The sequence below is a fragment of the Gopherus flavomarginatus genome, chromosome 15, assembly GCF_025201925.1.
Source record: "Gopherus flavomarginatus isolate rGopFla2 chromosome 15, rGopFla2.mat.asm, whole genome shotgun sequence".
Lineage (NCBI taxonomy): Eukaryota > Metazoa > Chordata > Testudines > Testudinidae > Gopherus > Gopherus flavomarginatus.
In genome coordinates, this window is record NC_066631.1 from 12869329 (window position 1) to 12939721 (window position 70393).

Here is a 70393-nt window from a genome sequence, read left to right on the forward strand (position 1 = left end):
GAGGGACATGCAGCCCACTCCCGCCTCTGCCTCGCCTCTTCCCGCCCCTGCTCCACCCCCATTCCACCCCTTCCCCATCCCACCTCTTTCCAGCTTCTGCCTCCTCCCTCGAGCGACACCAGGAGCCGGTGGGGCAGGCTGGGGCTGGGATGCTTGCTGCTGACAGCGCCAGGCCCCCTGCTAAACCCCCAGGCTGCCGTGGACCCCATGTCCCAAAGCACAGGGCCCCTCAAAGTGTGGGACCCGGGGCTGTTGCCCTGGTCCATCCCGGCTCTGGTCACCAGCAAAGGTGAAAAACAGGTTTCCTGTCAGAGAAGAGCTGTATATCTATCTACCTGTTTACATGTGAAATGAGTATTGTCTTGTTCACAATGGGTCTCCCAACACTAGTCTGAACTGAATGCAAATAACGGTTGTGGGGACATCAGAAAGAAACTAACAGAGAAAAACAGCTTAGGGGAGAGAATCTTATCTGGTGGTACAGATCAAAGATCTGGCTGAGTATATCTGGGCAATAGAGAAGACACTCAGGGTATGTCTATGCTCTGGGATTACTCCGATTTTACAGAATTTGAATTTTGGAAACACACTATATAAAGTCGAGTGCATGCAGCCACACTAAGCACATAAATTTGGCACTGTGTGTCCATAGTACTGAGGCTAGCGTTGAATTCCAGAGCGTTGCACTGTAGGTAGCTATCCCATAGTTCCCACAGTCTCCCCCACCCATTGGAATTCTGAGTTGAGATCCCAATGCCTGATGGGGGGAAAAACATTGTTGCGAGTGGTTCTGGGTACATGTTGTCAGGCCCCCTCTCCCCCCCCTTCCTGCCGTGAAAGCAACAGCAGACAACCATTTTGCGCCTTTTTTCCTGGGTTACCTGTGCAGATGCCATACCATGGCAAGCACGGAGCCCACTCAGCTCAACGTAGCAGTCATGAACATTGTAAACACCTCACGCATTATGGTGCAGTTTATGCTGAACCAGAACCTGCAAAACCAGGCGAGGAGGCGGCAGCGCGGCGACGAGAGTGATGAGGACATGGACATAGAATTCTCTCAAACCGCGGGCCCCGGTGCTTTGGAGATCATAGTGTTAATGGGTCAGGTTCATGCCGTGGAACGCCGATTCTGGGCCCAGGAAACAAGCACAGACTGGTGGGACCACATAGTGTTGCAGGTGTGGGACGATTCCCAGTGGATGCAAAACTTTTGTATGCGTAGGGCCACTTTCATGGAACGTCATGATTGCTTTCCCCTGCCCTGAAGTGCCAGAATACCAAGATGAGAGCAGCCTTCGCAGTTGAGAAGCAAGTGGTGGTAGCCCTGTGGAAGCTTGCAACGCCAGACAGCTACCGGTCAGTCGGGAATCAATTTGGAGTGGGCAAATCTACTGTGGAGGCTGCTGTGATGCAAGTAGCCAAAGCAATCACTGAGCTGCTGCTACCAAAGGCAGTGACTTTGGGACATGTGCAGGTCATATTGGATGGCTCTGCTGCAATGGGATTCCCTAACTGTGGTGGGGCGACAGATGGAACCCATATCCCTATCTTGGCACCGGAGCACTAGGGCAGCCACTACATAAACCGCAATGGGTACTTTTCAATGGTGCTGCAAGCACTGGTGGATCACAAGGGACGTTTCACCAACATCCATATGAGATGGCCGGGAAGGGTTCATGATGCTTGTGTCTTCAGGAACACTAATCTGTTTAAACGGCTGCAGCAGGGATTTACTTCCCAGACCAGAAAATAACCGTTGGGGATGCTGAAATGCCTATAGTTATTCTTGGGGACCCAGCCTACCCCTTAATGCCATGGCTCATGAAGCCATACACAGGCACCCTGGACAGTAGTCAGGAGCTGTTCAACTATAGGCTGAGCAAGTGCAGAATGGTGGTAGAATGTGCATTTGGATGTTTAAACGTCGCTGGTGCACTTTACTGACGTGCTCAGACCTCAGCCAAACCAATATTCCCACTGTTATTGCTGCTTGCTGTGCACTCCACAATCTGTGTGAGAGTAAAGGGGAGACATTTATGGCAGGTGGGAGGTTGAGGCAAATCGCCTGGCTGCTGAATACGCGCAGCCAGACACCAGGGCAATTAGAAGAGCACACCAGGAAATGCTGCGCATCAAAGAAGCTTTGAAAACCAGTTTCATGACTGGCCAGGCTATGGTGTGACAATTCTGTTTGTTTCTCCTTGATGAAAACCTGCCCTCTTGATTGACTCATTCTCTGTAAGCCACCCACCCTCCCCCCTTCGATGACAGCTTGCTTTAAAAGGAAATAAAGTATCTATCATTTAAAAACCATGTATTCTTTATTAATTGATTATAAAACTAGGGAGAGAACTGACAAGGTAGCCTGGCTGAGGTGTGGGAGGAGGGAAGCCTTTTCCTAAAGGCTACTTCAAAACTTGTTCAATGACAGCCTTTTGCTTGGGCTGTCCACTGGGGTGGAATGGCAGGGTGCATGGAGCCTCCCTCCCCACGTTCTTGGGCATCTGGGTGAGGAGGCTATGGAACATGGGGAGGGAGGTTATACAGGGCTGCAGTGGCACTCTGTGATCCTGCTGCCGTTCCTGAAGCTCCACCAGACGCTGGAGCACGTTCGTTTGATCCCGCAGTAGCTCCAGCGTTGCATCTTGCCACCTCTCATCTTGAGCATCCCTCCTGTCCTCACATTCATCCCTCCTGTCCTCATGTTCGTTGGCCGCTTTCCTGTACTGTGATACTGTGTCTTTCCACTCATTCAAATGAGCTCTTTCACTGCGGGTCGACTGCATGATCTCAGAGAACATTTCATCTCATGTGCATTTTTTTTCTCCGCCTTATCCGAGACAGCCTTTGGAATGGAGGAGGGAGGCTTGAAAAATTTGCTGCTGCGGGAGGGAAAAAAGGGAGAGAAGTATTTAAAAGGATATATTTTACAGAACAATGAGTATACTCTTTCACAGTGAACACCACTAGTCACATTACATAACACATGTGATTTCGGTACAAGGTCGCTCTTTGTATCTTAATATTGAGTTCCTGCAACTTTCGTGTTAGAGATCACAGATGCAGGGCCGGGCAATAGAATTCGGCTTGCATGTGGCCATGGTAAGCCATTGTCTTTTGGCTTCTGCAACCTTCATAAAAACAGTGCTCTTCTTTCCCATACCAAGCAAAGCCCGTTGAGTGTTCCGGTTTTCGTGTTAACGTGCAGCAGCAGAAACCAACTAACCCCTCCCCCCATCCAATTCTCTGGGATTATCACTTTACACCGCACCGCGTGGCTGGTATCAGGGAAGATCCCTGCTAGCCAAACGCGAACGGCTCAGTGCCAATGCCCCCCAACTGCTTGGCTAACTGCAGGGAAGGATTTATTTTTGGCCACAGGCAAACAGCCCCGTAGGAACGGCTACCTCTGTCCCCTTATTTAAATTCCCGTATTTCAACCAGATTACCATGAACGATATCACTTTCCTGAGGATAACACAGTGAGATAAAGAATGGATGTTGCTTGAATGCCAGCAAACACTGGGACCATACGCTGCCATGCAATGATACCAGATTACTTGCTACTAGCATGGCGTGGTAAAGTGTCCTACCATGGAGGACAGGATAAGGCTGCCCTGCCCAGAAACCTTCTGCAAAGGCTTTTGGAGCACCTCCAGGAGAGCTTCCTGGAGATGTCCCTGGAGGATTTCTGCTCCATCCCCAGACACGTTAACAGACTTTTCCAGTAGCTGTACTGGCCGCGAATGCATCCCAAGTCCTCAGGGCAAATTAGCCATTAAAAAATGTTTGCTTTTAAACCAAGTTTTATATTTACAAAGGTACACTCACCAGAGGTCCCTTCTATGGCTTCATGGTCCGGGATACTGCCTTGGGAGGGTTGGGAGGCTACTTCAGTCAGGCTGAGGAAAAGATCCGGGCTGTTGGGTAGAACGGTGTGCTGTGTGCTCTCCGCAAGCTCGTCCTCCTCCTCCTCCTCATCTTCCCCATCCGCAAAGTCCTCAGGCACGGCTAAGAGTACTCCCTCCTCCAAATCCACGGTCAGGGGTGGGGTAGTGGTGGTGGCGCCCCCTAGAATTCCATGCAGCTCAGTGTCGAAGTGGCATGTTTGCAGCTCTGCACTGGACCGTCCGTTTGCTTCTTTTGGTTTTCTGGTATGCTTGTCTGAGCTCCTTAACTTTCACACGGCACTGTAGTGAGTCCCTATTGTGTCCTCTCTCTATCATCCCCTTGGAGACTTTTTCAAATGTTTTGGCATTCCGTCTTTTGGAACGTAGTTCTGCTAGCATGGAATCCTCTCCCCATACAGCAATCAGATCAAGTACCTCCCGTATGGTCCATGCTGAAGCTCTTTTTCGATTCTCGGACTGCATGGTTACCTGTGCTGATAAGCTCTGCATGGTCACCTGTGCTCATCAGCTCTCCTGGCTGGGCAAACAGGAAATAAAATTCAAAAATTCCTGGGGCTTTTCCTGTTTACCTGGCCAGCGCATCCAAGTTCAGACTGCTGTCCAGAGCGGTCACAATGATGTACTGTGGGATAGTTGCCGTTGAATTGCGTCCACACTAACCCTAATTCGAACCGACAATGTCGATTTCAGCACTACTCCCCTCGTCGGGGAGGAGTACAGAAATCGATTTTAAGAGCCCTTTACATCGAAGTAAATGGCTTCGTTGTGTGGACGGGTGCAGTGTTAATTTGATTTAGCGCTGCTAAATTTGATCTAAACTTGTAGTGTAGACCAGGCCTCAGGCAGCCTTCACTAAGGCAGTAAGAGAAGGACAGCAGTTTTGCTTCATGAAAAGGGGGTCTCAACCAGCTTTGGTGGAAATGCTGAAGAGAACTTTGGGTGAGATAAACTTCTTTAGAGGTTAAACTGTTAGTTAAGTTTAGTCTCTAGAAAGCAAGTTATGATTTTGCTTTATACGTAGCCATTTGTTTCCAATAGTCTTACTCACTATTACTTGAATCTCTGCTATGATAATATAGTTATAGTGAAAACAAAAATAAATTTAACTAAGCAAAGTGATAGTCCTAAACTGAATCTTACAAGCTTGAGTGTACTGTTCCTTTGGGAACAGCAGGCCTGGTGATTTGTGTGAGTGTTCACTGGATAAGGGGCTGGATGTTGCAGAGAATGCTCTGAGTATTCAGGGGTTGGTGTGTGCCTATCACTACCTGTACAGAGAGAGCAAGGCCTGGAAAGTAGTGTTTTGCTACTACAGGCTGGTGGTTTCAGGGCACAGATCCACAACAGGCGCAGACAAAACTATTTTGTGCTAAGGCCAGGCAGTGGTGAGGTGCCTCACAACCCTGGGTACCATCACAGGAGAGCATATGGGCGGATCTGCAAAGGCTGGCATTTCCAAATGCAGATGACCCCTGGATTCTTTTTGTTTACATTAAAAGTTAATATAAGTTACTCTTCCCTTGCAAATATTTAAGAGGCTTAATATTTAACTTAGTTAACATTTGCTATTATCAGGGTTTTCAAGTGCTGTGTGTTGCCATGTGTCACAGACTCACAGGTCATGCCCACTCTTGGCCCCATACAATCCCTGAAGGGAACCCCCTTCAGTGTGACCGCCTTTTTCAGGGGTCCACTCTCTCTTGGGGGTTAAGCCCCTCCACCTCTTGGAACCACACCTCTCTGAGCCTTTGGCACACCTGTCTCTTGCCATGGGCCCCTTCAGGGAGTCCACTCGCTCTGGAACCCCGGGGCTGCCACTCTCAGAGGGAATAATACAACCCTGTTCTCTAGACAGGAGCAACTCTCATCCAGTGTAAACCAGGAAGGTTTACTGAGCGTCTGAACACAGCATAGGAAACTCTCAGGGCCCTCAGGCCTGGCCTCCCTCAGCATAGTACATCTAAATCTCTCCTGCTTCCTTCTCTCCTTCTCCAGTCCAGAGACCTCCTGCTTTCCAGCAGGGCATCCGATATCACCTGCCCCCAAGCACCGCCTCTGTCCTTTGTCTTCTGTCCAGGTAAACAGGGTCGCCTGGGCCTCCTCTCCTCTCAGCCATCCTTTGTTCCCCACTGGCTGGAACCAGTTGGTCAGGTCACTGGGGTCTTCTCTCCGCAGCCCATTGTCTTCCCATTGGCCAGAACTGGCTGTGTCAGCCAAGCTGGGCCTCCTGGTCACTAGGTCACCAGTCACTGGGGTATCCATTTTCCTGGCCATTGGCTGGGGTCCCAATTCCATCGCTGGGGCTCTGTAACAATGAACTCCCTCTCCCATCACCTCATTGAACCAGTAACACCCAGGGAAACCGAGTCCCACCCCCTCTGCATGCAAACCACTGAAAAAAACCAAGAAAATCCCCACTTCGTTACACCTTGTCTTGTAGGAGACTTAAAGAAAAGACTCTAAAAGTCATAGTTTTGATCTATTAAGACATTTGTAACAGTCACTGGACTCTGTAATCAGTCTTCTCATGGGAACAAAATGCTTACATATTATTCGTTTCACAATAACACCTTGAAGCACAAAACATGGCCAGTAGTTATTGACTCTGGTGGGAATAATGAGGTTTAAACAGGCTAGCCTCTTGGTACTTACTAAAGGAACTATCCTTTATTCATACCCACTGTTCCTTGTCTCAGATAGGTGTTTAAATAGAGGCTGGTACATTGCCTCCTTATTTTGTCTGAGCTGTTCTTTGTGTGGTAGATTGATTCTGGCTCTGGTTCTTTGTGTGGTAGATTGAGGACTAGGTTAATCATTACTGTTTCTGGCTGCTGTGTGGTGTCTTTTTGCTATTAAAAATTATACACACAATGAGATGCATGACATTTTGAGTAAACTATGATACTCCCTCTTTTCCTCGCCTGCTCATATTGTAGATTTGCTTACTGGGCATCTAAAAAGTTCTTAAATGTCTGTTGTGCCCGTGTTCTGGTTCTAGGTTAGCAAGGGATTAGAGGCTGAAGGGGCCAACTGGAACCTGTGACCATCTTGTCTGACCTCTTGTATAACACAGGCTATAGAACTTCCCCCAGAATAGTGCCCAGAGCAGATCTTTTAGACAAACATCCTGGGCATGGCAGGGACCGTCGCCCCTTAGTGACTCTAACAGGAAGAGGGGGTAAGCGGAGGGCCTGCCTGGCTCCGGGGGGTTGGTAGAAGATGCAGCGGTTCAGTGCTGGGGGCCGGTTCCAATCCAGTGCAGGCTGCTTTCTATGCAGCGACAGACTAGGCCAGAGGGGCACATCCCAACCAGCTCTTGGTGGGCAGCCACAAAGGGGTGCACAGGCCATGGAAATGGGTGGTGCCCCCACCCCACCCCTATGGCGGTGCTATTCCCAGGGCGCCGTGAGCAGCAGGGTGGAGGGGCCCTGGGGGCCACGCTGGCACTGCTCCTGCCCAGGCTGCTGCCAGTGGACAAACATCTCCGTGACCCCACCCGGCCTCACACGTCTAACCCCACAGCAGGCGCCTCCCTAGCAGGGGAACGCGCCAAAACCCCTCTGGGGGGAAGAGGCGGGGGCGTGTCTCCCGGGCCACGGGTCCCATTTGCGGGGCGTGTTCGGGCTGGCGGCCCCCGGGGGGGGAGGGGTAACGGTCACTTAGCCTGCCCGGTCCCGTGCAGTCCGCTCAGCTGTCGGCCACCGCTGCCTCCCTCGTCCTCGGAGCCGCCATGGCGGGGAGTCTAGATTCGCTGGAGAAATGCCTGGAGCGGCACCTCCCGCCCGAGGAGCTCGGCGAAGTGAAGCGGATCCTCTACGGCAGCCTGAGCAGGTGCGGGAGGACTACAGCTCCCAGCAGCCCCTGCGCCAGCTGTCGGCCTCGCTGTGGGACTGGGGGGCGTGAACGCGGTGGGGGAAAAGGCTGTGGGGGGCGTCTTAACTCGGCGGCCTTTGGGGGGGTAACCTAGCCTGGGGGGAGGGGACGTGGCCATAGCTGGAGCCTTTGGGGCGCAGATTCGCCCGAGGCGTGGTGGCCGCGTCCCGCTGCTGTTGCCCGGCTTGGCGGTTGGCAGGCGCGTGGCGCTCGGGCTGCCTGCAGGGGGGAGGCGCGCGCGTCCTTCATTCCCGCCCTTTGCCGTTTCAGAAAACTGGCCTTGCCGGCTGCGGCTCTGTCGGCTGCGAGCCAGAGGGCGTTTGAGCTGCAGGGCTGTGGATTTGGAGCTGCGCCCGAGCAGCTGAGGCAGCCCCGTGTTGTTCGAGTGGGGCTGGTTCAGAATAAAATCCCCCTGCCCACAGACACACCCGTGGCGGAACAGGTACAGTCACCTGGAAAGGGGGCTCTGGGTCAGCCGGCTGCAGCTCTTCGGTTGGATCAGCGCCTGTCACATGAGCCTGGCAGCTTAAATTCCTAAAACTCTGACACTGAAATCAGGGACTCACTCTTTAGGGCCTGTCTTCACTACCGCCCCACGTTGGTACAGCTGCATGGATGTAGCACGTCTGGTAAAGACACACTATGTCGACAGGAGAGCAGGGGAGGTGGGGCAATCTGCCCCAGGCCCCGGACCCGACAGGGGCCCCCACGAGAACATAATATTCTATAGTATTGCAACTTTTTTTTATGGAAGGGGTCCCCGAAATTGTTTTGTCCCAGGCTTCCTGAATCATCTGGGCAGCCCTGCAGGCGAGCGCTCTCCCGTGGAGGTAATTACTCCACCCCAATGAGAAACGGAAGCTATGTCTGCAGGAGATAGGGGTGCCAACTTTGGTTGTCCCTGTTCCTGGAGGTTTTGTCACATAACATCATCTTTAATTAAAAGATTAATCTTTAATTCCTGGAGACTCCAGGACAACCTTGAAGTGTTGGCAACCCTAGAGAAGAGCATTACACCCCTGAGTGATGTAAATTATGACTGTAAAAAGTGGTAGTGTAAACAAGCTGTTAGACTGAGAGGCTGGTCTTGTGTCTCATTACAACAGTGTGTAACCCCTTAACACTTCTTTGTCCAGTGGTTGCAGAGGTGATAATTGTGCACATCATCCCGAATGGTCTCTTGCAACACGTCTTAACTCCTCATATTTATCAGTCTGTTCCACCTTGTACTGAGCTGTGACACTCTGAATCCAAATCTAGGTTATAGACCTATATTGGTATAATTACGTTGCTTATGTGGAAAAATCCATACCCTTGAGTGATACTGATCTACAATTCCCCGCCACCCCATTTAGACAATACTGTGTTGATGGGAGAGCTTCTCAAGGAGGTGGATTTACTACGCTGCTCTCTTGTCAGTGTAGGAACATCTTCACTAAAATGCTACTGTGGCATAGCTGAATTACTGTACATGAGAACAAGCCCTGAGTACCTTTCCCAGACCTCTGTGTATCTCAAAGCTTATCTCATTCACCAACAGAAGTTGTTCCAGTAAAAGATATTACCTCACCCACCTTGTCTTTCACACGTCACGCTATCAGTTCTGCATTTCTTGTGTTGTCCGCTATCAATTTTAGGGCCTACGTTACCTAATGGCCTTGGATTTGACTTGTTGAATGGTAAATTGCCAAGAAGTCTTGTGACTCAAAGTAGAACATGCAGCTTCATCAGAAAATCTCATTTCTATTGTTTACTTATTGACTCGCCCAAGCTATTTGTAGTTTTCTTGAAGCTAAATATTTAGTTGCTGGCTTTCTAAGCTAAAAGCCTTTACCTGTCAAATGAACCAGAAAAGTCTCATGTTCAGAGAATTGAAGTTGATGATTGCAGAATGCTGGGTTGGTGATTTGTATAAATTCTATGCTCTAAAACTCTTTAGGTCTGAGGAGAGTCTTTCATCAGATGAACACTGGCGTGTCTGATACAAGATGCACACCTTCAGGTGCAAGTTTTATGTAAATCTGTAGTCTCTTTAAAAGCAAAATGAAGGTGAATTTCACATTTGTGAAATATGCTGGACTGATTGTCCGATTTATCCACAGGGCAGAAAGTTCACTCAGACACTGTGTTTTGGAGAGAGAGAGAGTAGCTCATTCTCTGTGTTAGTCAAATTCTTGCTTTATCTGTGTGGTATGCCAAAAAGAATGCCAGTTGCTGCCATTTGTTATGTGGATGCCTCTCCACTAGAAACTGGCCCAAGACCACCAAGTCATTTTGCATAACGCTACAGAGCTGTTATATCTGTTTGGTCGGTATCAATCTGGATTGGATTTGAGATGGAGATATATGAATGGCTCCAAATCTCATTGCCACTGTCCCTATGCCTCTCTGTAACTAGAGTTCTCCAGTGAGAAGAGTTCCTGTGTAAAGATTTTTAATTAAAGAAAAATACAAACAGTCTATCATTGGTGCACTGCTTGGTTCTTCTTAGGGATGCACTAAAACATGCTTTGAGGTTAATAACTTGTATGATACTGACTGAAGCATGTTTACTAACTCTGTGTGTGTGTGCACATGCATTTCAAGCCTCAGAGAATGAGCTTCTCTCATTAGACCCAGAACATATGCCAAAAGGAGGAGCTTGTCTGCATTTCAGTAGTAGCAAGTCCATGGCCATCCCTGTCCCTGATCATCCCATCTCTCCTTTATCCAAACATAAGCAACTGTCCCGCAGATAACCATAGGCCGATGGCCTCCTAACTTCTAGTTAAAGAACTTCTGGTCGAAGTTGTCAGATGTATGGGGCTCAAGAGTGAAGCAACATACTGCTCCAACAAGCATTTTGTCAGTTCATAACTCTGCTAGCTCCAGGGCTGGTATTTTAGGGGATGTTCTGGAATCTACATGTGCTTGCAGGATGTACAGATATCAATTCAAGAAACTGGTCTAACCTCTGGTGGTGGTATGCTTACTCATTCACATTGCTAAGTGTCACATCTCAAAACAGCCTCAGAAAGGTTTTTTTGTGTGTGGATCTTTTAAGGTATATAGATCTCTAATGCACATGTAGGGAATGAAGGCCAGTTTTTTAAATGTATCTAGAATAGAATGCCTAAAGATGCAGATATGTGCTTTTGAAAATCCCATTAGGTACCTGTGTGAACGGTTAGGCACCTAAATACCTTTAAAAATACCATAACTCAGGAGTAGGCAACCTATGGCACACGTGCCAAAGGCAGCATGCGAGCTGATTTTCAGTGGCATTCACGCTGCCTGGGTCCTGGCCACCAGTCCGGGGGGCTCTGCATTTTAATTTAATTTTAAATGAAGCTTCTTAAACATTTAAAAATTCTTATTTACTTTACATACAACAATAGTTTAGCTATATATTATAGACTTATAGAAAGATACATTTTAACGTTTTTAGAAAGTATCACTGGCACGCAAAACCTTAAATTAGAGTGAATAAATGAAGACTCGGCACAGCACTTTTGAAAGGTTGCCGACTCCTGCCCTAACTCTTTAGGGCCTAATTCTACAACCATTGCTTGTGTTGAGCGGTAACTTACCCTACAAGTATTCTCACTGAAATTAATGGGGTGAAGTGCCAAGCAAGGTACTACTTAGCGTGAATAAAGGTAGCAGAACCAAAACCTTAATGTTACAAGTGAATTATGATTTATGAGTTTTTATAGGGTCAAATTTCTTACAACCAGGTGGCTGCACTGCACAGGCGAATAGAGGAGATTGTGGAGGTGGCTGCAATGTGTGGGGTCAATGTGATCTGCTTTCAAGAGGCTTGGAGTGAGTATTTTCTGTAGCCTTCCCAAGTCCAGATTCTTTGCCTTTAAAATGCCTAATTTTCTGAAAATAGCCAATTCCTCTCCATTTAAGAGGTACTCTATATTTAAAAAATTTTCCGCTGCTACTATGAATCAGAGATTCCAGGATACAATCCACTGATCCTAATCGTTATTTTCTGAAAGAAACTTAAAAGAATCCTTGTTAACAGAGCTGTGTGCAGGTCCTATGTAGGTCTGCAAAGGCAGAGCCTGCATCTCGGCGATGCTTTTAGTTATGCTTACTCTGTGTTCTTTCACCTGCTCTTCCCCTTTTCTTCCTTGGAAGTTTTGTTTCATTTAGGAAGATTCTCAATAACAGAAAAATAATATTTAAATGAAAATGGAGGATGTGTGAGATTAAGACTGGCCAAAACCAAAATTGAAGGACCTCTTGTGTGACTGTTGGGGGAAATATGTCTTAGTCATTAATTTGTAGGTTTCTTCCTCAGACACTCCTTCGGGGGATCCTCTGCTCTGTGTGAGATAGTGGGTAATCTTCCCCTCTCATTTCACCTATATTAACTTCACTCTCCTGGTCTCTAATCATAACCACTACCTCTCTTCTGGCCAGCTAGGCCTCCCATTTCAAATTAGTAGGGACTCAGCCTGGCTTTTTAATTGAACAAATGTTGGCTGATTACAAGGTGCTGTCTTTGCTCCATAGTGCTGAGTGATTCTGCAACATTTCTTGTCCTTCCTGGGCTGTGGAGTAAGAAGAAATTAGATCCTGGTCTGTTGCATATAGAGCACTGGAACTATACATGGCTGGTCTTGTCATGGTGTCTCTGTGAGAATGCAGCCTAGACAATCTAAAGATTGGAGACCCCTAAATGATACATTCTCAAGAATCAAACTCCTTTGTGCAGGGAGAAGGAGATAGTAGTACCATACTCAGATGTGGTAATTATTTCTCAGTTTTCACAAAAGCAACTTCTGAACACATTTAATTGACCTGTTTTATATGAGTAAAGCAGAACCCACTCCATACCAGCTCAGTGATCTGAAGCCTTTATATTGACTTGGTATTTTATTAGCTATGCCCTTTGCATTCTGTACAAGAGAGAAGCTTCCATGGACTGAATTTGCTGAGTCAGCAGAGGATGGTCTCACAACAAGGTTCTGTCAGAAGGTAAAAAGCTGAGTTCATACCATTGTGTAGTGATCACTTTTTGTATATCAGTCTTATAAGTTGTAAGAATTAAATAACCAAAAATAATTTTCCAGCACGTTCAAAGCATGTATTGTGAGAGTTAGTGAAATGGACAACACCACATGCAATATGAAAGTTTTTTTTAAAAATCTTACTTTACATTTATATAGTGCCTTTTACCCTGTAAGATATGTGAGACTTCCTATCCTGATTTTTCCCGTATTTTTACAAGAAGAAAATAAGCTTCACAATCAGTCACCTTTAACTTCTAGTCAAGAAATTCCTTTTGAATGGAACAGACTATGCATTAATAAAGCATTACACAAAGAATATTAACTGATGAGTTAACTAATGTTCTGAAAAGGAAACACTTTCATATGATTCTTCTACATCCTTCCTCTGACATGTAACACAGAATACAGCTTTCTGTGCCACAGAGGTGACCTTTTAATAGCTGGCAGTCATTTGGCCAGGGATCACTAAGTGAAAGAGTGATTGTGGGATAATTTTCACCTTCTGCCATCTTAAATAGTCTACAGCTCTCTAGTTTTATAAGGGACGTTGTATTTTTCTTTATTAAATGATTCACTGACATGATCAGGTTTGTTGTGGGCCTGAATCTATCCAGATGTGATCTGACCTACTAAGCATGTATGTGTAACGACTTTACAGCTTCAGTCTGACCTAGGCCAAGTGTGGGGCACTTCTCAATGTGAGGTTAATGAACTAAGGGCAGATCCTGCAAGAAATATTCAGACTTATGGAAAAGTAAAATGGCATGAGGGGAAAGAAGAGAATATGTCATTTAGCCAAAGGTTAAATAACTTATCAGTACTAAAATTTAGTGCAAAATATTCTTGCTAGACTATTAAAAGGTACTGTGATGCTATGATTCCTGTGGACAAGGCAGCACCTGTACTTTTTAACATAAATGCATTTACATGTATGGATCCACTACCTACTGTATAACTACAGTAACTCATTGATCAAAGGCTTTCTTATATTTGATCTATTGCAATAAAGAACAATTTAGGCACAGGAGCCAGCAAACAGAGCTGTGAATAGGGGAGTTTGTGGAGAAGACTAGGAAAACCAGGCAGAGGATCAGAGAGGCTAGTGAAGGGAGTGTATGGCGTTCTGGCAGTGTTGTGGTGCTCATGGGCGGTTTGTTTTGCTGTGGGTGGTGGTGTTTTGGTTTGGTTTGTGTTTCCCAGACTAACAGGACTTAGGTGGGAAGGCTATGACAGATACAGATGCAGCAGTAGGAGTGACCCAAGCAGTGGAAGATACAATGAAGACGACTGGATATAGAAGCTGCGGTATCTTCAGGTACCCCTTTCAAGATCATGTAAAGAGTTTCGTCTGCATGAAGTGTCGCTTGATAGAGCTGATGGAAGGAAAGATCCGAGGATTGGAGATGCAGGTGGAAACTCTGGTTGAGTTTAGAAGGGAGTTCAAGCAGATGATGGAGCAGAGATATGAGGAGGCTGAAGGGAAAAGCTCAGACTTGCAGATGGAAGCAGGACCAAAGAACTCTGAGGGGAGACTGCTGGGTGAGAAAAGTGGACGGTGGAAGCATGTGACTAAGAGAACCAGGCAGATGAAAAGATGGGCTAGTGAAGGAGAAATAGAGCTCAGGAACAGGTTTGTGGAGTTGGAAAATGAAGAAGGGGCACAGCAGGTGGTCACCGAAGGTGGGAGGGCAAGGAAGAAGAGAAGAGCAGCTAGTTCTATAGGAAGAGGGGAAGAGTCAATAGAGATCACACCAAATATGAGCCCCAGGAGGATACAGGATGGGTTACAGAGGATTGCAAGGGAGAATAGGAATCGAGAGGACTTGCAGCCAGAGGGAACAGGTGATAGACCAGAGAATTGCACCATCACCAGGTCTACATGACTGGGGACTCCTTACTGAGAAGAATAGACAGTCCTGTAACCAGACCTGATCCAGAGAACAGAAGGGTGTGCTTTCTGCTGAGTGCTAAGACATGGGATCAAGTATCAGAGGGGTAGCCGTGTTAGTCTGGATCTGTAAAAGCAGAGAAGAGTCCTGTGGCACCTTATAGACTAACAGACATATTGGAGCATGAGCTTTCGTGGGTGAATACCCACTTCGTCGGATGCATGTAGTGGAAATTTCCAGGGGCAGGTATATATATGCAAGCAAGAAGCAGGCTAGATATAACGAAGTTAGTTCAATCAGGGAGGATGAGGCCCTCTTCTAGCGGTTGAGGTGTGAAAACCAAGGGAAGAGAAACTGCTTTTGTAGTAGGGAAGCCATTCAGATACAGGATGTGCACCTGAGGCTGAAGAGGATCCTAATGGGATTGGGAAAGAATCCACTGATTGTCCTTCATGTGGCAACAAATTATACTGCTAGATTCTCGCTAGAACATATCAAAGGAGACTATGCCAGGCTGGGGAAGACGCTTAAGGAAATTGAGGCTCAAGTGATCTTCAGTGGGATTCTGCCTGTTCTTAGAGAAGGGCAACAAAGGTGTGACAAGATTTTGATAATTAACAGATGGTTCAGGTGGGGTGCTATAAGGAGAACTTTGGGATGTATGGCTGCTGGGAGGCATTCATGGACAGAGGACGGTTCTCTCAGGATGGACTTCACCTGAGTATGGAGGGAAATAGACTTCTAGAATGGAGGCTGGCACAACTGATTAAGAGAGCTTTAAACTAGGAATTTGGGGGATATGATTGAGAAATGTCCAAGTAATCTCCATGCCAGATTTTAACATTGAGAGGGAAGAAAATGAAGTAAGAAAGGATACAGCCATGGGCAGGAGAATGGACATAAGGAGGAAGGGTAGTGTAGATACCAGTGTAATAGGAGATACTGACGATAGAATGTCTGTGCCTAATTGGGTAAAGAATGTGAGTGAAGCCAAACAGCAAAAATTAAGATGTTTGTACACCAATGCGAGGAGCCTAGGTAACAAAATGGAGGAACTAGAGTTACTGGTGCAGGAAGTGAAACCAGATATTATAGGGATAACAGAAACGTGATGGAATTATAGTCATGACTGGAATACAAGTATTAAAGGGTATGTGCTGTTTAGGAAAGACAGAAATAAAGGCAAAGGTGGTGGAGTAGCACTGTATATCAATGATGAGGTTAACTGTAAAGAAATAAGAAGTGATGGAATGGATAAGACAGAGTCTCTCTGGGCAGAAATCACATTGGGGGAAGAAAGCTACTAGAGCCTCTCCTGGGATAGTGCTTGGGGTGTGCTATAGACCACTGGGATCCGATCTGGATATGGATAGAGACCTCTTTAATGTTTTTAATGAAGTAAATACTAATGGGAATGGTGTGATCATGGGAGACTTTAACTTATTGAGGTCAGAACATGTAGGGATTGAGTGAGAAAGGCCAAAAGCCATGTAGAGTTGGACCTTGCAAAGGGAATTAAAAGTAATAGTAAAAGGTTCTATAGCTATATAAATAAGAGGAAAACAAAGAAAGAAGAGGTGGGACCACTAAACACTGAGGATGGAGTGGAGGTTAAGGATAATTTAGGCATGGCCCAATAGCTAAACAAATACTTTGCCTCAATCTTCAATGACGAGCTTAGGGATAATGGCAGGATAACAAATGGGAATGAGGATATGGAGGTAGATATTACTACATCCGAGGTAGAAGCCAAACTCAAACAGCTTAATGGGACTAAATTGGGGGGCCCAGATAATCTTCATCCAAGAATATTAAAGGGATTGGAACATGAAATTGCAAGCCCATTAGCAAGAATTTTTAATGAATCTGTAACCTCGAGTTGTACCGTATGACTGGAGAATTGCTAACATAGTTCCTATTTTTAAGAAAGGAAAGAAAAAGGTCTTAGAAAAAAATTTGAAGGAGACAGTAGTTAAGGACATTGAGATCAGTGGTAATTGGGACAAAATACAACATGGTTTTACAAACGGTAGATTGTGCCAAACCAGCCTGATCTTCTTCTTTGAGAAGGTAACAGATTTTTTAAACAAAGGAAATGCAGTGGATCTAATTTACCTCGATTTCAGTAAGGCATTTGATATGGTTCAACATGGGAAATTATTAGTTAAATTGAAAAAGATGGGGATCAGTATGAAAATTGAAAGGTGGATAAGGAACTGGTTAAAGGGGAGACTACAACAGATCATACTGAAAGGTGAACTGTCAGGCTGGAGGGAGGTTACTAGTGGAGTTTCTCAGGGATCGGTTTTGGGACCAATCTTATTTAATCTTTTTGTTACTGACTTTGGCACAAAAAGCAGGAGTGTGCTAATAAAGTTTGTGGATGACACAAAGCTTGGAGGTATTGCCAGTACAGAGAAGGACCGGGATATCCTACAGGAAGATCTGGATGACCTTGTAAACTGGAGTAATAGTAATAGGATGAAATTTAATAGTGAAAAGTGCAAGGTCATGCGTTTGGGATTAATAACAAGAATACTTGTTACAAGCTGGGGACTCATCAGTTGGAAGTAACAGAGGAGGAGAAGGACCTCAGAGTATTGGTTGATCACAAGATGACTATGAGCCACCAATGTGATATCGCCGTGAAAAAAGCTAATGCAGTCTTGGGATGCATCAGGCGAGGTATTTCCAGTAGAGATAAGGAGGTGTTAGTACCGTTATACAAGGCACTGGTGAGACCTCATCTGGAATACTGCATGCAGTTCTGGTCTCCCATGTTTAAGAAGGATGAATTCAAACTGGAACAGGTACAGAAAAGGGCAACTAGGATGATCCGAGGAATGGAAAACCTGTCTTATGAAAGGAGACTCAAAGAGCTTGGTTTGTTTAGCCTAATCAAAAGAAGGCTGAGGGGAGATATGATTGCTCTGTATAAATATATCAGAGGGATAAATACCAGGGAGGGAGAGGAATTATTTAAGCTGAGTACCAATGTGGACACAAGAACAAATGGATACACACTGGCCATCAGGAAGTTTAGACTTGAAATTAGACGAAGGTTTCTAACCATCAGAGTGAAGTTCTGGAACAGCCTTCCAAGGGGAGCAGTGGAGGCAGAAGACATATCTGGCTTCAAGACTAAGCTTGATAAGTTTATGGAAGGGATGGTGTGATGAGAGAGCCTAATTTTGGCAATTAATTGATCTTTGACTATTAGCGATAAATATGCCCAATGGCCTGTGATGAGATGTCAGATGGGGTGGGATCAGAGTTACTACAGAGAATTCTTTCCTGTTTGTCTGGCTCATGAGTCTTGCCCACATGCTCAGAGTTTAGCTGATCACCATATTTAGGGTCGAGAAGGAATTTTCCTCCAGGGCAGATTGGCAGAGGCCTGGGGGGTTTTCGCCTTCCTCTGCAGCATGGGTCACAGGTCACTTGCTGGAAGATTCGCTGCACCCTGAAGACTTTAAACCATGATTTGAGGACTTTAATAACTCAGACATAGGTTAGGGGTTTATTACAGGAGTGGGTGGGTGCATTGTGCAGGAGGTCAGACTAGATGATCATAGAGGGCCCTTCTGACCTTAAAGTCTATGACTCTATGACTAATTTAAATTCCTACTCAAAAAAGGATTTGCTATTGCTGCACAGTGCCATGGTTCTATACCTAGCATAATTGGGGATCATCAAATTGTGTAATGTCTGTCTGTTATGTCACTAACACTAAATTTAATGGAAGGAAGAATACAAGGACGAACAATGCTTAAATGATGAGCAGCCAGTAGAATCCGGGACTTAGTTCTAGAGAGTCATTCCTGAGACATTCTTTGAAGACTCTGCCTTGCCTGAATCCTTTTGTTCCCAACTGTTGGAGTTCAGTTTCATATGCCTCTGTATTGGTGCTGAAGAGAACCTGAATGCTTTATCCCATAGCTAAAAGCCATACATGAGATGCTTTACAAAGAGAATAAAAATGACTAGTAGGTCCAGACTGGTTTAATAAATGTCTGCATAGAGTTGTCCACTTTCCATATTGTGACTTCACATATCAGGCATTCACAGGAAAGCCCTAGCAAGTGCGTTCATTAATCCTTTGCTCCGGTTCTTTGTAGAAGGCATCAGGAATCAGCACCAGGGTTTATGGGAAGCTTTAGAATCTGAGGCTCAGATGCAAGTTGTAAGTAGAGCTGGTCAAAATTCTGAGTAGAAACATTTTTTCAGTGGAAAATGGCTATTTGAATAAAATGAGAAATTTTTTTGAAAAATTTGTCACTGGAGAATGAAGGTAAAACAAAAATTGAAAAAAAATTTAGTTTTCTGTTTTTTGGGTTTTTTTTGAAAAACTGATTTATTATTTTTCAGAAAATAAAAAATGTTCTTTTAAGCATGTCCCATAATTTTATTTTATTATTTTTTTAACCTTTTTCGACCAGCTCTTGTTATGCAAATCCACTAAGCAGTGTATCAGAATGAAGGAATGCGAGCAGAATTACACTCTCTCCCCGTTCTTATTTCTCAGCAGTTCCTTATGCCCCTTTTGGGTGCGGGTGGATCTGGCTTACAGGTTAAAAACTGCTTCTACAGCAGAATTCATCTAACTGGAACTCGATGCTTGTTCTAGAAGGATTCAGACTGAAAAGTTTTCACTGAGGTATCCCTCTCTGAACAAGAAAAATGTAACACTAGAGTTTCAGTGCATCATATATTCATCACTAGTGCTTAGCTGAGGTCAGAATAATGCACAGAATGAAAACCTCTCCTGTATTCTATTTTGAGGGGGAAAAGATGAAAACAGAGTTAATCATAACAGGCTTTTCTGTAAGAGAGATTTTCTATTCATTTCTATAGCTGGCAAAGAAGCACAATATGGTTGTGGTGTCTCCAATTTTGGAGAGAGATGATGTACATGGAGGAACTTTGTGGAACACTGCAGTGGTGATTTCAAACTCTGGATCTGTCCTTGGGAAGAGCAGGAAAAATCACATTCCAAGGATTGGAGATTTCAATGAGGTGAGATGTAGCATTATTTATAATAAACTGTCCTCACTTTGTAGCTCTTGCTTGTCTCTGTATGGTAGAGTGTTGGAAAGTGTAGCTGCATAACTGTCCTATCCGTTTTGTCAAGATAGAATTGTGTGGCTATGATGATGCCACTGAGGGGTTTCTGGTGCACTCATAAATCAAAAGCATGGAATATGATGCCACCAGAATCCTCAAGATGCTATTGTAGCTTTGATTTATTTTAAGTTATTTTCTTTGTTTTATAATATTTCCCCAAAATAATCTGCTCCTCTCTACAAGTTATCATCCCAATGGGTTTTTCTGTACAAAGCAACTTCACAAAAATATTGAGGAGCTTTATGAAAATTGTGTAATTCATAGCTATGGTGTGTCAGTTGTGGGGCACTGATGAAGTCATACTCCTGGTGAATTTCTTGTAAGCTGGTGAGCCTTGTATTATATGGTTCAGGGATAGGGTGACCAGACTGTAAATGTGAAAAATCAGGACGAGGGTGGGGTGTAATAGGAGCCTATATAAGAAAAAGACCCAAAAATCGGGACTGTCTCTATAAAATCGGGACATCTGGTCACCCTATTCAGGGATGAACTGTACCTGTGATCTCTTTGTATCTCTCCATGGGCGCTTCTTTCAGGTGACTGGCCTATACCTGCCCTTCTCTAAGTAAAATCCTGCAATTCATCCCACTTTTGACTGGACCACGAGTTTACAGCACCTTTATTTACAAACCATATTACCTCCAGCAGAGCCAACTGGGTTTGACCCGATCCAGAATTCTCTCAGGGAGCTGTAAATGCAATGACAGAGGGCAGCTTGTTCAAAACAGAGTATGATTTATTTATCTGTAGGAACATCACAAGCAGAGAGAAAAGGGTTAAAATAACAAATGCCTAAATGCATATTGTCTTACCTAAACCTAACCTTTCCTTGCTAGTTTAAATAGATTCTGCTTAACCCAGGCAGCTCCAAAGCTTTGGGTTGCATGAAGCAGGCTGCACCCCTGCAACTATTGCCTGTCTCATAGACAGCCCTCCCCCACCATCCCGTCAGCATGCTGTGTCCCTCAAGATCCAAGCTGCCTTTTATCCATTTCAAAGTTCCTTTGTTTGAAATTTCCCACCCTGAGATCTCCTGATGTTTCAAGCCAAGCCCCTAGAGCCGACGAAACCAGAGCCAAACCAGAGCCGTTTGGAATAGATTCATAGTATTGACTGAGCACCAGGCAACTGACTTCTGTCTTCAGCAATTGTTTCAGGTTCCTGAAAGATTTAACCCTTAGCTGCCTTTTAGCCAGCACTACACTAACCACCAAATCTTCCCCCTTCCCTACACGCACACATAAATATTCATAAAAATTAATACACATACCTTCCATGTTCTTCACACCTTATTTAACAGTTAAATCCCTACATAATAAATACCATATTTGTACTGTATGGGCCTAGAACACTCTGTCTCAGAGGTTCCCAACTGTCGTCTGTACAGCACTTGCTGGTTGCATATTTCTCTTCATTTCCAGCTGTGAAACCAATGAAAGGCAGCTAAACTATATATATGAGTACTTTCACTTTTCTATGCATGCAATTGCTGCAGTTGCCACAGGGATGTTATGTGATCACCAATGGGAGGTGGTCCATGTGATCATGAGTGACAGGAGAAGCATCAAAACAATCGATTAACATATTTAAACAATTTGACTATTCCTGCTCTATCAGCTTTACTGTAACGGGTAAGTAGTGTTTGCCTAAAACACCCCACCTCGTTAAAAAGTGTTGATCCTGCTTGGAAGGGGTTAAGGATATTCTTCTGGTGACTTGTTACTCTGCCTGGATATTACAGAGGTGGTCCTGGCTTTCTGAAAAGAGAGAGACAGATAGACCTTGGGTGAGGGCTGAGCAGCTCAGCCTCGGGGGAAGGATTATTTGGATCTTTATTAACAGAGAAAACAACAATAAAGTAACAAAACCGAAACCTGAGGACGGCAGTAAGTTGGACTTCTCAGACTGGGTGGACTGTCTTTGTGGAGCAGGTTGGGAAACATGCCAGTTTGCAATCATCCATGGCAAATCAATGAGAACTAAATGTAAAGGGAAAAAAGATTGGTCTCTAACCTTTTCAGCCCTGTGTGGGAGGGTGTATAAATAAACAAAAATCAATCCTCCTTGAGACATCAGTTAGTTGCTGTGGAGATGATTATGACCTCTGGCGAGGAATAAAGAGCAAGAGCTGATGAATTCCCTCAAGCAATAACAATCTTGTTCTTCTTCTCTTATCATAGTAGAAAAAACATAGGACTGAGAAATAAAAATAAATTTAAAAGATACAATATAGGCAGATCTGTTTTGAAATAGAATTATTTATAAGAACATAACTGTAATGCTGGATCAGATTAGTGGTCCATCTAGCCCAGTATCGTATCTCTGACAATGGCTAGTACTAGAGCTTTAAGGGGAATTTGGGAATGATTCACCTTGTCTTCCACTCCTGGCTTCTGGCAGTCAAAGGTTAAGAGTTGCCTGGAGCATGAGATTTCATCCCTGCCCCTCTTGGCTAATAGCCATTGATGGACCTATCCTCCAGGAATTTATCTAATTATTTTTTGAACCCAGTTATCTTTTTTGTCTTCACACTATCCCCTGGCAGTGAGTTCCACAGGTTGATGGTGCATTGTGGGAAAAAGTACTTATGTTTTTAAACCTGCTGCCTATTAATTTTATCGGGTGACCCCTGGTTTGTGTGTTATGTTAAGAGGTAAATAACACTTTTTCTTAACACCATTCATGATTTTATAGACCTCTGTCATATCTCTCTTTAGTCATCTCTTTTCTAAGCTGACCAGCCCTAATCCTTTTAGTCTCTCCTCATATGGAAGCTCTTCCCTTTGTTGCCATTCTTTGTACCTTTGCCAGTTCCACTAGACCCTTTTTGACATTGGGTGACCAGAACTGGACATAGTATTCAAAGTGTGGGCAAACCTTGGATTTATATAGTGGCATTATGATATTTTCTGTCTTCTTTCTATTCCTTTCCTAATAGTTCCTAATATTCTTTTAGCCTTTTTGACCACTGCTGTGTATTGAGCTGAAGTTTTCAGAGAACTATCCACGATGACTCCAAGATCTGTTTCTTGCGTGGTAACAGCTAATTTAGAACCCATCATTATGTATGTATAGTTGGGATTATTTTTTCTAATGTGCATTACTTTGCACTTATCAATGTTGAATTTCATCTGCCATGTTGCTCAGTCACTCAGTTTTGTGAGATTCCCCTTGTAAGGACTGGTCTACACTGAAAAGGGGTGTGAAAAATCCATATATCTGAGAGACATCATTAAGTTGACCTAACCTCCAGTGTAGACAGTGCTAGGGTGATGGAAGAATTCTTCTGTCAACCTATTTACCACCTCTTGGGCAGGTGGATTACCTACAGCGATGGTAGAATCCCTCCCGTCGCTGTAGTGTCTACACTGAAGGGGTACAGCAGCACAGCTGCAGCTGTGCCATTATAGTGTTTTAAGTGTAGACCTAACCTAACTCTTTGCAGTCAACTTTGGACTTAACTATCTTGAATAATTTTATATCATCTGCAGATGTTGCCACTTCACTGTTCACTCCCTTTTCCAGATAACTTATGAATGTCGAACAGTACTGGTGTCAATACAGATCCTTAGGGCTCACCCTTGTTGACTGCTTTCCATTGTGAAAATTGATCATTTATTTATACTCTTTTTTGCTAACTTTTGACCAGTTACTGAGCCATGAGAGGACCTTCCCTCTTATCCCATGATTAATTAGTAGGGCTCTGTATCTGTCCTGGAGGTTGCAGAAGTCACGGATTCTGGTAATTTTCCGTGACTTCTGCAGCAGCCACTGTGGCAGACCCTTGGGCGCCCAAGCAGCAGCCACTGTGGCAGACTCCTGGGCACCCAAGCAGCAGCCACTGTGGGCGCCCAAGCAGTTGGCTCCAGGGCCAGGTGCTCAGGTAGCCCCAGGGACAGCCACATTGGCCGCTGCCAGAGTGGCTCTTCAGCCAGCCACTTAGGTGGCCCTGTAGCCAGCTACACTGGCCACTGCTCAGGCAGCCTCGCGCAGCTGGCTCCAGGGACCACCCGGGCAGCGGCCGGTGTGGCTGGCCCCGGGGACTTCCCAGGCAGCAGTTCTTGGGGTGGCTGGTCCTGGGACTGCCCAGGCAGCGCTGTCTCGAGTGGCTGGAGCAGCCGCTGCTCAGCGGCCCCTGGAAGTGTTCCCAGGGTGGCTGAAGCAGCTGCTGCTCTGTTGGCCCTCAGCAGCTGGTGCCACTGCCCTCCCAGCAGCAGCTCCCCAAGTACTCCCTCCCAGCAGTGGCCCCCTAGCTCACTCCCCACAGCAGCAGTCCCCCCTACCCTCCCTAAGATTTAGTGAAGGTTATTTATAGTAGAAGTCATGAACAGGTCATGGGCCATGAATTTTTGTTTATTGGCCATTACCTGGCCATGACTTCTACTAAAAATACTCATGCCTAAATTGTAGCCATACTAATTAGTTTCCTTAAGAACCTATGGTGAGGAAACTGGTCAAAGGCTTTCTGAAGATCCAGGTATGCTATATGGACCGGATCACCTTATCCACATACCCTCAAAGAATTCTGATGGATTGCTGAGGCATGACTTTCCTTAACAAAAGCCATGTTGACTCTTCCCCCACAAATCATGTTTACTATGTGTCTGATAATTCTATTCTGTACTATTCTGTACTATAGCGTCTGTCAATTTGCCTGGTACTGAAATTAGGCTCAGTGGCCTGTAGTTGCCAAGGTTGCCTCTGGAGCCCTTTTTAAATACCCGTGCTACCTTAGTTACCTTCCAGTCATCTGGTACAGAGGCTGATTTCAGTAGTAGGTTAAATACTGCAGTTAGTAGTTTTGGAGTTTCATATATGAGTTCTTTCAGAACTCCTGGGTGAATACCATTTGGTTCTGGTGACTTATTACTGTTTAATTTACCAATTTGTTTTAACATGTCCTCTGTTTACACATCAGTGTGGGACAGTACTTCAGATTTGTCGACCAAAAATAATAGCTCTGATGTGGGTATCTCCCCTACATCCTCTACAGTGAAAACTGATGCAAAGAATTAATTTAGCTTCTCTGGAATGGCCTTGTCATCCTTGAGTTCCCTTTTTAACATCTTGGTCATCTAATGGCCCTACTGCTTGTTTGGTAGGCATCCTGCTTCTGATGGATTTAAAAAAATGTCTTGCTGGAGACACTCAAACTAACAATAGGTTGCTTCTCAGATTCTTTATTGAGCAGCCTCAGTAGGGTGACCAGACAGCAAGTGTGAAAAATTGGGATGGAGGTGGGGGGTAATAGGAGCCTATACAAGAAAAAGACCCAACGATCAGGACTGTCCCTATAAAAACTGGGGCATCTGTTCACCCTAAGCCTCAGTGTGGTACACGCTTTATAGACATAAAAGGAGGAGATATGGTCAGTTGCCATGGGAGTTCGCAATTTAAGGAGACATTGACAATACAGATTAGACAGGAGATTGCCACAGTTACTGGGAACCACACCTGTAACCCCTCCTGGTATCTCTGAGCATGACCCCCTCATATCTTGCAGGGGTGCCAAAACGGGGTGGAGGGGCAAGGGACCACGGCCCTTGCACTTTTGAAAGTGTCCGAGCCAGGGCCACCCACTTTTCGCCATGGCATGGTCCCTTGCCCCTCCTCTACCCCCTGAGGTCCCGCCCCTCAGCCAGGCCAGAAGCTGGAGCCTGACCCGGGTAAGAGTGGCCCAAGGAGTCTGGGCAGCTGTCGGGAGCTGCGGATCCTTCATCTGCTCAGGTTAAGGGGGTCTGAGAGCAGCCCCCAGCCCATGTCTTCACCCCTTGAACCCCAAACCAGGGCAGATGGAGGATCCGTGGTTTCCCACAGCTGCCTGGGTGGCTCTTACCATGGCTCCCCCCCACAACATACTTTTAGGAAGACTCCATTGCACCTGACTCAAGCCTCTAACCATCACCTCTGTCTTATGATGCTTTCTCGGGGCATCCAAAACTGTAAGTCACCCTGTTATCCTTCTGCCTTAGCAAAAGAGGGATTTTTTTGGTAATATACTGTTTGGCAGCTCCCTGCCTCCCCCAATCTGTTAGCCAGCCAAACAAATACTGTAGGACTCTACCAGTCCTAACTTGGCCTTGCATGTGAACTCTTGGTGTATTTCAGTTCCCAAACTCTCCAAAAGCATCTCCCTGCAGCATCCAGCCCCTGTCACTAGATTACCACAGAAATACCAAGTCCACTGTCTCCAAAGAGACAGAATACACACCAGCCTGCTGGCTCAGCTGAGAATGAATGCCTGACTATAACACCTTTGAAGGGAGTTTATAATAAAACAAGAGTATTTTTATTAATAAAAAACAGAGATTTAGGTGATACCAAGAAATAAAACAGAAAATGATTACAACGGAAACAAAAGTATAACACGCTTCTAAGAGATTACACATAACCTCAGTAGGCTCCAACCTTTGTCTAAAGTGGTTTTCTCACAGCTGCTTCTCAGAATCACCAACCATATAGTTGGGACCCGCTGTTCATAGATGCAAAGAATTATGACCTTTGTATTCCATATTTCCAGCGCGCACACAACTCCATACACATCATCTGTACATACATCACACAATGATATTAGGTTTCAGACTAGCAGCCGTGGTGGGCAGAACACTGGGCCTTCTGCCAGTTGGCACTGAGGGGCTCTTAGGATCACACTTGAGGTGGGATTGTGTAATTCTTCCACTCTCAGACCAGGTGCTACCAATGATTATCTCCGCTGGTCTGGCCATACTATTCTGTTCCCTCTGAGAGCAATGACAGAGGTAAATGCAGTGATCAAATAGCCTCCCTAAAGAAAATTTTATTTGTTTAGAACAAGGCTTTTCTCTTAAATGTTTATCTTAAAAACAATAAAACACACTATATTCAGATCTGATTTCTCCTTAAGACATACCATTCCCTGGATGTGGGATGGCCTGCTTCTTTAGACTCCCTCCACAGAGTCCATCTCTTTCTGTCTCAGCCTGTCTCCACAGACAGCTGCTGACAGGTGACCTCTTTCTCCCCACAGGAATCAAAACATTTTTAAACTGTTCATAGTCTTTTGATCTGGTATCTCCCAGCTCTGGCAAAACAAGGTTTGCAGCTTGCTGCAGACCCTGAAGCTCTCAGTTTTTCAAGTGTGTGCTTGGGTATTCTTAACTAGATCTATTGTGTGGCTTTCCTGTTTGCTCTTCCCACAGCTCTGTATTAAGTTAGAGAAATACAGTCATATAGGAAACTCTAGTAACCCACCATAATTATACAGTAATTTTACCTCACTGACCAGGTCGCAGTCAAAATTATTACACATCAGTATTTGTAGATTAATACAAAGTAATTCCAGGCCCTTCTGTGACATTCCCTAGGGTAAAATCTGGATTGCTGAACAGCTGTGCCCCCTTAAATCTCCAACCTAGGGTGCCTTTTACACTACCTTGCTGTGAGAGGAACCATTCCTGGTCCTGCTCTCACACAGTCTCTAGCATGCAAAATCACTTGCAGCTGAATTACATGAATACTCTGGTCAGCCACTTACGAATTACAGTCAGGACGACACCAGTGATTTCCCAGTCTCGGACCTTCCCCCAGAATTGTGTGTCTTGCACTGCCCAGCTCTCTCCTTCTGGTCTCTGCATTATTGGAATACAGCATAGTCAGGGACTATTGATTACATTGTTGACCCTACTCATACATACGTAAATACACAAAAACACAAACATTATCTCCCCACCTTTTGAGGGTTATTTATTTTTCAGGATGTTTAACCCTTTCTGGCCATGCGTCACACCTTGCTTTCAATTGCAGCAGCTGTAATTTTTGCTCTTATCATTTTGGCATGGAGGGTAGGGTGATCAGGTTATAAAGTCTGTAGATAATGCAGTATTGCTACAGGAGCACGTGAAAAAGCGGCACAGCACTTATGTCCAGCAGTGAGTAAAGAGAAGTAGAAATGGAACTGGAATTTGATCTCTACAGCTCAAGAGAGCCATTTCTGTTGGATCTGTACATACACTGCAGGTATTTAGTGGCTGACGAGTGTTGTCTTTTCACATACTGTTGTGCCTCAGAGATCTAGTGGATTTTAAAGGATGGTACTGGGGGGTGGGTGAACTTGGAGACAATACCTGAAGACACCTGCTTTTGTTTTTTTTTCTTAGTCTACTTACTATATGGAGGGCAACACAGGGCACCCTGTGTTCCAGACTCAGTTTGGAAGGATTGCTGTGAATATCTGTTTTGGGCGCCATCACCCCCTGAACTGGCTCATGTACAGTCTAAATGGAGCAGAGATTATCTTTAACCCTTCAGCTACTACTGGAGAACTCAGGTAAAGTACAAACAACTTGTGGGCTGTCCATTGCTTGGGATGAGCTGTATTGTGGAGTGAAATACCTGCGTGTCCCATGTTTCCTGAAAGAGGAAAACTTGTTTTTCCTAAATGTTGTTTTTCCTAAATGTTTCTTTTGGACAGCAGCATTTTAAAAATGTTTTGAATTACACTTAATTTTTTTTGGGGGGGTGATATCTGTTTGGAGTGGCTCACAACTGTGAGTGCCTACAACAGAGCAGACTGTCAAAAGCAGGGCAGACACCCCAAACTGGTGGTGTGTTCTATAATTAGATTTCACCAACCCAGTAACAAATGTGAACTCCTAGACTACTATACCAGTTTTACCATGGAGTCACAGACAGTCCCCTTAGACTCTTTAGTCTATCTTTCCACCCAGACAAACTGGACTTTCTGATAAAAGGTCACTTAGACCAGATTCAGGTTGCTCCCAGTCCCAAGAAAACCATCACTTACCCCAAATCAATTGGTATCCTAGATCTTACACGAAAGGCAACACTGTTGGCCAATTCTAGAGTAAACTAACTAAAGGCTTATTAGCCAAGAAAAGGAAGTAAGAGTTATTGAGAGGTTAAAGCAGGTAAAATGTATGTACAGGTGAGAGACAGTTTGTAATTCCAAATGGTGGTAGTGATGTAATAAATTTCCAGTTTCCCAAAAGTCTTTTCAAGGTACCCAGATTGTCTCTAGGGATCACCACTTTGCATCTGATATCCTTCCCTGTAAGAGACCAAACACTCCAGAGATGAGGGATCTTTCCCTGAATCCATACTTCTAGCTTCTTCTCATAGGAAACAAGCTGACAGGGTCACTACCCACGTGGGCTCTTTGGGGACGGAGAGTGAGGAATGCATTTAGAGTCATTGGTCTCCAGTCACCACACAAAATGACCACTTGATTTGAAATTAGCACTTTGCTGTTAAAGTTCTTCATTTGCGTTCCATACGGCTTCTTTCTCAGATTGATGGGTTATTTAGTTACTGGGGTATAACCAATATAAATATTTGCTATTACAATGGGATACAGATAAGTTAAAACAGTGTATGTAACATCCCATTACTTTTTATGATGTTTAAACACCAAATACACTCTCATACGTTTAGCAGTCACTTTGCTCTATACTGCTACACAAGTGATTGGCCTGGCTTCCAGCTATGCATTTGTAAGCATTCATTGAGGCCTGGGGCTTTGGCATGAACTGGCACATGGTCTGCCAGTATCACAAGTGCATCTGTTAGCTAAGGTCCAGTATTCCAGAATGTGTTAATGTATCATCTTGACACGCAGTATAGTACATGTACTTTTTCATTTATCCAAATGACAGTGGAGTCTGAAAGAAATCCAGTTCTGTAGGATGTACACTCCTCTACTAGTAAGCCGTGTTGCCTGACCTGTTGATTATGTATTTATTCTATTGCTTACACTCAGAGGATTAGTAGGTTCTCATCCCAAGATCAGGCCCAGTATTATTAAAATTACTATCCAGTTGAGAGCCCCGACATGCATGGTTCCAACACTCTCAATTAGGAAACCTTTTGTATATGTAATAGTTTTATTAACACAATTAATAAAATCACTAACACTCCAACCCAGCAAGGTAGATAGAGAGAATACAGAACGTGCTTCTGAACATCCATATACTCGCACCATTCTTTGCAAAAGGATCCGAAATGTTACTCAATGTCCTTACTGTCAGATTCACTATCACCAGTGGTTACCATCCTGGCATCTCCCAAGAGTCACATCTCCCCATGGTATGTAGGCTGGGATACAACTTTGATAATGTGTTACACTGAAACCACTATGCCAAATGTATATTCAGTAGGAGTTTCATTCTCTTTTCCTTATTTGTATTTCCTCACCCTACTAATGTTGAGATGCCCTTCTCCTATCGTTACTAATCCTTTTACCTCAAGTTTTTTAGCATATACATCAGTTAATTACTGTGGCAATCTGGTGGTCAGCCATCTGTTGATGTTCATAATTTAAAATATTCCAGGCTGGTATAAATTAGCATCTTGTGGTTAGCTTGTCAGCAGTTTAGTCATTCTTGCATATTACAGCATTCTATCTTGGGATATCTTGTGATCTAGGGTTACTCTTGGTTAGCTGCTTGTCCTAAGGCTTTTTGAGCCTTGTACATTAATTAGTTTAACTAAGCTATTCTCTTACATGCCTTGAGGTTTGTGGGCTCATTGCAATACTATCTTATCTTAGACCTACCCCTTATCTATTGGCTACAGATGCTGTGATCCTGTTTTATGCTCTGTGGTATAAATGCTGGTATTCAAATGTGCATTTTTTTTAGGATTTTATACCATATTATCTTTTCTTTGTTCCCTTAATGTTTGTCTCTTTATAAAGATGCTCCTCTAAGTGGGAAATTCACTAAGTTTTATAGCAGGAGTCAAATTATCAAGGAGGAAGTTATATAAATTAGTTATTTTGACATAATATACATAAATAGCGTTAGTGGATTCCTTGAGTCATCTTCCCTGCCCTACATCAGGTTCTTAATTAGCTCTGTTTTGATGCTAGGAGTCAAATGGGTTAAGCTAAGTAAAAGCCGAGTTCAAACATATATATTTCTGGGGCAGGAACTGTCTCTCACACTTTGTTTATAGAGCGTCTTGCATAGTGAGGCCCCAATTTCAGTTGGTATCTAGGTGCTAATGTAGTACCAATAAGAAATAATAACATTACCCTTTTTGGCCTAAGCACTTGTTTCCGTTAGGAGAAACTGATGATGGAGTCAGGTGCAATCCTGTTTATTTACAAAGAATGTACATAAAATCCTTTTTTCCTGAATGCACTGGGAATCAAACAGCAGGAGGCAGTTATTTACTCACAGTTCCAAGCCTCTTTCCAGCCAGCACTCTACCCAAATGTGCTCTTTTTCAGCTTTTTCTCAGAGTCACACTACAAGTGCTTCTCTGGCTGGCTGGAAGGCTTCCTTGCTACCTTTCCTGTGTGCTTCTGTTGTGTTTGTACTGCCTCTCTGCCCCCTTCCCACACCCTGCAGTCAAATCAGTATCCCATTCCTGTGTTTGTGTTCATAAGACCCCCATGAAACCCCTTGGCCCGGGGTCTAGTCCTTGGGCAGTGGTTTCCATTGCTTCAGCCATCACTAAACAAAGGGGCATTTAGTTTTCCCCTCATATAGCCTGAATGGAAGGCAACATGCATAACAACTTCATCAAAGTGGGGTGATTGCCCAACCTCCAGCATAACAATAATATTAATATATTTAGTAATGCTAAGCCTGTTTCAGAAGCTCACTCCTTCCCTAGGAGAGGGGCTGTTCAACAGAACATTTGTAGGTAGTGTTAGAAGACTCTAATAACTTAGGCCCCAGTAATGCAAGGAACTCTATAGGGGTGCAGAGTTCCTGCCAGAACTGAGACCATAGTGCTTCCTATTTGAGGTCATAACCACTTCCTGGGCTGAATAAACTCTGCCTTTGAGTCTGTCAGCCCCAAGATATGGCTTTTATCAAGGTAACAGGAAGCCCGTTCTGTTGTTTTAAGCTATTGAAATTTTAAATGTAATATTCAAATTGAAAGTGAAGGAAGAAAATCTTACAAAAGGAATCAACCTCTCCAAACTAACTGCACCCCCTTTAGGCCCCTGCTTTCCCTTCCTCTGACTCAGCAGGGCTTGTCTGTTCAGAATAATTGCAATATATCTTCGCTTTCATTGTCTTTAAAAACAAAGAGATGGGAGGGGCCTTTCCCAGTGTAAACTGTGTAAACATAAATGTATGAGTTATTCTGGGAACAAGAGCCCTGCTGTACGGAACAGGAGAGAACAGAAAAGTTTTAAATCATGGAGAAGGGATTCATTTTTTTTAAAGTTTTGACAGCCCTATTTTCTGTGGTCTCCCGTGGCTCCTCTTCTCTTTCATGTACATTTGGAATTTTTCTGCATCAGCCAAAGGGATTGAAGCAGTGAGGCCAGTCTTTGTTGCTGGCAAACAGCTTGAACATTCTGAATACGTGAGCCACTCAGAGTAGGGAGATTGCAGTAGCCAGAGAAGTGTGATTATGGATAAATAAGTGCATAGTGAATACATAAATCACGCACCCACAACCAAGCCCAGTACAGGGATTGTGTATTTGGAGTGGTGTGGAAGGGAACTATAATTTGAATCAGTAAGTGTACAGCATCCTGTCACTCAGACTGCCTAAGGCAGTTCTGTTTCCCGATAAGAGCTAATAGCTGCTGATTTAGGTTGTTTAATATTGGAAAATGTCCTTAGAAAAGAATTTAGTAAATACAAAGTCACGTGTAGTGGGCTTTACAAATATCACCATTAAAATAATGTTTGTGATGTTGGTCCATTTACAGCCCATTAGGAGGAGAGCAAACAGAAATTACGCTGCCTTCCTGAGGTACTTCATTGCTTTTCTGGGTGCTCCAGGCTCTCCTGATTATTTGTTTTCTTCTCTTGGTTGCTTTTTGAGGGTATAATTTTTATTGCAGGAAGAGGACTCTTGAGTCCCATGCAGAAAAGAGTCTCTAGGAAAATGGAAGAATGCTGTTCTGTAGTAACCTCTTGGCTATAGTCTCTTTTCCCTCAGTATTTCTCCTTCCTTCTGTGAAATTGTAATTTGCAGGAGCCTTTCAACGAAGTCCCTTTTTCTTAGAAGTGCTGGCAGGCTGGCTCAGCAGTTGGGGATGAGAGTGGGGGCGGAAGAGGGGGAATAATAAACCAAGTCCTTTCAATCAAGCCAATGAGCATCTTGTAGATGCCTGAGTCTTCTTGAGATTTACTTATGACAGTCATCCACCCACACTCTCCCCTTGGAGCTCAATATTGGACAGCTACCTGCTGTTATGAGGGTGATTTTGTAGAGGAGTGTACACCCAGTCACTCTTGTTTCTCAGTGCTGTAGGTACTGTCAAACCATATCTTCTCAAATGATCTGATCCTTGTGTCTCAATATGCTTAATGAAAGGAAGGCTTCCTGTGTTTTCAGTGAGACAAGGGGAGTGAAGTAATATCTTTTATGGGCCCAACTGCTGTTGATGAGAGAGAGAGAAGTTTTCGAGCCACACAGAGCTCTTCTTCAAAAGTTAGTCTAATAAAAGATATTACCTCACACACCTAGTCTCTCTAATATCCTGGGACTGACATGGCTAAAACTACACTGAGTTTTCAGTGTCTCCAAAATTGAATCCCAGTTTGGAAAAGGACTGAGGGGTTAAGGTGGAGGAGGAGGAATTCTTTCTATTTCTCGGTTCTTGGTTTTCTATACAGTGTAGAGACTGGTTTAACGGATAATGATTGAAATGTTACAGGGCTGCTTTTGTCAAGCTTGCTCTTTTGTTCTGTCAGCCCAACATAGGGGAATGACCTGTTGAAAATTTCTATGAAACCTGCAAGTAGAACAAGGTGAGCAGAAGGGGTGGAATTTTTTTCTAGCTTTCAGACAATCTGGTTTCCCATTGCCTGCCTCAGAAACTGCTCCTGGAGAAAGGGAGAGGGGGGCAAATAGAGTGAGAAACTTTCTACACTGCTGCAAAATATTATTTGGATTCCTGAAAATTAATGTATAAGTCTTCCAGACTGTGTTGAAAATTTTTTCTCCCAAGAACTTTAATGGAAGGTGCATATCTAAATTCCCTGAACTGCTTGGACATCTCAAGCCAGGCATTTAAAACTCTCATCATGGTGGTCACCATTAAAAGTCAGCTTTGTCAAGTTACCAGATAAAATAGCCTCTCCCTATATGTAGAATGGAAATAATGTTGGTAACTATGCTGAATCTGGTGTAAAATGCTGACTATTAATGGTGACCACTGTTTGTGATCCAAGATCATTAACAGCAGTTGGCTGTAGTTAGCTTTGGTTTCCCTGATCGAGAGGCTCAAAATTACAGGTGTCCATAGCCCATGAAATATCCAAATGTATCTATGAGCCATGCAAATAAACAATAATCACCACCTTTTTTGTTACTATTTTGCAGCGAGTCACTGTGGCCAATTGAAGCAAGAAATGCAGCTATTGCTAACCACTGTTTTACATGTGCCATAAACCGAGTTGGTACGGTAAGTATTTGAACACTTTGCTTTGTAGCCTTAGTTTCAGAATCTATGCATTTGAGCACATTTTAATCCTAGCTAATGAATTGTATAGTGCTGGAAAACTCCTGTATTCCTCTGTATAGCATGAGACCTCCTCTCTCATGAACATTTGCAATGTGCTTTGAAGATTGAAAGTGTTGCTATGATACCTACTAAGCAAGGAGAGTGTGAGCCACCTGCTGCCGGCAGCCTGCATTCTGCTGCGGCTCCTTCCTATTCTTGACTTGTTCTTTCTCTGTGGTGAAGGATTTAACTAAGGGCTTGTTTATCCTTACTGGGGGATCAACGAGTGGCGATACATGCATCAGCGTTGATTTAGCGGGTCTAGTGAAGACCCGCTAAATCAACCGTAGATTGCTCTCTCCTGTTGACTCCTGTGCTCCACCGGATCGAGAAGAGTAAGGGGAGTCAGTGAGAGAGCGTCTCCCATCAACATCGCATAGTGTGGACCCTGCGGGAAGTAAATCTAAGCTATGTTGATTTGAGATACGTTATTCACGTAACTCAAATTGCGTAGCTTAGATCGACTTTTCCCTTTAGTGTAGACAGGGCCTAAGATGAATGCTCCTCCCCTTTTCGCTAATTCTCCTAGCTCCTGTGTAGAACTCAGTGTCTCCTTCACTAGGATTATTGAAAATGAAATGTATCCTTGCACTTCTGTAACAGAACTAGTTCCTACTAGTCAGACACCTTCTCTCCTGAACAGTTGAGATCATAGAACCAATTCTACTGTCATGTGCAGTAGATGAGGCCTGTCTTCAGACCTAGTGACACGAGGTGGATGAGGTATAATATATTGTATTGAACCAATTTCTGTTGGTGATGGTGACAAGCTTTTGAGCTATGCCAAGCTCTTCTTCAGATCTGGGAAAGGTACTCAGAGTGATGCAGCTAAATACAAGGTGGAACTACTTAGCATAAGTTGTTAACACATATATTAAGAGACCATTTAAGGGAAGTTGTGGTGGAAACCTGTAGGGAAGTTTCAATCATTTGTCCAGAGGATGAAAATAATACTGATACCAACCTCTTTGTGGGCCACCTTGAGGAACAATTTCTGGACAAATGCACCGTGAAACCAGTGTACTTAAGATACATCGATATTATATTCATCCTCTGGACAGATGACCTAACTTCCTTCTGGATTTCCACCACTACTTCAACAACCACCACCCATCCATCAAACTCTCCCTAGAACACTCTCACAGCAGCAACAACTTCCTGGCCATGATTAGCTTCAACAGTGGAACCCTACAGACAACTGTATATAAGAAACCCCATGGATGACCGCACTTACCTTCACAGATCTAGTAACCACCCCAAGAGATCTGTTATCTACAGCCAGGCCCTCAGCTACCACAGAATATGCTCCAAGGAGAAAGTCTGGGATACACACCTTAACACATGAAAAACCACCTTTACCAGACAAGGATATTCCACCAGAGAAGTAGATCACATCATGGAATGAGCCACCCCAAAATCCCAAGAGACCCTACTTCACTATGGGGAGGGAACCCTCCAATCACACCTCCAAAGTTGTCACCTACCATGGCATACTGGAACCAATGTGGGGTATCTTTAAACAGTTACAACCCATACTCGATGGGGAGCACCTCCTGAAGAAGTGTATCCAACCCTCCTTTTCTGGCCTTCAAACAACCCACTAATGTCTCCAGGCTTATTGTCAGAAGCAAGCTCCCCACAGACCAGTACCCACTGTGATAATCTCAGGACAGACAGCTGCAAGGGAGGGGTAGGAATCAGTACCAGAAGTTTAAAAGGCCTTCCTCCTTATCAACTGAGAGGCAACCACAGGTCAATCAGGTTCAGCTGTGAAAGGTTACCAAGGTAGCAAATTAGAATCAGCTGAGGAGGGAGCTACCTGAGGTTAATTGGCACCAGCTGATTCCAACTTGGGGCTGCCTGAGACCTTTTTAAACCCTTCCCTGTGGAAGGAAGGTGGGAGAGCAGTGAGAGAAAAAGCCCTGCTGCCAGGAGTAGCAAAACAGCGAGACCTTCCAGGAGGAGAGGCAGTACTTTCTCCCACAAGCGGGTAAGAATTCGCTAACCAGGACTGGTGGAGATACAGGAAGCAAACTTCCCCTGTGTCCCAAGGGGGACTGCATTACCTGAGCCTGTCTTACCAGGGCTAAAAGCAGCAGAGACTGAGGAGACTGAGAAGGTGCCTTGCCACACGTGATGTCAGGAGTGGGATGTGAGTGAGACTTGGTGGCAAGTCATCTCGGGGCGGGGTAAAGCATCCCCCAACCAAAAAACAACAACAACAACAAACAAACAAACCCAAAATGGAGGATGTAGTGAAGGCATTGATGCAGGCCGCTGTGGCCCAACAAGAAGCTACCAGGGAGCAGATAGCTGCCCAGCAGGAGGCAGTGCGAGTACAGCAGGAGACAAATCAACTACTGATGAGCCAGGCGGCTCAGGATCGAGCCACCCTGCATGAAGTTGTGAACCAGTTAAAGGCCCTGACCACCCTAGCGCACGGCCCCCCTAGGACTTGGCCCCTGCAGGCAAGTCACTACTTACAGACGATGATGATGGATGATGACGTGGAGGCATACCTCCTTGCGTTTGAGAGAACGGCCCGGAGGGAGGCCTGGCCCCAAGACCAGTGGGCCAGTATTCTGGCTCCTTTTCTGTGTGGGGAGGTACAGAAAGCATATTTTGATATGACAACAGAAGCAGCTTCAGATTACTCTCAGCTAAAGGCGGAGATCCTGGCGAGGTCTGGCGTGACGACAGCTGTAAGGGCACAACGGTTCCATGAGTGGAAATACCAGGTCAACAAAGCCCCGAGGTCTCAGCTGTTTGACCTGATCCATCTAGCCAGGAAGTGGCTGCGCCCCGAGACCCACCGGCCGGAGGAAACCTTGGAAAACATGGTGCTGGACAGGTACATGAGAGGTCTACCGCCGGACATACGAGGATGGGTCAGTCAAAATGATCCCTCCTCCTATGATGAGCTAGTTGCCCTTGTAGAGAGACATCTAGCAGCGCAGGAACTTTCTCGGACCACCGGGGAAGGGAGGTGCCAGAATAGGAGGCAAGTTTATGTACCAAGGGCTCGAGTTGCTGTAGCTCTGGGCCGAACTGTGGAGGGGAGGAAGGAGGCCGAAGAGCAGCCAGGGTACTCGGAGGGACTTGGGGACTGGGAGAGAAAGACTCGGGTGGTATGGCCTCACAGCCCGAAAACTAGGGGGCTGCCCCGAGCAGGATACTGATGTTATGCACGTGGAGAGATAGGGCATATAGCTGCCCAATGCCCAAACTAGAGGAGCCCATGCAATGTGACCTGGGAAATCTGGAAGAGCCATGTGACCTGATAAATCTAGTAGGGGTAGCGATGGTCCCTCATAGATATACTAGGTCAGTTAAAATGAATGGCATAAAGACCACCACATTAGTAGACTCAGGAAGTGCAGTCACGCTGGTCTCGGGAAAGCTGGTCGGGTATGATCAACTATCCCGGGCCAAGTGCATAGGGATATCCTATGTCCATGGGGATGTCAATTACTACCCGACCATCCCAGTAAAAATGGAGGTCCTGGGAAACCCCACTAAGGTGATGGTGAGGGTGGTCCCGAAACTCCCCTACCCAGTCCTCATAGGACGAGACTTCCCAGGGTTTGGCAGTCTACTTCCTGGAGGGGAGTCAGAAGGTGGTAACGACCCAGAGAGCAATGGGATGGCCTCAATAGTTAGTGACCCTCCAGACTTCCATGAATTTGCCCAGGATTTATTCTCGCCCCCTGGGAAGCCCAGGAAGACTCGGCGAGAAAGGAGGGCAGATAAGAGGAGAGGAACGAGAATCCTGACCCAGAACCAGAAGCCTATACTCGTAGGGGAAAGAGTTGGTCAGGCTGACAAGGAAACTAGGCAGGAGGTTGGGGGGCCAGCAGCTCTGCCCAGTTCCCCAGGAACCTCCCTCGAGGGGGAGAGGGAAGTAGAACGCCCTGAGTTTGGGCAAATTGGACCTTCACTAGAGAATTTTGGGCAGGATCAGGCCAATGATCCAGTATATAATAATATTCGTAAAGAAGTAGTTGAGGTGAATGGGGTCCCTGTGGAAGGAAGAGCCAAGGGCCCAGGGCCATATTATATGATCAAGAAGGATCTGCTATACAGGGTAGTCCGTATCCAAGAGCAGGTCGTGGAACAGCTCCTAGTACCACAGAAACATCAGGGGAGTGATGGAGCTAGTCCACAGCCATTTGTTCGGGGGCCATCTGGGAATAGATAAAACCCTGGATCGAAGTCTGCAGAGGTTTTTTTGGCCTGGAATATATGCGGTGGTCCGACGATATTGTGCCTCCTGTCCAGAATGCCAATTACATGGGCCCCGACCACGCCTAAGGGCACCTTTGGTACCTCTGCCGATTAATGAAGTCCCCTTTGAGCGAATAGCTATGGACCTAGTAGGGCTGCTAGAAAAATCGGCCTGAGGCCATCAGCACATACTGGTGGTGATAGATTATGCCACCTGGTACCCCAAGGCCGTTCCCCTACGGAACACTACATCCAAGATCATAGCTAAAGAATTAATCCAAATTTTTGCTAGAGTGGGAATACTCAAAGAAATCCTGACGGATCAAGGGACTCCCTTTATGTCTAAATTAATGAAGGACCTATGTGCAATGCTCCACATACGGACCCTAAGGACATCAGTCTATCATCTGCAGACAGACGGCCTCGTCGAGCGTTTTAATAGAACATTGAAGAACATAATATGAAAGGTGGTAAGCTGGGATGGGAAGAACTGGGACACCCTGCTACCGTACCTAATGTTTGCAATAAGGGAGGTACCAGAGACTTCAACTGGGTTCTCTCCATTCGAACTGTTATATGGTCGCCATCCCCGCGGCATACTGGACATTGCCAAGGAAAGCTGGGAAGAACACCTGAACCCAGGGAAAAACCTCATCGAGCAGATGAAAGACAGGATAGCCCAAGTCACCCCCATAGTGCGGGAACATGTGGAAAGGGCACAAGGGGCCCAACAAACATACTACAATCGCCAAGTGACGATCTGAAAATTCCAGGTGGGAGATCGGGTAATGGTGCTTGTACCCACAGCGGAGAGCAAGCTCCTGGCCAGATGCCAGGGTCCATATGAGCTAATAGAAGCCATTGGAGGTGTCGATTACAAGGTCCGACAGCCTGGACGCCGGAAGCTGGAGCAAATCTATCATGTAAACCTGTTGAAACCTTGGCAAGAAAGAGAAGCTCATGTGGTCACTCTAGGGTCACCTCCTCCCAAGAGCAACCCATCTGGCCAAGTGAGAATATCCCCAGAATTGACCCCTGACCAACGATCTGAGGTGATCAACATGATCAAGCACAACTGGGACGTGTTCTTGGAAAAGCCAGGCAGGACTACTGAGGTTCACCATCACATCCTCACAGAGCCTGGAGTGAAGGTGAATGTCAAGCCATACCGGGTCCCGGAGGCGAAAAGAGAAGAGATCAAAACAGAAGTCAGGAAAATGTTGAAGTTAGGAGTCATTGAAGAGTCGCATAGCCAATGGTCAAGCTCAGTGGTCCTTGTACCTAAACCGGATGGCAGTATGAGATTTTGCAGTGACTTCCGGAAACTGAATGAGGTGTCCCAATTTGATGCGTACCCCATACCCCGGGTAGATGAGTTAATTGACCGACTGGGGAAAGCATGATTTTTGTCCACCCTTGACCTGACTAAAGGTTATTGGCAAATTCCCTTGGCCAAGGCCAACAAAGAGAAGACGGCCTTCTCAACACCAGAGGGACTGTATCAATACACTGTCCTCCCTTTTGGTTTATATGGGGCTCCTGCAACCTTCCAACGGCTCATGGACAAACTGTTGCGTCCACATGGCAAGTATGCAGCCGCCTATCTTGATGACGTCATTATACATAGTCCAGATTGGGAGACGCACTTGGGAAAGGTGGAAGCAGTCCTCGACACCTTGAGGAAGGCGGGGCTTACTGCAAATCCCTCCAAATGTGCAATTGGGCTAGCAGAAGCCAAGTACCTTGGGTATATAGTGGGGAGAGGCGTGGTGAAGCCCCAACTCAACAAGTTAGAGGCAATTCAGAATTGGCCCCGACCAGTCCGGAAGAAACAAATTTCAGAGCATTCCTGGGGCTGGTTGGGTACTACAGGCGGTTCATCCCCCACTTTGCCACCAGGGCATGCCCGCTAACAGACCTAACGAAAGCCCGTGGTCCGGACATAGGAAGATGGTCTAGCGCGGCTGAGGAGGCTTTTGCAGATCTGCAGACCGCCCTCTGCACCGACCCAATGCTGGTACTCCAGACTGGGAGAAAGAGTTTATCTTGCAAACGGATGCTTCTGAGGTTGGATTGGGAGCAGTTCTTTCCCAAATGGTTGGAGCAGAAGAACACCCAGTCCTGTTCCTCAGTAGGAAACTCCTGCCCAGGGAACGTAAATATGCCGTAGTAGAGAAGGAATGCCTGGCCGTGAAGTGGGCAGTAGAAAGCCTTCGCTACTACCTACTCAGACGGAGGTTTACCCTTGTCACTGACCATGCCTCTCTGAAGTGGATGCACCAAAACAAAGAGAAAAAGGCGAGAGTGACAAGGTGGTTCCTGTCGCTACAGTGCTTCCACTTCAGAGTACAACATAGGTCTGGAATCAAGCATGGCAACGCGGATGGCCTTTGAAGGGTACATTGTTTGCCGACCCAAGTAGCCCAACCCTGTAGTGTTGAGCAGGGCAGGGGGATGTGTGATAAACTCAGGACGGACAGCTGCAAGGGAGGGGTAGGAATCAGTACCAGAAGGTTAAAAGGCCCTCCTCCTTATCAACTGAGAGGCAACCACAGGTCAATCAGGTTCAGCTGTGAAAGGTTACCAAGGTAGCAAATTAGAATCAGCTGAGGGGGGAGCTACCTGAGTTTAATTGGCACCAGCTGATTCCAACTTGGGGCTGCCTGAGACCTTTTTAAACCCTTCCCTGTGGAAGGAAGGTGGGAGAGCAGAGAGAGAAGAAGCCCCGCTGCCAGGAGTGCAGGAGCAGCAAAACAGCGAGACCTTCCAGGAGGAGAGGCAGTACTTTCTCCCACAAGTGGGTAAGAATTCGCTAATCAGGACTGGTGGAGATACGGGGAGCAAACTTCCCCTGTGTCCCAAGGGGGACTGCATTACCTGAGCCTGTCTTACCAGGGCTAAAAGCAGCAGAGACTGAGAAGGTGCCTTGCCACACCACCGAGACCCAGCCATAAAAACAGATGCAAAACCTGCCGATGTATTGCTACCGCTACAATAGTCAATATCTCCCACAACACACGTTTCAAGATGTATGGGTCCTGCATATGCCTATCACAACATGTGATGTACCTCCTCCAGTGCACTAAATGCTCCAGTAACAACTATGTGGCTGAAGCCAGTTAGTCATTATGCTCTTGAATGAACTCACAGAAAAATGATAAAAGACAAAAATACCATATCATCCATGGGCAAATACTTTTCACAAAATGATCACTCCATCCATATCTGACCTATCAGTCCTCGTCCTCAGAGGAAACTAGCACAATTCCTTCAAAAGATGAGCCTAGGAGTTTAAATTCGTAATTTTGCTGGACATTAAAAATCATGGTTTTAATAAAGACAGTGGATTTATGGTTTATTACAGTAATCTGCAACCCATTAACCCCCTTTTTTGTCCTGTGTGTTAATGGGCCAATTCAACGTGAATGGTTCCTTAAAATATGTGTTAGTTACTAAACAATCTTGTATTTAGCTGCGACATCTGAGTACCTTTCCAGGACCTGAAGAAGCGCTCTGTGTAGCTCAAAAGCTTGTCTCTTTCACCAACAGAAGTTGGTCCAATTAAAGATTATACCTCACCAAAGTTGTTTCTCTATTATCCTGGGACCAGCATGACAACATCAACACTGCAACATTCAGAGCTGATGCACATGCAGATTCTTTGTTGGGCACCTTAGTGTGTATATTTTTGTAAGGTGCTCTCCATGAATCTGGCTTTCTGTCCACCTAGTTAGACCATAAGTTCTTCCTTTCTATTATTTGCAAAGACTACCTCATTTAAATCTCTCTTCTCCCATCCCCATACCAGAGCTGTCCTCTCCTTGGATCGTTAACTTGTTGTGGTGCAAGGACTTGTGTGTCCCAATGACCCTTAGAACTATGTCGTCTGGAGTCTTGTACTCCTGGTAGGGTCACCCTTGCAAACAGTTCTGAGGTGAGATTCCAGATGAAGCACGGTCCAGACTTCTCAAAACCCCAATGGTGGAACAGGTATATTTGAGGACTTGTCAGTTCTCTGTGGCTGTGAGAGCGGATGAGGGCTGCAGCAGGACGGAGACCTCCAGTTGTCTCAGACTCCCCTGCCACCAGGTCCAGGGCTCCTTCCTGTCAAATTTCATGAGGTTGCTGCCTGCGCACCAGCTCCCCCACATTAAAAGATTTCACGCATGGGCCTCTGCCATGACCAGAGTTGTAACACCCTAGTATTACTACTCATATTCCCCAAAGTGCTGTGAATACAAGGCTGTCACCCAAGCAAATGCCTGTCTTCCAGGCTAGTCCATCCTAAAATTCTAGCAAGACAGTCACTACCTTGAATCTAGAAACGAGGTGACACTGAAGATTCCCTTCTACAGGCAGTGTTGACGGTAAGCCAGACAAGTTTTAACAGATGTATGCAAAGCATTAATTAATGTTAGTTTATTAAACGTATTGCAGCAAGATTCTCTTGCATGAAATGAGATTATAGTGCCATCTACAGCCTCATTTCAAACTGGCCTTTGTTTCACAGGAATACTACGTGAATGTATTTACATCTGGAGATGGTGGGAAAGGTACGTTCAGCAAATACCTTCATGGGTTGCTAATAGTTGATTTTGAATCATGAAGAGTTATCTTTCCGGCTATCTGCCTGAAGTTTCCATGACAATGGTAGTATCTAAGAGTAGCTTTACTTCCCAGAAATGACACAGTCTTAGAACCTACAGGCAACTAGTAGGAAAGAAAGCCAAAGTACAGTGGCATATGGTCATTGGAGGTGCTTATATTAGGGCTGCTATATCCTTCCTAAGGACTCCAGTCTGTCTGATACCTGGAAGCTTGCAAGGCAAAACCCCATAAATTTGCCCTATGATGTCAGTGTGGTTTATGATGATGCATTAACCTTCATGTTCTGACTTGAAATCCATAAAAGCCAGGACTTCTCTTACCAAGTACTGTTACTACATACACAAGTTAATGTGAAAAATGATTAGCTTCATATAGTCCATATCCAGACACACAGGTGATCTATTGAGTCTCATGTGTTTTTGTGAATGGTTTACATAAAGTTATAGATTCTGGCATGCCAAGCCACATGATGCTGAAGATGGGGTGCAGAGCTAAGACATACAGGAGACACTCTCACTGGACTTCTCCATTTTACTGCTTTATAAAACGTTGCCTCCTTATAACAATTGTCTGAGTCTGATGAGGTTATAGCAGACTCCCAGAACCTTCCTTTAGGCTGTCAGATTACTCCTGTTGTAATGCCTATTCTGTAAATAGACAAATGTGCAATTCCCAACAGATATGTCTTCATTGCAGAATTAAGATGAGTGATCAGCACCTGGATTAATCTAGCCCCAGCAGGGGGAGTGCAATACCTGTGTGACTGTATCCTCACTGATGCTGCATTCACTATTTTGCTATGACTTTTGAGGGTATATCCCATCGTTCTTTGTGCTGTAGTAAGCTGAGACATCCTATGATTCTTTCCCAGTGAATCGTGGTAGAACTTGTCTGTCTTGGGCACATGGAAGAAATTGTGGGAAGCCATTGGAGGTGTGTCAGTGCATGAGTGATTTAGCCTGCATTTTTCCTGCAAAGTGGACAAGTTGCCCAAGTGGAAGCAGCACAGGAGCTCTCGCCTATACAGCCAGCCAGCCTGAGTGTAAAGCACCACCAGACCCAGGGGAGAGGCTTTTGTGTGAATGGAAGTGGGGGGAGGGGCAACACCTGAGTAAGAGCCCAAATTAACTGCAGTGAAGACATACCTTAGAGGGGTTTCACAGGAGCAAACCAAAATATACTTGGCCAGTTTTATTCTGTTCTTTAATTTATATCATTATAAATTGTAAGAACATGACAGGCAAAAGCAAACACTAATTATAATTCAGAAATAAGAAAAGAAAGAAAAGAATAACCTAATGCATTGTCGTGTTCACTGCAGGCTTGAACAAAAGGATGAGTTATAAAAATCAAATAAACTTGTGCTGTGTCAGATTCTGATTATCTATTCAGAAATCCAAAAGAAGTCTGAGATTCTGAACTGCTTTCTCTTGGGGTAGATGTAACCCACCCATATTCATTTGTAACCTCAGCATTTGTCCTATGGGAACCACCATCTTCTCTGTTTATTTTCTGGCCTCAGTCCGAGTTTCAGCCAACTCATTTGCTACAGATCCTTGTATTGGCCTGCAATTGGAGCTCAGTATTAGCAGCTGCTGCATGAAGGTAGCTAGTGGTTGCTATCACTCACTTTGATTGCCCCCACTGAGCAGTGCAGAACTTTCGAGGTGTCTGATGCTCTTGATCTTGTGGCCAATCATTTGATCCTGTTGAAGATATTTGCATTTTTTATCAGATTTTTCTTCCTCCTATCTCAATGTTTTATACTTTGGTCCTGTACTGAAGAGCTAATGCTGTGAACTCTGTCAGTTGCTTTGAAACACATTGCGATGTCACAGTTAGCATTTACTTGATTGTAGGCTAGATGGGAGAAGGAAACAAAGCCCTTATTTAAATGCAAATAGTTTTAATAATTAGCAAGCACAGTAGTCCATTATGAAAAGCCTATGAAAGTTGCATGGATTCCTGTTTGTCTATGTGAAAGCTCTCCTCTGTGGGAAAGGTAACTAATGGTTAGAGCTACAGTTTTCCTGTGGCTTCACTGTGGCTTGAGTTAAATGAGAGCACAGCTGGGTGAAAAAATAGAGGAAGTTATCCTGAGTTTCTCAGAGGAAACAACATGTGAGGTTGCATACTTATTTGCCCATGGCATTTTATGTTGGTTATTATTATTATTATTTATTATTATTTATTTTTTATTTATTAAGCCCACCATGACTTGGGATATTTTTATGGCTCGAGTTATGTGGCTGCGCCGGATGGCAGTCGGACACCTGGACTGTCTCGCACACAGGATGGGCTTTTGGTGGCTGAGGTGGATCTAAACCTTTGCAGGCAAGTCAGTGACAAATGGAGTTTTAAGGTAAGTCCTTATTCCCTAAAGAAACCTGGCCAGTTCTCTAAGAAGATTTTGCTAACTTTTATATGACATTGAATGGGCCTTACACATTAGTTTTTGTGGAATTTAAGCTATTGCTAAAAAATGAAACCTTATGATTCTGAAGATCACACTCAGAAGGTTAAGTGGTGGATTGCTCACTTCCTGAGCCTGTAGACAGCCTGCAGCCAGACATGAAAACCGCCTCCATTCACCTCTGAAGCCTCTTGCTCCGTTTCAATTTGGAAGTGAATTAATCTAAATGGAATTTAGGCCACTTTAATTCTTAATGAGAGCATCCACACAGGGGTTTACTGTGGTTTAACTAATCTAATACACTTTTAGTTAATTTAGATGAACTTTCCTGAGGGTATGTCTATACTGCAAATAAAAACTCGCAGGTGGCCCATGCCAGCTCACTTGGGCTTATGGGGCTCAGGCTAAGGATCTGTTTAATTGCGGTGGAGATATGTTCGGTCTCAGGCTGCAGCCCAAGCTCTGGGACCCTCCCACCTCACAGAGTCCTAGAGCCCGGGCTCTATCCTGAGCGTGAATGTCTACACAGCAATTTTTCAGCCCTGGAGCTCAAGCCCTGTGAGTCCAAGTCAGCTGACCAGGGCCAGCCACGGCTTTTTCACTGTGTAGACATACCCACATGTAGTCAAGCACTTTGTTTTAGTCCTCAGAACTGCTATTGGTCTGGAATTTCAATCAACCTTTCCTCCGGAATCCAATATGCACTTTGACTCCTGGCAACAAGTAGGATAAACCCTCTAGCTAGTGACCTTTACAATCTGTCATCCTCCTCCTGCTTGAGTTCTTCAGTGATACTGTATTCCAGTGTCTAAACTCAGACATGGTAACAAAGAATTTTAGGTCTTTATCTGTACAAAAATACATCCAGCTTCCTTGCATTTTGCTCTTGCATATGCCTGTGCCATATGGTCTTATGTATTCTGTGACACACTGGACCTAACATCTGTGGAAAGTATCAAGTCACATTTAGAAAGCTTTCTTCACAAGTATAATGGCTATAAACTTAGTGTGAAAAGTGACTGTAGAAAGAGCAGCATGGAATTCATGTTTTATATGGATATTTTTTTCATACACACATAACAATATAATAATAATGTTCTTTCTGACTATCATCCCTGAAAATTCTGCCTGGGATCTGAAAGTCAAGATGGGTTCTTCCCTTACTATGCATCATCACCAGGTGATCATGCTACCATAATGGGAGCTGTATAAGTTCCTACATAGATACAAGTTCTGCAGACCAAATGCTACAGTGACACCTGTGCAAATCCATTGAGCAGTGGGGTTTTCAGGTATTACTGAGAGCATCGTGTGAAGACTTCTTACTTGTGTAGTTCCACTGCCTTCATTGGATGTACATTGGTGTAACTGGAATTAAGTATATAATTCTGTCAGTGCACAGCAAAGAGACTCTAGCTCTCACACTGACCTGTGTTAGTCCTGCAAAGCTAACACAGGTTAAAAAAAAAGCAGTAAGAATTCAGCAAATGTGACGCTGAACACACACACAGGGAGTACATGTGCTGAGCAAGACGGTGCCAATTTTACAGTCACTTTGAAGCATAGAACTCCATTTGTAATTTGTTTTTAAATGAGAGTTTAGCTTTTGCAAGAGACTGCTTATGCCAGGGCATTGGTAATTTTTGAAGACTGGTGGAATTAAGACCTTACCATTCTAGGTAGTTAATGTTTCTTTTTTAAAAAAGTGATGTAAATCAGTATTTTCTGTTGAAATTCCTTCAACTTTTCATCCGTAATCCTCCGTGGCAGTGCGGAGGAGAAGGAGCAGCTAATGGGAAGTTACTGAAATAGACTACAGCTCTGCTTTTCTTTTCCAGATGACTGGTAGATACGAGATGTATGCAGAGGAACTCATGAAGGCTGTCCAGCTTAACTTTGCACCCAATATTATTAAAGAGTAGCTGTGGCGGTGTCCTCTGGTAGGAGAGCTCTCACACCAAGGTGATAGCATCCCTTTTACAAAACAAAAGTGATCTATGTATGTTAGTCTGCAAGAGTCTCCATCTTCTATTATCTTACAGTTGGTACTGCAACTGAAACTTGGCAGTGAGTCAAAACTTACTATACATTTTTATAAAGCTCTTACGGCGAAGTGATGAGCAAATGATAGAGGGCTGGGTGAGGAACTCACCTGGTCAGATTTAGCGTAAATTCTGAAATGTGCATTATACTGTATGAGTGTTGGTGAAAAGATGATATAGCGTATACAAAACCAATCTGGCCCTGAGGAAATGCTAATGCACTTTCCCTATATGCTTTGTTTCAGTGGGATAAAAATGTCAATACTTAAAGGCTTTGTCTGAGACCTTCTGACACATGTAGTCTCCTTTTCTTTGGATGCTGAATCAGTCATATGGTTCAGAAGAGTATCAGGAATACAAGCATTGACTCTTGGTACTTCCCAAAAGGAAGTGCTAGATAAGGAACTAACTGTATTTCCCCTCACTTCACATGATAACTTTACATTGTCACAAGTAGCTGAATGCCCGTGCTGTCACACAGGTGTAATTTGTTAAGTCATGTTTATGAAAAAGCAAAATTGCTCTAAATAAAAACTGCCATCAGCTATTCTTGTAGCTGTTTCCATTGCTTCACACTGACGCAGACATTCTAAGCTTCAGAGTAGTGTGTGCTGGTTGTGTCTATTTGTGGGTGGGTGGTGTCGTGCTGAGAGAGCTGTGTAGATTTATCCAGGCTGGGAATGAGGAGGGTGGCTGCAGTGAGGGACTATGTGTGTGGAGGTTATGATGTGCTGGGAGATTTATGCTGATTTTTGTGGCTGTGGCAGTTGGGCCAGGTAATTCAGCATCTGTGCAGTTTCCCTAGTACAACCAATGAAATTACTGCATGCAGATTAGCTGTAGAGTAAGGTTGGTTGGTAGTCGTTACCTCTGATCTCACAATGGTCTAGAACTCTTGGCATAGCCTAGAGATGCATGCCTTACTATAGCTGTACACCACACAGGTGTAATACATAAGGTCAAAATGGCTGAGAACTTAATAATTGGATGGTAGTAGGCAATGAAGCCCAGTGATGATGGAACCTGGCGATATTCTAAACAAACAGCTTTCAAGCAATGCTTGGACCTGTTGTCATTGCTTCACACTGACTCAGCAGACATTTTAGACGTCAGAGTGCCATTCCTAGAATCTTACTATATGGATGCTGCCACACTACATATTTCAGCTTGTGGACATTGTACCTCTTAGGTTATTTATCTTGCTGGGGAGGTAATGCCCTTAGCATTGCTGTTGCGCCATCTGACTCCTTAGAGCCGGATTGCCCAACATATGGCCCGTAATCCTACACAGCTCACCAGAGCATTCATAAGGCCCGCAGCAGGGCTCAGGTTGTCAGCCCCGGGTGTCAAGACTCCTGCTGTCAGCTGAAATCTTATTAAAATATGTAGAATCTGTTTGTCCCACACTAGGTTGTGCTTAGGTTTATTTGGCCTTCTAGTATAATAAGGTTGGGCACCACTGCCTTAAGAGCATTGGTGTATCTAAACTGGTAGTTAAAAAAATGAATTGCATGTCCCATGTACTAGTTTTACAGGGGAAAATACAGAAGGAAAAGGTCTGACCAAAAACGGAGTGGCTGAAATTAAGTTCTTATGTTGGTGCTCAAATAAGGATTTAGGAGCCTAATTTTTGGCAACCATTTTTAAAAGTCTTGGCTTCTGTCTTGTGAAAAAATATTTAAAATGAAATGTGTATGGTTTGGCTTGACTTAGTGAAGATGAAAGGGATCTGGGGGATATTGAAAAACCTTTGAAGGATAAATAATTGTTTAAAGTGAGCCAAAGGTCTAAAAGTATATAGGATGGAATAAAAAAAGGAAAAGATTTGTTTGTAGAATTTCCAATAAAAAAATTTAATGGTAGAATTTTCTTAAGAGAATTGGTGGAAGTTCCCTTGTTTAGGACACTTATGACAAGTGATCAGTAAACAGTGTGAGAAAGTAATCCTACAACGGCAGGGGGTAGCACTGGGTACTTTGTAGACCTTTTCCATGCTAAAACCAAACTTGTCTGTAATGCCAGAGTAACTCCATTGAAATCAAAGGCATTATTCTGTTTTATACTAATAAATTTTAGTTCAGAATCTAACCCCTAATATCCAATTTGTATCTTAACCATCTTAAAGCTCTACAATTTAAAAAAATCTCAGTCAAGCAGGATTAAATGCTACACGTTCTATTAGGGCTTTAATTTAAACTCCATAAAGCTATTATGAATGTTGCCTTCTAGAGCATTGATTAGTTTGGCTGTGAAGGACAGACTGCTTTGTTAGAAGACATCTTTTTAAATTACAGCCAAGCCAAAAAGAACTCTAACAGTGTTCAGTACTTGGTAATGGAATGTATTACTATTGCAGACTTCCATAGTACTTCAGGATTTTGTTGTCTTATTGTCCTGTAGCCAGTGTTTAAACACAGGAAACTAAAGCTTCTAAGCAGGGCCCCAAATTACATCAACAACAACAACAAAAATTAAGAACAGCAAAGAATCCTGTGGCACCTTATAGACTAACAGACGTTTTGGAGCATGAGTTTTCGTGGGTGAATACCCACTTCCTCAGATGCATGTGAGGAAGTGGGTATTCACCCACGAAAGCTCGTGCTCCAAAACGTCTGTTAGTCTATAAGGTGCCACAAGATTCTTTGCTGCTTTTACAGATCCAGACTAACACGGCTACCCTTCTAAAAATTAAGAAGGCGGCCTAGGAAGCTTTTTCTGTAGTACAGGCGAGTAGCTTCCAACCTTCAGTCTGGTGACTGTCCCACTGGAAATACAACCATTGCATGACCCATTGGGTATAACAAATGATAGTGGAATTCATTCAGTATTACATGCAGGAACAGACCATGTGATGTGAGTGGGGAAAAGGGGGGGTCAATACAGAGAAAGAAATGTAATATTTTTCAGCTTTGTTCGGGACATGCATTGGATCTGTCTGCTTACTTTTACCTTCCTATCTCTCCTCATGTCACACCCACATTAAGCACTTAATCCAAGTAGCACAAGAAAGCAGGGAACCTCAGCTCTGTGGCAAAACAAACTGCCTGAAATGCTTGTAAGCAGCAGGACTGGTTCTCTTTCTCCAGGCAGATATTTTTGCCTATCTTCTGTTATTCCTCTGTATACCACCACCACCACCAGGTTGACATTTGGCCATATTTGTTTTTTATACCATTTAACTGTAGAGTCTGGGATTTAATTGCTTTCCTTCTATTGTTTTGTATTATAAAGCATTAATACAGCACACCTAGAACCAGATAGTGGCTCCCAAACAGGAGCGACCTATTAGTTGGGAATCATTGGTGCAGATAAGGCTTCTGTGTACTGATCCTATTAAAAGTATGTAAACACTAACAAAGGAAACTATTGCAAGGATGATTGACAGGATGTTACAGTTTATCACTTAGTTTGACTTTCCTGCAGTTTAGCACATATACCCACCCCATACCATACCACCATAGCTGAACAAATGCCTTTGGGTACTCCTGTAGTAACCAGTAATGGTGCTAGAGGCATAGAGGCTTTTAAGGAACCTCCAAAAGCCCAGCATGGCATTGTGAAATGGAATTAGAAAGAGCAGCTGAATTGGTGCAGGAGTTGCAATTCTTGTGGCTTTTTTCAAACAATGCAGAGAAATTGGTGTAGATTGCACCAGTGCAGAGCTGAAGATCTCAATCAAAGAGTTGCATTCAGCTAGGATACCCACTGGTTGTGTGATGCCTAAGACAACTGTAGTGTGTGGATAGCAATGGTACATGGAATGCTTTGAGCTTGGAATGTAACCAGTTTTGCATCCCTTTTTGTTTGCCCAGTATAGTCTGATGTAGTGATGTGTCTGGGAAAAGTGAAAGGAATACGAACCTAAATCCTAATGACAGCATAACCACAGCCAAAGTAAATATTTGTCTCTTAAGAGTTTCAAAATGGCAGTTTCAGCTAATTGTATCATTTCTAGTTTAATACATACTTCTTTTAAAGATCTTCACACATCTTTGCATAATAAACTGGTTGTCAAATACAGCTGCTACACTATGCTATAGGGTTCACTTAAAACCTTTATTGAGAATGGCTCAATTACAGACAAAATATATTTATGTATAAAATTTCTCTGCATGTAAAATATCCCTTTCTTTGCTGTGGACAGTATGAATAAAACAAGGTATTACATAGAAACATTTTCAGGGTTAGCTTTTTGATAAGTAAACTTCTAACAGAAAAAAGACAGACATTCTTTATTTTTGCCCAGTTAACTGCTTTCTTAACCTAAAGTTTGACTCGTGCCTACTCAATATCAGCTGTACTCAAATATGGCCTTCACCTCTTCTCTCTAGGCTCATCTTCCAGGGCAGTCTTCACTTGTTTTCCCTGCCTGTGACAGTGAGGGGCTCCTGTTTTCTTCTTTGTCATTTAATCAGCTGTAATTTAATCTTTACATTCCATTTAACTATTTAAAACCCAGCCACCCAAATACTTATTAACCCAACAGCAGTAAAAATGATTACACGCATATATCTGCTTCCATCATTTACATTAGGTATTCTCACAATGAGACAAGATTCCATTTTGCCTTTGAGTTGAATACATGCAGTCTAATATCTGCTCTCAAGTTGGTTCAAGACCAGGATCTGAACACCAGAACCAAATACAGTCCAGCTCAAACCAGCTATATGGCAACATATCATTACTCTTAACCCCGCTGTAAGAACGATTTTCATTGGGCTGAACACACCCCTTTCAGAAAATATATTCCATGGTGCTTAAATTATATTGGAGGAGTTATATGATGGGGGGAAAAAAGCACAGATTAACAAAAGATACTGAATAGTTAGTTTACAGACGTGTTATTAGTAACATACCTAAAAATCCTTCACAGTGAAGCATTACACACAAATGGTATTGGACATACAATTCTCTAAGTCAGTGGCCAGCTCGTAGCTTAGCCAGTTTTGTAGGCATTATAAGGCAAAACCTGTTACTGGTTTTGTCCACAGGGCCTCTGCAGTGATTGTAATAGAACTGCTGATGTTTCTGTTTTGTCAGCCAATAACTTGTATCCTAATTCCCAGTCATCTTCACATGCAGCAGGTGCCCAAGTGCATTCCAGCCACACCTGCTGTAAATGAGTTCTGATTGAAAACATGTTTCCATCAAACTCGTTTTTCAGATTTTGCAAAGGAACTGCATTTCTACTCACCTGCCACTGTATTTCAGGCACTGAAGAAAGGAGCACTCTAGATCAAGTACTTTTTGGGTACTCTCCAGTGTTTGCAAGCTACCTAGATTAGAAAATGTTTTTCCTTACAACTTTTATCCTTTAGCATGTTGCTAAACACTTGACTCCCTGTACACTGTTTTCACCAGAAAGGGTGCCTTTTCTTTACTATCTGCACCATCAGGGATTACAGCTTTAGGCAGTGGGTTTAAGATGTGTCTCCTCAGCTGGTTGTCTAGGTACAAAACATATCATGTTATAGTGCTTACATCAATAGCAACATTTTTTCTTTTGTTTTTAAAATCATTTAGAATTTGGAGGTGAATTCCAGCTTGTTATAATTTTAGAGTAGACCAGATTTTGGGCCCAAAGTATTTGCCAGCATATCTTTAAGCCAACTGTACATTATCTGAATCCTCAGCTGAAAAGGCTAAGTATAAAACCAAGCACATTTATATTGTAGTTAAAGTCATAAAGCTAAATTTCAAGAGGCGATGAAACTGGGAGTAAAAATTTGTAGGAAGTGTAAGATCAAAGCTGAATTATGTCCTACACTTCAGTGCTTCTCTGCCAGGCAGGTGATCCCAGATAATATGTTAAAGGGGCTGCACGCAGCCTGCTGCAATCTTACAGTTTAGCTTAAAGCATCAGAATGCAGTGAGGACCCTGCTGCTTATTCCAAAACACAGCTGTAGAGTGAGAAGAGGTAGAAAGTCTGGGCTCCTTGTATAACACCTTTGGACTTCAGCCAAGAGAAGTTTGTTCTCCCTGCCTTCTCAATTAGAAGCAGAGTTCTGAGTCAGGCTGCTGGCAGTGTCTGTTCCTGGGAAATCCCTCAATAAATCTCAACAACAAATGTTTAACCTCAAATTACAATACAGGCTTCGCGCAAAATCTGTTCTCTCTCCTGCCAGACATTTAAAACAACCCCCTGCACACCAGGCATAAACCCTCAATGATTGAGTGGCTACTTAGTGCATTTGTTTAATCAACAGTTTAAAAACTGTACCTAGACTCGATCCCCAGATACTTCAGAATGTTGTGTGTGGTGTAGTGGGTAGAAAAATGTTTCCAAGCCTTTGCACACAGACTTAAAAATTTCTTAGGCCTAAATAAAATGTCACCAGTCAGCCTTTTGGGGCAACACAGAACTCTGGTCAAGCCATTCCTAGAGACGTTTTAAATCCTGCAAGATAACTTGGTAGGCAAAATGACAATAGGTGCTTACTACTTGGAAGGAGTAGACTATAGCCCTTAGCAGGAAGACTGGTCCTCTGCTGACAATAAGATCAAACTGTAAACTCAACTCCCAGGTACAAGTGGTGAGAGCAGTCAAGCTGAGTTTACACAAGAAGCTTGCTTTGTAAATGGTATTTCATTCCCATTAAGCAGGCAACGCTGATAGAATCTGCCACAGTATGTCAACAGCTGACAAGTCATTTTCTTCCTTGAAAAAAAATAAAAAAATCATGGGCCAAGTTAATCATTTATCCTATCTACACCCTTCTGACCATTACATAACTAAATCTAGAGTGAAGCTCAGCTCTGGCAGTTTTGAAGGCAAACCAACGTGTATTTCCTCTTTTTCTTTTCTTGCTTCATGTAGCTGAACCTGTGCACAAATTCCCAAGTGTAGACTAAATTTGTGTACTTGGTGTGTTTTATTTCAAGTCTTTAATTCAGAAACAACCTCACAGCCAACTGTAATAGTTGGACTCTGAGGGGATTGCATTTTGAAACTGCTCTCAAATGTGCATGTTAGATATTGCAACATCTGATATTTCATCATCAGGAATAAAAAGATGAAGACAACACTGCAATATAAATGTATGAATGTCTATAAAGCATCCGTTGTTTAAGATCCCACTGCAATTCAGGAGCTAAGTCTCTGCAGTAAGAGTCCTGAGACAAGCAGCCAGCTGCCATGCGGGTGCTGGGCAGACTGCGCCAGAAATGACAAAGCAGCAAGCTTCGATGTCAGCTGTCTGTGTAGATAAACAGGATATCCTCATCTGTGCCGTAACTTGTCCTGGCTTCCTCGAAGTTACTGATACTGGTGCTGCATGTTCCTGTGAGACAGGAGCAGAGTGTTAGTCAAGCTCAGCCAGGGGAAGAATTTGCTCATGAACAGCTCTTAGTCTGCCTTTGGGTAAACAGAGAACTAGATCTCATGGGCTTGATCTTGCAGCCCTTACTTGCTTGAGTAGTCCCACTGATGTCAAGGGGAATGCTTATTTGCATAACAACTGCAGAAGTGGGCTCTGTATAACTACACACCATGTTGTTCTTTCTTCAAGATACTAAATGTGTATAGTTTAGCTCTCTGAAACTGTGTCCCTCTTAATAATCATAAGGCTTCTGCAATCAGAGATACGGAAGCCATAGAAGAACCTGTTAGAATGTATTTCCAATGCTTCATCTGAATCGCAGCTCAGAAAAGAATGAAATCATTGAATTCTGTAAGAACAATCATGGGCCAATCAGCTGGTGCCACCTGACTCAGATGCCTGGTATCAGGGAAACTCCAGCTGGTTTTGCATTATGCACATGTTAATAATGAGGAAATGGAGAATCCACACAGAATGAAGCAAAGTTCAGAGCTACTCACGGTCAGCATAGGCAGGGTTGTTATAGTAGACACTCCCTGAGGCTTTGTTGTAGCCACACAACACAATGAAATGGCCCTGGTAGTCAGGATTCCTGCAGAAGCACTTCTGGCCAATAGGGAGGAAACAGCAATATTTGACGGGACTTGAGCAAAGTTCACACAGCAACAAGACTGCATTCACCAGGACAATGGCTACATGACCTTGGGACAGGTGCTCCTGAATGTCCTGTACAGTCACTGTGCTGCAGAAGAAAATTCAGACATTCACAAAGAAGCCCAGGAGAGATCTGTATTCACTGGTTTGGGCTCTCCCAACAGTGTGAGTGTGGACGATGTCCATCTCTGTTATGTGGTTGCCATGATTATTTTACATATCTTTGTTGTTGAGGGCTCTACTGCAGCCGCAGACAGTAGTTGTTCCATTCAAGTCTATTATACCCTCACTGCCAGTGAAGAGCAGAGCCGTTCTAGCTGAAGTTCTGTAGAGCATGCATTAAAATGAATGGACTCTCAGGATGGCCCAGATGCCCTGGAGGAGCAGCATTTTTGTAAGAAGTATTTGACAACCATTCAACACTAGGGAGATTAGTTTATTTATGGGGCAGTTAGGGATGCTGTAGAATCCCATCCCACCCGTCCAGAAGCCCAAATGCAGATGGTCTCTAAAGCATCAAGTCTTTCTCAGCTGAGGGACTGGATGGCACAAGATCCCCAATCATCTTGGTCTCTGCATTCTAAGTATCAGAGGGGTAGCCGTGTTAGTCTGGATCTGTAAAAGCAGCAAAGAATCCTGTGGCACCTTATAGACTAACAGACGTTTTGGAGCATGAGCTTTCTAAGATACCTTTGTCGGGTAAGAATAGTTTCCCAGTTATAAAGTTGCATTGTCTGGCTCTCTATTCTTGCCAGGATTGTTGTTCTAATATTTTATTGTGCCCAATTTAGAGCACGAAAATCACCCATGCCCACCTGGTAATCCCATTTATTTGAGCTGAAGTTCTTCATTCAGAGACACAGACAGATGGTGTATTCCATACCAGTCTGCACTCATCCCCTGGATCAGATCCAAATGTTCAGGCTGTGTGCAATGCCTCACTGAACTGATGTCCTTTTTAATCTCTTCCAGCACTGCTCTTCCCCTTTGCCTTCTCAATCCTAGTATTGCACAGGCGCATATACAACCGCCTCCCCCTCCCTGATATGAGCCAAATCTAAATCTTTGTTACTGTACTAGATATGGCCTAGATTTTTGCTGCCTCCTCCTCCTCCCAGGTCACAGCACTAGGTGGATAGATGCTGCCATGCAAACTCTGAGTACATTAACAGGACACTAAAGATTCTGGCAAATGCAGGTTTAAAAAAGCATGTAAAAGCACAATAAGGCCATTGTTTCCAGGCACAAATAGTACCTTCCCTTTCTTCTCTTGCTACTACTCATCCACCCCAGTAAACAATATACAGAGTCAAATGCAGCCCTGGTGAAAGTGGATGCAATTCTTGACTTCAGTTTATACCCATTTATTGTCAGACTGAATATGACCCAAAGTTTTTTCTCCTCTTCCGAATTTTGCTGTCAACAATAAAGTTTTAAGCTGTGTGTGTGATTTTTCTCTCTCCCATGTTTGAGTCACTCTCCAGGGAGGTTCCTTCTCCTATGATGTCATCCTTCATTTGGCAAATATTGTAAATTACAGGGTTTCCAAGGGAGCACAAGCATGCATGCCTGATTTTGGTTTATTTATCTAAGTACAGAGCTCAGCAGTGTTAGCACAGCTCTAGGAACAATGGGTTTTGTGCCACCGCAACATTCGCTTCAGCATTGATGGCAACTTTATTTAATAAAAGCTATTTAGAAGACAGAAGACATTCCCCACTCATTTATCTTAATGGAAGACCAAATTTTCAGCCTAAATAAATAGCCAGTTTCCCATCAGCAAATCCAAAATGCTGCTTTTCCCCCTTCGGGGCTCCATTTTTCTGCTCTTCTTCCCACTCATCATTTTGCTTCCTCCCTCTGTCTCAATGGAAGTGAAAAGATATAGGAAATAAAGAGGGGGGTGGAGCCTGAATTCAGTCTGACTTACACAGTCACAGTCAGAAGTAACTCAGTGGAATTACACAAGTGTGAAAAGAAACTTGGGCCCCTAAAGTTTCCAAAGGGAAAAGGAGATGAAATGACAAGCTCACCACTTCTCCACCAGCACCTTGCTGGCTTTGGCCTGGGCGAACAGCTGGTTCACTCTGTTCTCTTCCGTGTCAAAGTGTTTCCTGTAGAACGACTGAGGGATAAAGAATGATTTATGAACAATTCATCAGAATGAAATTCAACCTAGTAAAGTGAATCTTCAATTAAAAACTGGTTAGAGAGGGACTAAGTGGTTTAGGGGATTGATAATGGGTTAAGGTGTCATTCTCCCTCAGGTCACTGGAAACAGGATAAGAACCTCTCCTCTAGTTCATCAGTTCAAATTCAGTCCAGGTCTGTAGTGATTGCAGTCTCCAGCTGATGGCTATTCAGCTGCCTATGTGAAATTAATCTGGTCTTCTCAATTTAGTTCCTAGATTTCAGGACTCCACATAAGAAAAAACATAACCACTTCTGGATTGAATTGGCCCTTTTGTTGGCAATATCAACAGAGGCCAAGGATTGAACGGACATGGAGACTGAATTCCCCTCTCACCTCTAGAGGTGGTTCCTCCAGGTCAGGGTTGAGGCACGTTGGCGGGGGAACTGTAGTGGAAGCTAGCACTGCTGCTGCCCCGGCTGTACCTGTTCTGTAGATAAATAGAGGGCTTCAGTGTCCAAGGCTGTTAAATAGGCTGGAACCTTTCATGAACACTGAATTCGTACTGTTTTTTTAAAATGCAAGCTGGAAAATATCTGGGACCACATCTAACCTGGGTCTGGAATTGTTTCATGGACAGTTTGGCAACAGGCAATCCTTGCTTACAGAAATGGAGGTTAACCATATCAATAACAGCTCCACCAGCATGGCCCTGACGGATTGTGATGGAAAGTGCCTGATATTTCCCAGTGAATGAAGATGCTCACCTGATTTTTATAGCCCTTGTCAACTCCAAGTGTCTGTGTGCAGAACCTATGCTTAACACCAAAGTGCCGCATTAGGTAAGCCAAGTCAATGGTCCAGATACTCTTTGTTAACCGGAGTTCCCGGATGGCTTTCTGAAATTCCTCATCATTCAAACGATTCAGGTACCTAGGGTATTAGAGGAAGTGGGGAAGCAAAGACGTTAGCAGAAAGTGTGTCTAACAGTCCAAAACCTCTTAGTATCACAAAAGGGAAAACCTGAAACATTAGGGTTTGGTTGAGAAACAACCAAAATACAACCCACAAATGAACCACAAATTCCAAAGCAAGGGAAATGGGGTAGGGAGCTTTTCACTGGATTTATCACAGGTGACGGTTTCCCTTTTGGAAATTTAGCGCTGTCTTAATTATTTTACAGTTCTAAAGATACACAGGATGCTGTACAAGAGGTGAGCTGTGCTAAACAAATAATGGGACTCTATCCTGAAGAGTTTACAATCTAAAAGCACGAATTCAACAGAGCAAATGCAGGAAGGGGTATGGCAATTATAGCTGGATTGATTCATGGAATAGGTACGTTTGAGGAGGAGTGTTTTGAAGGAGGAAAGGAACTTGGTAAATATTCAAAGGAAGGTTGCCTCAGGCACCAAGGGTGGTGTGAATGAAGAACAGTTGAGGAGAGGCATGGGTGAGGGGGAAGGTGATTTGGGAGGACAGAGATTTATTCAGAGAAAAAGTTATGGAGAGCTTTGGAAGTGAGAAAAAAACGAACAATGCAGAAAAAAAGAAGGAAGCCATTGGAATTCAAGAGGCAAAGACACAAGGTCAGATTGGCAGGGTAAGAAGATCAATCTTGGCAACTGAGGTCTTGAATGAAGTGGAAAGGAAAAGAGGTGAGGGGAGACGGAGAGGCTAGAGGCAGAGGTTACAGTAGTCAAGATGGGAAATTACCAGCGCACGGACTAACGTCTTGGCAGAAGGGATGGAGAGAAATGAAAATCTTCTGCTTCATATCTACTAAGTGGACATCTAAATAGGTATTTCACTCTCCTGCACCTAAGCTCGTGTTCCTCTGTGGAAGGAAAGACTAGTTCAGCAGAACAGCTAGTAGGTTAAAGAAAATGGGCAACACAGAGAATAGCTTTGAAACTCTCATATTCCTGGAATGGAAAACATTAACCCCACAGAACAGATGCCCAACAGGACAGTGGCAAGATACTAACTCTTATAATACAGAAGAAACCTGCTGGTCATTTGAAGACACACAGAAAGGAATTCAAGTGAATTGCTGTGATAAGTAACAGTTCCAACAAGAAGCAGAGAGAACATTCTTATCAGACAAAATGTGCTAATCTGCAGGGATAACATTCTATTGGGTTAAATATGCTAATCTACAAAGTTCTTAAAGTTAATCAGATATTTTGTATATATCAAGAAACTTGGTTAATTATCCTTCATCTGTGTTTTCTTCTCCTGCTAGAACACTGGTGCTATGCCCAGTGAGGCAACAGTAATCCTTAGCGGGGCACTGGGGAAAATATAGGCTCACGAAGTTGTGAGGTTAGTCACAGATGCCCCACCCAACTTTTTTCCTTTGACATTCGATCCTGGTTTTAGGAAGGGTCCCACAGTGGGGATAACATTCCCAACGCCCTATGCTCAAAACCCACCCCTCTGAACCAAAATCAGTTACTTACTGCAGTGCCATCCTGGAGCAGGCTAGCCCACAGTCCCAATGGTACAACTGCTGAATAACTGGCACTTGCAACTGGACATAGTCAGCTGTAGTAAAGACAACGCATCGTTAGAAGAGCATGATAGGTGAGTTAGCTCAGATATGTGTATCCTTCCACACATTAGTATTAGCAGTCCTCTTGCTATCACAGTTAGTGCTGTCCTGGGACACTTGAGAAACATGTTTTATTTTGTCCCATTAGCAGGTTATGCTTCTCAGCATAAATTAATTTTTTATTTTTAAAAAAGGTCTTTTTCCAAATTGTAAAAGTAAGTGAACCATCAAGCGTCTGTTTTAACCTGACACTCCCACTTTGCTATAGGTCTGGCCAATTCTGCAGCAAATTCATCCTCTTCCTCCTCAACTTCTTTCCGGTCAGATCTACCTATTCCTGGTTATGGTCCCTGTATGAGCACGAAGCGGTAATCACACCCTAAGAGATACCAGAACAACAGACTTTCATCTTTTATTGTGGTGTGTCCAAAACTGAGTCTCTGGGTTTAAACAGATTTTGTGACTGTTGCAACCTTCTGTGCAGTCTGACCATCAAAGATGTGCCAAGTGTTCATTCAGCAAAAAAAACATATCATGCCATAAGGAAGTGCTAACTGAGCCTGTGATCAACAGGAACAATAGGAGGACTTGTTTCCTCAAGAACACTACACTGAGCTACAGCAAGACTGTGAGAAGTTGTGTTAACGCAATGTGAACTGTGTCTTTGCAGTCAGTGTAAAGACAGGAACAAGGTGTGTTCAACATTATATGGGCTAGTCATGGTCAACATCAGCTCCTCAAGGTTGTGCTCTAACTTGATGTAATTTTCTAGGGAAGGTATGCCCAAAATACTTTTAGCAGAAACAGGCCATCATGGATTTTGTGGCCTCCTTCCAAAATTTCTCACATTCCTATCTATTACATTCTTTCTAGCCTTTCCTATCTGGCTTTGAAAACTAGTGTACCTGCTGAGGTCATCAAGTCTCTTTAGTTAGTCTGTCTGGCCAGTATAGATCAATGTACTAACTCATACTAAAGGAAATGCTAATCTCCAAAGCCTTCTCACATTAGGAATTATAAATCATTTGTCATAAATTCCTGTTGGTGGATTATACTAACCTCATTTTCCACTAAGGACTCTACTCCATTAGATCCCAAGAAAAGAACACATTTTCTGCATTATAATCTCAAACAGTAATAACTGAAGCCTAACGTGTCAACTAATTTCCTTTGATTTATTGAACTGCCAGCCATCCTGCCTTGCCTTACACACCCTTTGCTGCAACAACTTCATATTATTTTTCAAGCTCCCTAGATGAGGACGATTGCCAGCAGTCCTAGAATAAATGAAGTGAAAAAGTATGTTCCAGCAATAAACTGAACTGCATGATCATTGCCAGTTTGGTAAATACAGTACTCAATGTGACAGGTTGACAAAAAGCAGCCACTAATTCAAAAACCCTAGGGGACAGCACTACCCTCCTCCTCAACATGGATTTTAGGCAGGTTGGTACAATCAATATCCCTGATCTGATAGACCTGGAAGTGCAGGGAAGACAGATCCTTGAAGGACCTGCTGGTAGCTTGCGCAGACACCATATCTTCCTGGTACAGTGGTATCTTCCGAAACTGAATGCTCTAGTTCCATCGTATGTCCAGAGTGATAAAAATTCAGTCCCAGGGCTCCTTTCTTTTCACTATACACTCAAAAGCCCAGAATGTTCTGTTGGAAAATAATGATCTGGTATTTAAATTATACCCAAATCCTCGCACTGAGCCCAGTTCAACATGAAAAGCTTCAGCACAAGGTATTGGTTATAGAAGTCACTGCAGAACAGTGCTCAGGGAAGCAGGCATAGACCCCATTTTAGCTGTTTAATTCTAGCCGCCAATGCCAATCATGCAGTTATATTCATCGGCAGCATCTGATTTCAAAATCCTATCCATGTGTCTCTGCAGAATCAGTCTTAATATCCCTAGGGTAATATCTCTTATAGGGACGGGTAATTTTTTCTGGATTTCCTCAGGCCTTTAAAATACTGCTTTAGCTCTAAATCTTCACCTGTGGTATTAGTGATCAGAGCGTGCACAACAGCAGGTGTGCAGAGGACTATTGCTGATAAGGGCTGCAGACCAGCCAGGGCCTGTGAATGCCTCAAACTTCTCATGAGAGTCAAGGTCGGCATCTTTGATTGGACCAACCTCTGTTGGTAGAAGGTACAAGCTTTCAAGCTACGCAGAGATCCTTCCTCAGGCCTGGGGAAGGAAGCAGAGACGCTGAGCCAAATACAATTTGGGACAGACTGTCAAGCAGAAGGGGTAACGCATGTTGGAGGCAGTCACTTGAAATGAAGTGGCCAATTGGGGGTTAGTGCGTTATGCAGAAAGGGTCTGAAGTAGGCAATACGGAGTAGCTGCAGGCAGCGTGTTCTCCTGACACGCAGGCAATAGAGGGTGCCCAAAGCAGGAGAGCTGTGACAAACACAACCCGGCAATGGCAACGGCAACGGCAACGAGCGTTCTGCTGTGGAACGGAAGGGGGTTCAGATTAGAGGCAGCTCAGATCCCTGGCTGGGGAGGGGGGGAGCGCGAGGCGGCTCGGATCCCCCCTGGCAGGGCGCCGTGAAGGGGGGGAGGTCCGAGGCGACTCCGATTTCTTCCCCCCCCCCCGGCAGGGATCCGAGGCATCGGGGAGGACTGGCTGCCCGGGCAGGGGCTGGCGAAGGTGCCCTGGGGGCGTCACTCGGAAGCGGCTCGTTTGCTGGCCCCCAGAACCTGTCCCGGCCGCGCCCAGGGACACACTGACCTGAGGGCGGCTCCGAGTCCGCGGCCTCCTTGGGGCTTTTCATGACGGCGAAGAGGGGGCCAGGCCGCTCAGTGGGCTGCCGCCGGGCCCGGGCCAGGGTGCAAGGTTTGGTGGGACCGGGCCCCCCTCATGTCTCGGCGCGGAGCCGCTCCTGCCAGCCCCGGCGCTGCGCCTGGCAGAGGCGGGGCGGGGCTGGCGGCGGGACCTGCTGATGCGGCCGGGCGGGGAAAGCTGCGGCTCCGGGCCCAGCCCCGCACAGAGGGGACTGGGGGAAGGTGGAGAGCGGGGAACCGGCCGCGCTCAGGACGGCATCGCCATGCCCGCCGCAGGGCAAGGCTCCGTGGGGACTATTCGCGCTCCCCCCCCGAGAGCTGTCAGCAGCGCGCTCCCCCCTCCCCGGGGCGGGGGGTGTCAGCGAAGCAGTCCCCACAGGGCAGGCGTTATGGGGGGTATCTGCACCCCCGGTCAGATGCCCCAGTGATACACGGCGGGCGGGGATGGCTTTTCACTCCTGCCTCGGGGCCGTGTGTGTTAAAACTCGCAGCGGCAAAGCCATGAGGCGTTGTCGTTTCGCTCCCTGGCTCGTGGGCCGGGGAAGCAGGCGGAACCTTTGTTCCGGGCTGGTGTTTCCCCGCGGGACGCCCTCTCCAGAGGCCTGCTGGGCTCACAAACCATAGAGTTGAAAGGAGAGAGGCGCTCGGGCTGCTCGGAAAGAGCGTTCTCTCTCTGGGCAGCGAGGCCTTTCCGGATCCGGTGCGCGGTGCATGGTGGGATACCGGTGGAGGGCATTAGAGCGCTAAAGCTGAGCCCACGCTGAGCGGAGACGTGCCTCGCGGAGCGTAAGTGGCGGGCGGGAGTGCGGCCCCTCACTGGCGGGTAGGTGAACTCGGGCCGCCCTGTGTGCGGGGAGCTGGGCTGGAGACTCTGGGAGGGTCTCGTCTCCTCAGCGCGCTCCCCTCCCCCTAGAGACCGTCGGGCCGGTGCCCCTGCCGGTCCCCAGGGTCGCGGGCTTTGTCAGGGCCTGTGTTGTGCGATCTCAAGTACCGTGGGTGCCGTGAGCGTTATAGATCGTGTGGCGTTAGCGGCTCCGGACGCTGGTTTGTTTTATTCCGCTCCATGAGTGTGTCGGGGGCTCTCCATGGAGCGTTGGGTCGCTTGGATGTTTTTTCCGGCCCAGGACACTGGCAGGGTATCACTGAGCACGACGCTCGAAGGTTTTATATGTCTGACTAACCTGCTCCTTTTCAGGTGTCATCTTTGACTTTTAATAAAACAGAGAAAGGGTTAAAGTTTAGAACTGCCTTCAACTGAGTATTGAAACATCCCACTTCACCCCCTGCCCCCCCCCCATGTTTCCCACCATCTTTCTTCCCCTTAATTGCAACAGCCCTAGTTACAATGGGGGAAGGAATAGGGTGAGATGAGACCAAAACAGTGAGGTGTAGGTGCCAGGTGAGTCCTTCATCTAGTCAGTTAGACAGTTGTGGGTGTTTTACATAATTCAAAACATACCCTCTAGATCAAGGGTTCTCCCAAACTAAGGGTTGGGACCTGTCGGGTTTGGGACAAGTATCGGGGGTAGCCATGTTAGTCTGTATCCACAAAAACAACAAGGAGTCCGGTGGCACCTTAAAGACGAACAGATTAATTTGGGCATAAATTTTCGTGGATGATAAACCTCACTTCTTCAGATGCATGGAGTGAAAGTTACAGATGTAAGCATTATATAATGGGGGTCATGAGGTCAACTTCCACCCCAAACCCCACTTGCCTCCAGCATTTATAATTGTTTAAATATATTAAAAAGTGTTTTTAATTTGGGGGGGGGGTCACACTCAGAGACTTGCTGTGTGAAAGGGGTCACCAGTAAAAAAAAAAAAAAGTTTGAGAGCCACTGCTCTAGATGTTTAGTAAGAATTACTTAATGACTTTTTTTTTTTAACTCACATAGTTTTCTTGAAGTCTGTGAATGCATAAGTAAGGATTTGCAGTATCAGGCCATAATGCACATCAGTGGCCTTGACTTATCCTTTTAATAGGCTGCTTAGCCATTTCTTTCCAATTCAAAAGAAGTAATATCTCTTGTTGTACAAAATTCTATTAGTGAAGGAGACAAGGGTTCAAGCTACACAGAGCTCTTCTTCCGTTAATAAAGAGATTACTTCACCCACTTTTTCTCTCTAATGTCCTGGGACCAACACAGCTATAACAACTCTTTCCTGTATAGTAAGGTAATTCTTCTAGTGGAGGCCAAGTATATTCTCAGTCATTTCTGAAAGGAAATAACTCTTGTATCAGAATGTCACTTTAAGTCACATTGCTTCTGTGTCACTTTAACAGAAAATGTATGTACTAAACAGTGCTCCCAAAGCTTGAGGAAATCCCCTGCATGGTACAGATGCCTCTATCCCAAGCTTGTAAAACTTTACACTAACGTCTATATCTTGGGGAATATCCAGCATGTTGTATGTTTTTAATATGATACTCAAAAATACAGCAATGTAATATGGAATACTCTTTTTGTAGTTCCTATCTCTTTGTAAATATCACTTCCATTAATAAATGAGATTGTGAATACACTGTGTGAGAGTCAGCATCTCTAACTGAAAGGAAAGTAGTACTTTCTTTCACTAGTAGCAAGCTAGTGTTTTGGCACTGCTGATTCCTCTGCTTTGATATTCTTACTCTGGTTTCATTTTGCTGGTATGGGCCATCACAAAGTTAGTTATGTCTACTTAACTCTTCTAAAATTAATATAAAAGAGCCTCTCACTCCTATTTCTTGACTAACCCATCAAATTCCTGAGTAATTCTTCTGAAAATGTAGAAAATGTGTAAAGTTTTTTTCCCCCCATCCTCCATGACTCTCTGAGTTCCCCATTTCTTTCCCTGCTACCAAGATTTTGAGACCAACATGATCTTTAAAACAAAACTCTTTGGCATTTATATAGCAGTTCAATGTGCACAGAAGACTTAATCCTGATTACTCTGATTACCTGTTCTGGGAATAGCCATGGTGACAGAAGTCCTGTTTATCAAGTTGACAGTTTTTAAGGGCACTGAATTTGTGTGTGGGGGATGACAAAAACAGGAGTAAGTAGTTCTGTATTCTCTGGACTAGAAAAGTTTGTTAAAGGCTTCTAAGAGAAAATGTGTATTATGTAGGCAGAGCTTGTGGGCAAAGAAACTTACCACACTATATTCCTCTTTTTTTTTTTTCTTTTTTTTTTTGATCCTAGGTTTAGAGCTGCACTGCTGCAAAGATGTCTATCGGAGTGCCAATTAAAGTGCTGCATGAGGCAGAGGGCCACATTGTGACATGTGAGACCAATACAGGAGAAGTCTACCGTGGCAAACTCATTGAGGCAGAGGACAACATGAACTGCCAGGTATGTCTGGGAAAAGGGGGTGTGAATGGTGTATTTTTGGAAAGTTCCATCTTTGACTGATTGTCAGCTTTACTTAAACATTGACATTTCTATTCAGAGATAAAGAAAGATGAGTCATCTTGCTTCATAGCTTTGCCAAAATGACACATTCTCACTTGTGACATTCTAGAGAGGGGACAGCTTAAACTTTTTGGTTTATAGGCAAGAACCCCTGTTCCTCTCAGAAATTCTTATGCATTTTTCAGAGCTCTGTTCTGTGACAAGTTTGAGATAATGGCATTTCTGCTAAAACCATATGTTATATCAACAGCTAGCTTCGACTCTTGACTCAGTAGCTCAGGATATGTTTTCTCCACTGCAGTGTTTTGAAAAGCTTTTTCTTAAACATTTTTTTTTTTTAAAGCACACACAAAGCCAGGTACTTGAATTTGGTGTAATTCTAATTGATTTTTAAGACTAGGGTTTCATGTTCAAATCGCATGTCATTCTCGTCTCATGAGAAATTACTTTTGTTAGAATAAACTAATATAAAATATGTGATATTACGAAGGAAAGAGATTTCTTCTTGTCAGTGAGTTCTCAAAGCTTATTTTGGGTTAATGTGAACAACTTTAGGAATTTGTTACTAGAAACAAACTCTGGGAGTGATCAAAATACCCTATGAAATCACCAGGATTAGTAAAATTCAAATAGCTTAAACTGCTGTTGTCTCTCATAAGCAACTGCAATTGACAAAGGGTGCCAGAGTTAACAGACCTTCTGAGTACTGATTAAATAGTCCTTGGTGGTATTGTTTTTTGTGTACCAGGCTCCATCGCCTAGTCTCTTCTTTCTTGCCCTCTTCCCCTCCCCTCCCTGCCCCCTCCAATCATGTTCCACACCCACCCACCAGTCTAATTTAATCTGCTGTGTACTTGTATGCTGATCTGATCTTGAATATTGAATCTGATTTTTGCTGGCTAGATTACTCTAACAAACATTTTGCACACAAGTAAAAGACAAAAACTTATGTAAGGCTATGATGTCTGAAAGATTCTTGGTGATCTTGCTCTGCTGTTTCAGTGTATTCTCTTAACTGGGATTCCATTTACATTACTCATCTTGGTGAAGCTTCTGAAAAATACCAGTCCATGTTAGCACAAAACAGATGAAAACTTCTCTCAGAAATCAGTTTCAGACCAGTTCTGGAAAGCTATTCTGTTGAACACACATGTTCATGCTATTCTTTGGTCAGACAGCTTTCTGTGTTAGAAAGAAGACTTCTTTGAATCAGAATTCAGTAGCCAAAACAAACTGGAACACTTCACTATTTAAGAGGCCATTATAAGGCACTGATCAGTTTTATGACTTCCAGATGTCCAACATCACAGTGACATACAGAGATGGGCGAGTGGCACAGCTGGAGCAGGTGTACATCAGAGGTAGCAAGATACGGTTCCTCATTTTACCAGATATGTTGAAAAATGCTCCTATGTTAAAGAGCATGAAGAATAAAAACCAGGGTTCTGGGGCTGGACGAGGCAAAGCAGCTATTCTTAAAGCCCAAGGTGGGTACCTCTGTGTTTGGTAATTACGTTTCCTGTCAATTTGTTAGGAAAGTGAAGCGGGTGTCATCATAGAGTTCTGTAGTACAAAGAGTTTGTGAACATTACAAGGAGTAAGAGGAGTTTATTTGGTAGACAGAGGGAAGAGTTACATAATTGCAAAGTTTGCACTTTATTTTTTTTACCTTGATTTTATTGTCAAACTCAATTTCTAGTGCTTTAGAAAATTTAAAAATAGTAATATTTGTTCAGAAATAACTAGACACTTAGCCTGGTAAAATCTCAACTCAACCTTCCCACATAAATATCAAGCTCTTAGTGCTTCCCATGTATATGTGTGCAGATTCTGGAGCAGCTATTTGCATCACTTAGATCTTATATGCAGTGCTCTTTTTCTGAGCATTGGCTTAGTCAAATCTACTTCAGTTATCACTGAAGAATTAATTTAAATATAAAAATGGCACTTAAATACACAAGGATTTGAACTTAAAAGCCAGAGAAGTCAGACTTCCTTTATCTTTGTCTAGGCCTAAATTATGCGGCTTGGTGCATAACGATTAAGAGCAAATATTTTGGGTCTGTTTATGCTTTGAAAGGTTTTTGCTCATAGGGATTAAGATCTTTGTAGAGCACTTTGAAATCTGTTCAAGCATGGTATGTAATAATGGGATGGTAAAATGTTATTCAAAAATGTCTCTGGCATGGCACTGACTTCTTAATACAGATCCCCTGGGCTGCAGGTTTGTGCCACCAAATGGACTGAATACAAATGTTTCATTTTGTTTTACTTTCGATCCGATATTAGTTGCATCTGACTAGAAGCATGTAAACAATAGCTTCTGCTCCTCATCACAGAGCACTCTGGGAATTAGAGCAATACATCGCCTTCTGAACTGTACAGGGTAACCTAGTTTCCACACTGCTAACCCAGCTCAAGAGGCTAGATACTATAGTGATTGGCACCACAAAAATACCTTTGATACAATGTATGTAGATTCTTACAAACATGTACTTATGTCAGATCCACATGATCTATTTTTTTTCTTCAGTGGCTGCAAGAGGAAGAGGTCGTGGAATGGGCCGTGGCAACATTTTCCAGAAGCGAAGATAAATTTGGACTTCACTTTCTCTCTTTTTTTTTTTTTTTTTTTTTAAGGGTTTAATTTAGTACTGGTGCAGCAGTTAGGGTTTTGTTCAAATAAAATCTGTTTCTGACAAAATAGAGAGTTCGTGTGCTGTTGTGTGTTGACAGGTCTTGCCTGGGACACAGCTGATGAGGTGATGGCTTTTTGTAGTTGGAAGAGTATTGCATATTGATAATAGAGCAGATTATTTCTAAATCCATCTTGAAATAGAGAGACTGGTACCTGGATTTGTGTCCTCAGTATTTTTTGTTAAATCTTGAATTTCAAGAATGTCTTTGTGTCCCTCACTTTTCTCACTAAATCCTGTTGCCATCCACTCTGCAAGAATGAGTTCATTCACTATCCAGATCAGGAGTGGGCAAGCATTTTGGCCTGAGGGCCACATCTTGGTGGGGAAATTGTATGCAGGGCCATGAATGTAGGGCTGGGGCAAGGGGTTGGGGTGTGGGAGGCAACTCAGGGCAGGGGCTGCAGGGTGCAGGAGGGGGCTCAGGGCAGGGGGTGCAGGGTGTGGGCTCTGGCCCAGTGCCACTTACCTCAAGTGGCTCCAGGATGTTAGTGGTGCGCAGCGGGGCTAAAGCAGGCTCCCTACCTGGTCTGACCCTGCACCACTCCCAGAAGTGGCCAGCATGTTCAGCAGTGGCTCCTGGGGCGGGGGGCAGGCAACTCCGCTGCGTGCTGCCCTTGTCTGTGGGTACCACCTCCGAAGCTCCCATTGGCCATGGTTCCCTGTTCCAAGCTAATGGGAGCTGTGGGAGGTGGTATCTGCAGGTGAGGGCAGTGCACAGAGCCCTTTGCCCCCCACATCCCTGGGGCCACAGGGATGTGATGCCGGCTGCTTCCAGGAGTGTGGGGGGCGGGGGGCAGGGCAGGCAGGGAGCCTGCCTTAGCTCCACTGCTCCACTGGGCTGGCAATCCTGTGGGCCGCATCCAGCCCATGGGCTGTAGTTTGCCCTCCCCTGATCTAAATGCATATTTTTAGGTAAGAGAGAATTCATTCTCAACTGGCAGAGTGCTTGTGTCCCATGTGGAGTCTTTCAGGGGGTTGCTGTGGCCTTAAGTCTCGCTGTGACCCAATACAGGATCTTGGTGAGGGTGACTGATTCGTTGCTGACAGTTCTGTAAGCACCATCTCTTGATGATTTGCTCTAAATCACCAAGTGAGCTGTTGAAGAAGCTGCTGTCTCATTTTGCAGTGCTATTAGCAGTAGGGAGGGAGTGAAGGAAAGGCATGCAACATCATGAGGAGGACAAGAGAATTTGGGGACTGGGTACCTTATTGGGTCATAATAATATGATTGAGTAAACAGCTGGACGGTTGAGGATTTGCTGCCAAAACTAT

At 44.3% G+C, this 70393-nt stretch overlaps 3 protein-coding genes and 1 long non-coding RNA gene across 9 annotated transcripts; 2 read left to right on the forward strand and 2 right to left on the reverse strand.

Moving 5' to 3' along the window:
- Positions 1-2305: 2305 nt before the first annotated feature.
- LOC127035059 (uncharacterized) lies at positions 2306-6688 on the reverse strand. The gene is made up of 2 exons (XR_007769543.1): positions 3835-6688; positions 2306-2885 (listed from the first exon to the last, which is right to left on the reverse strand). It is a non-coding gene; the product is annotated as an uncharacterized LOC127035059 (long non-coding RNA).
- Positions 6689-7172: 484 nt separating this feature from the next.
- UPB1 (beta-ureidopropionase 1) lies at positions 7173-48116 on the forward strand. 3 transcript variants are annotated; one of them, XM_050924510.1, is made up of 11 exons: positions 7173-7745; positions 8058-8229; positions 11504-11591; positions 12664-12758; positions 19537-19698; positions 27942-28111; positions 34102-34183; positions 43017-43059; positions 45322-45476; positions 47366-47489; positions 47815-48116. In XM_050924510.1, the coding sequence occupies exons 1-10, from the start codon at positions 7645-7647 to the stop codon at positions 47447-47449; spliced, it is 1152 nt and encodes a 383-aa protein (XP_050780467.1). In that variant the 5' UTR covers positions 7173-7644; the 3' UTR covers positions 47450-47489; positions 47815-48116. The 3 variants fall into 3 exon arrangements, with proteins under 3 accessions (XP_050780467.1, XP_050780468.1, XP_050780469.1); XM_050924511.1 differs by having other exon boundaries at positions 47366-47467; XM_050924512.1 differs by lacking the exon at positions 8058-8229.
- A 3490-nt stretch (positions 48117-51606) lies between these two features.
- GUCD1 (guanylyl cyclase domain containing 1) lies at positions 51607-63740 on the reverse strand. Of its 4 annotated transcripts, XM_050924525.1 has the most exons (7): positions 62975-63172; positions 62231-62424; positions 60137-60221; positions 58442-58607; positions 57577-57668; positions 55390-55631; positions 51607-54850 (listed from the first exon to the last, which is right to left on the reverse strand). In XM_050924525.1, exons 2-7 carry the CDS (start codon positions 62352-62354, stop codon positions 54759-54761), a joined length of 801 nt encoding a protein of 266 aa, XP_050780482.1. In that variant the 5' UTR covers positions 62355-62424; positions 62975-63172; the 3' UTR covers positions 51607-54758. The 4 variants fall into 4 exon arrangements, with proteins under 4 accessions (XP_050780482.1, XP_050780486.1, XP_050780484.1 ...); XM_050924529.1 differs by lacking the exons at positions 62231-62424; positions 62975-63172 and adding an exon at positions 63647-63740; XM_050924527.1 differs by lacking the exon at positions 62231-62424 and having other exon boundaries at positions 62975-63171.
- On the forward strand, positions 63696-69128 carry SNRPD3 (small nuclear ribonucleoprotein D3 polypeptide). Its single transcript, XM_050924547.1, has 4 exons — positions 63696-63813; positions 66213-66362; positions 67717-67909; positions 68956-69128. The coding sequence occupies exons 2-4, from the start codon at positions 66237-66239 to the stop codon at positions 69015-69017; spliced, it is 381 nt and encodes a 126-aa protein (XP_050780504.1). The 5' UTR covers positions 63696-63813; positions 66213-66236; the 3' UTR covers positions 69018-69128.
- The last annotated feature ends 1265 nt before the right edge of the window (positions 69129-70393 follow it).

Coding starts and splice junctions, on each gene's coding strand:
- GUCD1 (XM_050924525.1), bottom strand. CDS start 62,354: ATGCCGACCTTGACTCTCATGAGAAGTTTGAGGCATTCACAGGCCCTG. Junction 60,222..62,230: donor TCTGATCACTAATACCACAG/GTGAAGATTTAG, acceptor TCTTTACTACAG/CTGACTATGTCCAGTTGCAA. Junction 55,632..57,576: donor AAGGTGCTGGTGGAGAAGTG/GTGAGCTTGTCA, acceptor TTTCTTCTGCAG/CACAGTGACTGTACAGGACA.
- SNRPD3 (XM_050924547.1), top strand. CDS start 66,237: ATGTCTATCGGAGTGCCAATTAAAGTGCTGCATGAGGCAGAGGGCCAC. Junction 66,363..67,716: donor AGGACAACATGAACTGCCAG/GTATGTCTGGGA, acceptor TATGACTTCCAG/ATGTCCAACATCACAGTGAC. Junction 67,910..68,955: donor AGCTATTCTTAAAGCCCAAG/GTGGGTACCTCT, acceptor TTTTTTCTTCAG/TGGCTGCAAGAGGAAGAGGT.
- UPB1 (XM_050924510.1), top strand. CDS start 7,645: ATGGCGGGGAGTCTAGATTCGCTGGAGAAATGCCTGGAGCGGCACCTC. Junction 7,746..8,057: donor CTCTACGGCAGCCTGAGCAG/GTGCGGGAGGAC, acceptor TTGCCGTTTCAG/AAAACTGGCCTTGCCGGCTG. Junction 8,230..11,503: donor ACACACCCGTGGCGGAACAG/GTACAGTCACCT, acceptor TCTTACAACCAG/GTGGCTGCACTGCACAGGCG.